Raw genomic sequence first — 72,089 nt, forward strand, 5'->3', positions numbered from 1 at the left:
CTCGCAAGTCACACCTGACTGGAGGAAAAGCTCGGACCAGCAAAATCTATAGTTCGGCATTGAAGGCGATAGCTCGACAGTTTATTACTGAGAGCCGACTTGTCCCCCAGAACGTTCAGGCAAAAACAATTATCATGATCTTTTATTAAGCAACGGTTTTTAAATATTGTTTGAATAATTATATAAACGTTACTCATAAAAATCATTTTCTATGAATATTAAATTTGTAGAATGTCCAAAAACTATTGTTATAAAATTTTAACAAATAAATTTTAGAGCGAAAACAAAAAAATTGTTCCCTCTATATGTAATAATATAATATTTATTTTCAACCTTAGAAAAATAATTTATTGGTAAAAGATTTGCTGGTGGGCTTGCTAAGAGATAGGCAATTCGATAACTTGTATCATTACTGGGCAGGTTAGTTCTGGTTTTTTATTATGTGGTAACTAGTATCTTCGGTTGTTTTATTTGGTTCTGGTGTTGGTGCTATTGTTTGTTTATTATTTCTTGTTGGTTTGGTTGATTTAATTTTCTTAGATGTATGGTAGTTACTGCGTATTACTCATCCTTAGCTTGTATTGGCTAGGTGTTGTCAGTTTGTTTTATCAAAAGAAGGTATATAATTGTTGAGCATGAATCACTATTGGAGTATCAATGTTGAGCACGGTAACTAATTTTAGTTTTTAGGTTCAGTGCGTTCTTATAACATTTATCACTACAGCTAGAAAGAGAAATTACTATTATGATAGATTGATAGCATCAATTATATGTTAAGAATATAAGTTCTAGTAATAACCTTTAATTTGCAGCTTAAAGTAAATGCTAAATTTTACGGCTTTGTAATGTACTTATTGCATATGAGAGAGAAATTAAAGTTTCTACAAATGTTTTGACTTGTTAAGTAATAAAACAGAAAGAGTACAAAAAGAGCATGTAAAGATAATAAAATTGTGAAAGAATAAGAAAAAAAAAAGATAAAAAAATTTTATTGATTGTTGATTGATTGAAATTATAAACTATGAAGGTAAAGCTAAATATATATAGAGCATTGACCTATGAAAGATAAAAGCATAAGGATAAATAAAGATAAGATAATAATAAAGACTAAAATTATAACTGAATTTGTATATTCTGTTGTCTGAATTTGTGGGCCGTGAGACTGTTTTATTGTTGTCATGGACTAAGGTGGAAAAATGGTTTAATACGCTCCGCAAGCTAGAGGATGAAAGATGTCAAGAACACCAAGATTATTCAAATTAAGATGGAATGGTTGAGAAGACAAAGGCTTGGTGAAGCTAGCTGCCCAGAAGAGAGAATTGGGAGAAGTTTCATCACTCCAACTTGAACTTTTTGTCGAACCAAGTGACAATCAACCTCTAAATATTTGGTCCGTTCATGAAAAAACTGGGTTAGCAGCAATATAAAGAGCACTCTAATTATCACAATATAAAACTAGTGGGCGAATAGGAGAGATGCGTAAAAATTGTAACACATTTAGTATCCATTGAAGTTCACAAGTTGTGTTAGCAAGTGCACGATATTCTACTTCAGTGGATGAGCGGGCAACGGTGGTTTGTTTCTTGATCTTCCAAGAGAGTAAAGAACTGCCTAAGAAGAGAAACCTGCTAAAGATCGCTGAAAGTCAGAACATCCGGCCCAATCAGAGTCATTGAAGTCGAGAAGCTGAATTTCTGATTCTCTTGGAAAAAAAGTCCTTTGCCAAGGCTAATTTTCAGATATCGTAACACATGCTTGGCAGCTTAAAGATGAGATTTAGGAGATGCCATAAATTGACTTAATTGTTGAGTGGCATACATGATGTCCGGTCGAGTAGTGGTGAGATAGATAAGACCCCAACCAAATGGTGATATACAAAAGGGTCAGATAGCAGGGGATTTTTGTCTTGATATAGTCTTGTGGTACTATCCATTAGAACAGAGGCATGCTTAGCACCTAATAAACCAGAATCCTCCAAAAAATCAAGACAATATTTTCTCTGAGATAAGCAAATTCCCTTCACTGATTGAGCAACCTCAATACCCAAAAAATATTTTCATGGGCCCAGGTCTTTAATTCGGAAGTGTTGGTGCAAAATAGACTTAATAGTAGCAAGTTCAGAACTGGAATTACCAGTGAGAACAATATCGTCAACGTAAACTAGAAGGATAGAAATTTGAGCACCAGTGAATTTAACAAATAGACTATAATCAGATAAGGTCTACTGATATCCATGAGATAGCAAAAAATGAGAAAGTTTGTCATACCACATACGACTAGATTGTCATAAACCATACAGTGACTTTAGTAGCTTGCAGCATTAATTCGGTTGAGGAGACTTAAATCCAGATGGCAGAGTCATATAGACATCCTCAGAAAGATCCCCATGTAAGAAAGCATTATTGACATCCAACTGATGAATGGGCCAATGCTTCATAGAGGCCAATGACAAAACTAATCTGATGGTGGCAGGCTTGATAACAGGGGAGAAAGTTTTCAAGAAATCAACACTTTCTGTTTGAGTGAATCCTTTAGCCACAAGGCGTGCTTTATATCGATCAACTGAACCATCAGGCTTGCATATGATGCGATAGACCCATTTACAGCCAACCGGCTTAACGCCTACAAGGCAATCAAAAAGATGCCAAGTTTTGTTCAGCTCAAGAGCATCAAGGTCATCTTTCATAGCACTACACCAATTAGAGTGTTGATTGGCGTCTGTAACACCCTACCATACAGAGTCTTATGCTTAAGTCATAATTCAGAGATGGCAAGGTATTACGACCTCTAAAACAAAAATTTAGTACGTATAGTAGTATGAATAATTGATTATAGCTAGGAGCCTTTGTAGAAAAAGGGGTAAACAAAAACCGTAACTCGAACGCGCAACACTCCGATCGATAACGTAACGAGCAAAGGATAAGCTAACGCAAGATCATATATATAAGGAGTGTCAAAAACGGGAATATCAAGACTCAAAATCCGGCTGCGAAGATAACCGGTCCGAGCATAATAATATATACATATAATAAAATAAGGAAACCCCAAAGGAAACCCAAAGGGACACAAATACATACAACCTATTCTCCAAAATCCTCTCTAGAAGGAGTCATCACAGTTTGTATTATTTAATGGAGATAAAAGTATCTAAACAAGATATATAAACCAAACAAAGTCCCAAGAACAAAGGATCTTCGCTAATCCAGAAGTCTCCAGCATGCCTCAACGAGAAGCCTCGCGTCCTGCATCTGAAAACCACAAAATCCGCATGGGTGAGAACCAGAGGTCCCCAGTACGGTAACAGCTTCCACATATATAATACATAATAATAGAGGAAAGCCGAAGGCAATCCTAGAACTTCCTCCAGGTAATATCAAAGCTTATAAACAAGCTAAACCGTAAGTGGCAACTGACTAAAGATCCTTCATTCTAACTAATACTTACCTTTCCAATTCCTTCAGACCTCCCAACCACCAGCAGGAGTATAATATAGCAAACACAGTTATATCAGACAAGAGATTTACAAATAGGAACAGATAAGGCATTTAGGCAATTAGCAAGTAATATGCAGTCAATAGGCAATCTCAAACAATTCATGTAGTATGCTTATGATGCATGCCTGTCCCTAGTGGCTGATGATATCATCTGTCGGTTATAGAGCCAACCCGACAAGTCCTGGTAGCTAACCATTGGACGGTCCCTCTGTCGTGCATCCCCAACTCGAGTTATACTCATCATAAACTTGATCATAATCATGATCCATATCCATCACCCTCACTGGTGAATATTTATCCATCACCATCACTGGTGAATATTTATGGGGGCGAGCTCATCCGGGCCTTTCACAGTGCCCGGCCACACTTACGACATTGGGTTAACAGAGCTTCGAGTCTCAACCTGGAGCACATGGTGGCTAGCCATTGCTACTACCCAGGGAAACCCTCATCTCCAATGGTGGAAGTGCAAACATACACAATTCAATCAACAGCATATATGCATTTATACTTGGCCATAAACATGGCTCCGCCGTAACACGGCAATAATCTAGCCATCCGGCTCACGGTTAAATCCATTAACAATTCATTAACAATTATGGCCCTTCGGCCCATGGCATAACAAGCACTTCCACCGCCATTCTCCGCATCTCACATAATCAACTTTGATCCTCAATGATCATTCATTTTTCCCCTTGCTTCACTCGCAAGTTACCACAGTCACTAGCCCTTTTTTCTCATGCTAGGCATATCATAATGATTTAAGACATAAGTGGTGAGATCGGAGGCTTAGAAGTATAAAATTTGGCTTTTAAAACTCAAAAATCAACTTTGGGATGAAAACAGGGCCACGCGTACGCGCACTCCACGCGCACGCGCGGATGGCCTTATAACTCATCTACGCACAAGCGTCATACGCGCGAACGCGCGGGTTGAAAATTAGCCAAACAACGCGCACGCGTTAGCCACGCGTACGCGTGGGTACTCTTGTGCCCCAGGCACAAAACTGGCACAACTCTGGCACAACTCTCTGGAAAATGGCTGGGCATTGGGTGCAGCACATTCGGCGCGCCCGCGCACATCACGCGCACGCGTGGATGGCGCTTCCTGGAAGAACGGCGCGTACGCGCCAAGTGCGCCTACGCGCGGGGGGTCATTCTGCTAAAAATTTTCTAAGTTAAAAACTGCAGAATTCACATATTCAACCCCCAATCTTCCGACGGTCATAACTCTCTCATTTTAAATCATTTTCACCCGTTCTTCAAACGGCATGGACATCCCGGATCCAATTTCATTTTTAAATAGATTTGGCACAAATCAGAGATCCGTAGTCCAAGTTATGTCCCGTCAAAGTATGCCTAAAAACCATGTTTTCATTCAAAACCACAAAGTGCCATTTTCAAAACAAGCCACTTTCAACTCTTTTCAAAATCAATCAAAACATGCCAATTTCAACCCTTCTCTTTGAAATCATTCGAAATATACCAAAATCAACAACAAGCCATCCTCAACTCACACATTGACATTTTACCAAAATTTCCAAAACTACCTCCAACCATTTTAACACTTCTTAATCAATGGCTAAAGGACAAACACAATCTCATGTCATACATCCTTCTCATCCCAATTTCCAATAATATTAATTTCCAAATCAACCATCATTATACATGATCAACATCATACTCACCATCAACATGGTACCACCCATCAATTCAACCTCAATCACCCATCAAGCATATATCACAACAAGCATTTCTCATACATCACACAATCAAGGCATCAATATTCATAATCACATATATGAACACATCATATATCTCAACTATTCAACAACACCAACAATTCAATGCCTATCTTAGGGCCTCTAGCCTAAGTATTTCCTACCACATTACATATTAGATACGGGAAACCGAAACCATACCTTAGCCGATTTCCCAAGCTCAACCGGAGCACTTCCAAACCACTTGTCCTCAAGCTCTCAAGGTCTCAACACCTCCAAGAACAGATTTTGTCACACAAAACCCTCTTCCAAGCTTTCCAAAATCACCAATCAAGCTCCAATATTCACATATACACAACCTAAGCCACAATCATCATACCCATACACAACATCTCAATGCCCAAACCTCATAGAACAACAAATTACACTAGGGTTGAGAATCTTACCACACCCAAGGTCCAAGGAGACAAGATTAACCTTCTCCTTCAAGAGAGTTGGGTCCTATAACATCAAAGAACCCAAAATCTCAACATTTTTGCTCATGAAACTCGAAATCAAGGGCTGGAATTTCGAACAGTAAAACGTGGCTTACCTCAAGATTAATTGTATGGGTTTTGTAGAGCTCTCTGCGGTGAACGCGTGGCCACAAACGGAGCGGCAATCGGAGCTCTAGATCAAAAGTTATGGTGGTTTGAAGATCAAGTGAGAGAAAGAACTTGAGAGAGTGTTCTTCCCTCCATAGCCTCCATTTTTAGCGTGTTTAGTGTGTTGTGAGGAGAGAGAGTGCTGAAAACTAGGGTTTTGGTTTAGTTTAGTTGGGCCAAGGGCCCACTTTGGGTCCGGTTGGACCGGTTTGGCCCGTTTGGTCCAATCTTGGTCCGATTTCTATAAAATTGGTACCGAAATTCTCGTCTTAATCTCCTCTATCACATTTAGCCATAAAAATAACATTTTTAGCTTTCTAGAATAAATTCTCATTTATGGGTTAATTAGCCGTTAATTAACTGGGTCTTACATTCTACCCACCTAATTGGGAATTTTGCCCACAAAATTCAAATGCAATTACCTGAGAATAAGTGCGGATAATCCATTCGCATCTCCGACTCAAGTTCCCAAGTGTGTTCCTCAACACCGCCTCGACTCCAAGCCACTTTGACTAATGAAACCTCTTTTCCACGCAGTCGTTTGATACTAGTATCATCAATTCTGACTGGAGCCACTGGAAGCGTCAAATCTTCCCTTAACTGAACCGATTCGGGTTCTAACACATGGCTAGCATCAGGGGTGTACTTCCGAAGCTGCGACACGTGAAACACGTCGTGCAGGTTCGAAAGATGAGGTGGTAGAGCCACGCGATACGCCACCGGCCCAATCCTCTCCAGGATCTGAAATGGACCAATGTATCGAGGATTCAACTTCTTTGCTTTAATCGCTCTACCTATTCCTGTGGTCGGAGTAACCTTAAGGAAAACATGATCTCCTTCCTCAAATTCCAAGGGCTTCCGCCTCTGATCGGTGTAACTCTTTTGGCGACTCTGCGCCGTAAGCATCCTATCTCGGATTTTCTTAACTTGTTCAGTAGTCTCAGCTATCATTTTCGGCCCCAACAAGCTTTTCTCTCCAGTTTCATACCAACATAGCGGAGATTGACATTTCCTCCCATACAATGCCTCATACGGAGCCATTCCGATGCTCATATGGTAACTATTATTGTATGCAAACTCCACTAACGGCATATACCAATCCCAACTTGCCGGTTGATCCAAAACACAAGCTCTCAACATATCCTCTAGTGTTTGGATCGTCCTCTCAGATTGACCATCTGTTTGAGGATGGTAAGCTGTACTCAAGCTTAATCGGGTTCCAAAAGCTTTCTGAAATGCACCCCAGAATCTCGAAGTGAAACGAGGATCTCTATCAGAGATTATAGTAGCAGGTACACCATGGAGTCTCACAATCTCCTTTATGTATAACCGAGCTAGCTCCTCAAGGGTGTAAGTCATCCGAATGGGCAAAAAGTGAGCTGACTTTGTCAGTCGGTCCACAATCACCCAAATAGCATCAAAACCAGTCCTAGTCCTTGGCAATCCCGACACAAAGTCCATTGCAATACTTTCCCACTTCCATTGCGGAATCTCTAAAGGTTGCAACATCCCGGAAGGTCTTTGATGTTCAATCTTTACCTTTTGACAAGTTAAGCACTTCGAAACATATTCCGCCACATCATTCTTCATACCCGGCCACCAAAACATCGCCTTTAAATCATGGTACATCTTAGTACTTCCCGGGTGAATGGAGAATCCGCTTTTGTGTGCCTCCTTTAAGATATCTTGCCTCAAAGTACCAACATCCGGCACAATGATCCTACCCTTGAATCTCCATAACCCATCTTTTTCTTCCGACACTCTCCACTGTTTTCCTTGCTCGATAGCCGGTAACACCTTCCATAACGCTTCATCATTTTCATGAGCCTTTAGGAGTTCGGACTTAAAGTCACTTGAGATTTATAATCGGCTCAAACACAAGGTTCCAGATACTTCTCGAGCACCAATTTTTAGACTCTCGAATCCCTTGAGCAACTTCTCCTCTTGAAGCATCATCCAAGACGCATATAACGACTTCCGACTTAACGCATCCGCCACTACATTTGCCTTTCCCGGATGGTAATTCAACTCAAAGTCGTAGTCTTTCAATAATTCCATCCACCTCCTTTGCCTCATATTAAGCTCTTTCTGATCAAAGAGATATTTCAAGCTCTTGTGATCAGAGAAGACTTGGAACTTAACCCCATAGAGATAATGCCTCCACACCTTCAAGGCAAACACAACCACAGCGAGTTCCAAATCATGCGTAGGGTAACTAACTTCATGAGGTCTTAACTGTCGTGAGGCATACGCCACCACATTATGATGCTGCATCAGCACGCATCCTAGACCCTTTAGTGAGGCATCACAGTACACCTCAAAAGGTTCGTTCGGCTCAGGTAACACTAACACAGGTGCAGTGGTCAACTTTTTCTTCAATACCTGAAAGCTCTCCTCGCACTCAGGAGTCCAAACAAACGGAGTGTCTTTGCGGGTTAACTTTGTCAATGGCAAGGCTAATTGCGAAAAGCCTTTGATGAACCTTCGGTAATAGCCAGCTAAACCCAGAAAACTCCTTATCTCAGTTACTGTGGTTGGTTTCCTCCAATCCATCACAGCTTCCACCTTAGTTGGATCTACGGCTATTCCCTGCTTACTCACCACGTGACCCAAAAACTTTACCTCACTCTTCCAAAACTCACACTTAGACAGTTTCGCATAGAGTTTCTTCTCCTTTAAAATCTGCAACACGATCCGCAAGTGTTCCGCATGCTCTTCTTCAATCTTGGAGTAAATCAGTATGTCGTCAATGAAGACAACAACGAATTTATCCAGAAACGGACGGAATACTCTATTCATGTAATCCATAAACACTGCAGGAGCATTCGTCAACCCAAAAGACATCATAGTATACTCGTAATGACCATAACGAGTCCTGAAAGCGGTCTTAGGGATATCCTCACCCCTCACCCTTATTTGGTGATAACCGGATCGCAAATCGATCTTAGAGAAAACCCCAGCTCCTTGTAACTGATCCATGAGATCATCAATCTTTGGCAATGGGTACTTATTCTTTATGGTGACCTTGTTCAGTTGCCTGTAATCCACACAGAGCCGCATACTTCCATCTTTCTTCTTTACCAGTAACACTGGAGCACCCCACGGGGAAACACTTGGTCGGATAAAGTTCTTACCCAACAATTCCTCTAACTGAGACTTTAGCTCGGCCATCTCTAACGGTGACATCCTATAAGGAGCACTTGAGATTGGTCCCGCCCCAGGCACCAACTCAATAGCAAACTCGACCTCTCGGTTAGGTGGAAATTCCTCAATATCATCGGGAAACACTTCCGGAAACTCACACACTACCGGAATCTGATCCAACTTTTGATCATCACCCGAAACACCAGCGGTTAACAACAGGATACCCTGACATTCGATTCCAGAACAGTTCACCATCATCGAATTCAAGTAATAATTATTCACCACGACCGGCCCTTCTGTATCTTCCGGCATAAAGTACACCGACTTTGTAGAACAATCAAGCAGGACATGGTTCTCAGATAACCAGTCCAATCCCAAGATAAGCTCAAGACTGATCATCGGTAAGCAGATTAAATTATGGACAAAATCACGCTGCTTGAACCTAAACAAAACTTTCGGGCATCCTAGCCTAGTTACCATGGCCTCATGGGTAGCATTATACACTTTTAAGTCATAACCTAAGGTTACGATCTTCAATCCTAACTCATGGGCTTTCTCAAATGCAATAAATGAATGTGATGCTCCCGAATCAAATAAAGCATTTAAAGTTTGACCAGCCATTTCACAGTTACCTCGAATGAGTGTCTCAGATCCCTCTGCACCCACAGCTGAGGTGGTGAACACCCGACCAGTCTGTTGTGCTTTTCCAGCACCTTGCTTTTGCTTCTCCAGACAACTTGTGGCTTTATGCCCCGCTTTTCCACAATTATAGCACAAACCCCATCCGGCCTTGCATGGTACTCCCGGATGGTGACTCCCACACCTAGTACAAGCTTGATCATTCTGAGGCTGCTTCCCAAACCTTTTCCCTTGGGAGTAGTTGTTGTTGGGCCTCCAAAAAGAACCTCCCCTCTTGAAAGACGGACCTCTAGGTACAAAGCTCTTCCCTCGGTTCTGTGGAAATGATCCTTTGTGACTTCCTTTCTCAGCGGCTGCCCTCTTCACACACTCTTCAGCAACCCTACACTTGTTCACCAATTCGGAGAAAGTCCTAATCTCCATTGGCCCCACCGAACCGAAAATATCACTCCGGAGTCTTCCTTCGTACTTAACACACTTCCACTCCTCATATTCCACCGGAGTCCCTTGACACATACGAGAGAATCTGAACAGCTCCTCAAACTTGTCAGTATACTCAGATACGGACATAGTACCCTGCTTCAGCTGCAACAATTCAAGCTCCTTGGCCGTCCTAGCAGAAGTCGGAAAGTACTTCTTATAGAACTCCTCTTGGAAGACATCCCAGGTGATATAATCATCACCCTGCTGCAGAAGGCGTCGGATTCCTTGCCACCAATGCGACACTTCCCCAGTGAGCAAATAGGTAGCGAACTATACACGCTGCCTTTCAGGCACCACCTGCGCTTGTAGTGCTCGTTCCATGGCCTGAAACCATGTATCGGCTTCAGTCGGGCTAGTAGTTCCCTTGATCTTCGGTGGATTAACCTTCAAAAGTTTGCCAGTGTCATCGGGCCCTGAACTCCACTTCCATCATTACCATGGTTGTTCATCTGTTGGCCAAGAGCCTCAGCAGTGGCTTGCATAGCAGCAGCCATGTTCTCCAACACATTCATAAAGTTCACCAGGTCATTAGGGTTAGTCTCTAGCGCACGAGCATTCGTATGTCCTCTCCCACGGCCTCTACCGCGTCCACGAGGCGCCATCTAGTTCCTATACACACCAAACAATCGATATTAAGCTGATCAGTCTCAATATCGGAAGTTTAGTGCTTCAAAGTCCCAAATGCATGCTCATGAACGTTTATGCCAATTATATCAAGCAGATATACTAACAGCACATAACACACATACAGAGAATGCACAGAAGCATAGTCAGTCCATTCCTCAGGCTCTACAGGAACGAACTGCTCTGATACCATAATGTAACACCCTACCATACAGAGTCTTATGCTTAAGTCATAATTCAGAGATGGCAAGGTATTACGACCTCTAAAACAAAAATTTAGTACGTATAGTAGTATGAATAATTGATTATAGCTAGGAGCCTTTGTAGAAAAAGGGGTAAACAAAAACTGTAACTCGAACGCGCAACACTCCGATCGATAACGTAACGAGCAAAGGATAAGCTAACGCAAGATCATATATATAAGGAGTGTCAAAAACGGGAATATCAAGACTCAAAATCCGGCTGCGAAGATAACCGGTCCGAGCATAATAATATATACATATAATAAAATAAGGAAACCCCAAAGGAAACCCAAAGGGACACAAATACATACAACCTATTCTCCAAAATCCCCTCTAGAAGGAGTCATCACAGTTTGTATTATTTAATGGAGATAAAAGTATCTAAACAAGATATATAAACCAAACAGAGTCCCAAGAACAAAGGATCTTCGCTAATCCAGAAGTCTCCAGCATGCCTCAATGAGAAGCCTCGCGTCCTGCATCTGAAAACCACAAAATCCGCATGGGTGAGAACCAGAGGTCCCCAGTACGGTAACAGCTTCCACATATATAATACATAATAATAGAGGAAAGCCGAAGGCAATCCTAGAACTTCCTCCAGGTAATATCAAAGCTTATAAACAAGCTAAACCGTAAGTGGCAACTGACTAAAGATCCTTCATTCTAACTAATACTTACCTTTCCAATTCCTTCAGACCTCCCAACCACCAGCAGGAGTATAATATAGCAAACATAGTTATATCAGACAAGAGATTTACAAATAGGAACAGATAAGGCATTTAGGCAATTAGCAAGTAATATGCAGTCAATAGGCAATCTCAAACAATTCATGTAGTATGCTTATGATGCATGCCTGTCCCTAGTGGCTGATGATATCATCTGTCGGTTATAGAGCCAACCCGACAAGTCCTGGTAGCTAACCATTGGACTGTCCCTCTGTCGTGCATCCCCAACTCGAGTTATACTCATCATAAACTTGATCATAATCATGATCCATATCCATCACCCTCACTGGTGAATATTTATCCATCACCATCACTGGTGAATATTTGTGGGGGCGAGCTCATCCGGGCCTTTCACAGTGCCCAGCCACACTTACGACATTGGATTAACAGAGCTTCGAGTCTCAACCTGGAGCACATGGTGGCTAGCCATTGCTACTACCCAGGGAAACCCTCATCTCCAATGGTGGAAGTGCAAACATACACAATTCAATCAACAGCATATATGCATTTATACTTGGCCATAAACATGGCTCCGCCGTAACACGGCAATAATCTAGCCATCCGGCTCACGGTTAAATCCATAACCAGCCAATTCATTAACAATTATGGCCCTTCGGCCCATGGCATAACAAGCACTTCCACCGCCATTCTCCGCATCTCACATAATCATCTTTGATCCTCAATGATCATTCATTTTTCCCCTTGCTTCACTCGCAAGTTACCACAGTCACTAGCCCTTTTTTCTCATGCTAGGCATATCATAATGATTTAAGACATAAGTGGTGAGATCGGAGGCTTAGAAGTATAAAATTTGGCTTTTAAAACTCAAAAATCAACTTTGGGATGAAAACAGGGACACGCGTACGCGCACGCGCGGATGGCCTTATAACTCATCTACGCACAAGCGTCATACGCGCGAACGCGCGGGTTGAAAATTAGCCAAACAACGCGCACGCGTCAGCCACGCGTACGCGTGGGTACTCTTGTGCCCCAGGCACAAAACTGGCACAACTCTGGCACAACTCTCTGGAAAATGGCTGGGCATTGGGTGCAGCACATTCGGCGCGCCCGCGCACATCACGCGCACGCGTGGATGGCGCTTCCTGAAAGAACGGCGCGTACGCGCCAAGTGCGCCTACGCGCGGGGGGTCATTCTGCTAAAAATTTTCTAAGTTAAAAACTGCAGAATTCACATATTCAACCCCCAATCTTCCGACGGTCATAACTCTCTCATTTTAAATCATTTTTCACCTGTTCTTCAAACGGCATGGACATCCCGGATCCAATTTCATTTCTAAACAGATTTGGCACAAATCAGAGATCCGTAGTCCAAGTTATGTCCCGTCAAAGTATGCCCAAAAACCATATTTTCATTCAAAACCACAAAGTGCCATTTTCAAAACAAGCCACTTTCAACTCTTTTCAAAATCAATCAAAACATGCCAATTTCAACCCTTCTCTTTGAAATCATTCGAAATGTACCAAAATCAACAACAAGCCATCCTCAACTCACACATTGACATTTTACCAAAATTTCCAAAACTACCTCCAACCATTTTAACACTTCTTAATCAATGGCTAAAGGACAAACACAATCTCATGTCAGACATCCTTCTCATCCCAATTTCCAATAATATTAATTTCCAAATCAACCATCATTATACATGATCAACATCATACTCACCATCAACATGGTACCACCCATCAATTCAACCTCAATCACCCATCAAGCATATATCACAACATGCATTTCTCATACATCACACAATCAAGGCATCAATATTCATAATCACATATATGAACACATCATATATCTCAACTATTCAACAACACCAACAATTCAATGCCTATCTTAGGGCCTCTAGCCTAAGTATTTCCTACCATATTACATATTAGATACGAAAAATCGAAACCATACCTTAGCCGATTTCCCAAGCTCAACCGGAGCACTTCCAAACCACTTGTCCTCAAGCTCTCAAGGTCTCAACACCTCCAAGAACAGATTTTGTCACACAAAACCCTCTTCCAAGCTTTCCAAAATCACCAATCAAGCTCCAATATTCACATATACACAACCTAAGCCACAATCATCATACCCATACACAACATCTCAATGTCCAAACCTCATAGAACAACAAATTACACTAGGGTTGAGAATCTTACCACACCCAAGGTCCAAGGAGACAAGATTAACCTTCTCCTTCAAGAGAGTTGGGTCCTATAACATCAAAGAACCCAAAATCTCAACATTTTTGCTCATGAAACTCGAAATCAAGGGCTGGAATTTCGAACAGTAAAACGTGGCTTACCTCAAGATTAATTGTATGGGTTTTGTAGAGCTCTCCGCGGTGAACGCGTGGCCACAAACGGAGCGGCAATCGGAGCTCTAGATCAAAAGTTATGGTGGTTTGAAGATCAAGTGAGAGAAAGAACTTGAGAGAGTGTTCTTCCCTCCATAGCCTCCATTTTCAGCGTGTTTAGTGTGTTGTGAGGAGAGAGAGTGCTGAAAACTAGGGTTTTGGTTTAGTTTAGTTGGGCCAAGGGCCCACTTTGGGTCCGGTTGGACCGGTTTGGCCCGTTTGGTCCAATCTTGGTCCGATTTCTATAAAATTGGTACCGAAATTCTCGTCTCAATCTCCTCTATCACATTTAGCCATAAAAATAACATTTTTAGCTTTCTAGAATAAATTCTCATTTATGGGTTAATTAGCCGTTAATTAACTGGGTCTTACAGCGTCCTTAAAAGACTTTGTCTCAACGTCAGAATGTAGAGATAAAAGAAACTTTTTTATGTGAAGATAAAAGAGAGGAAAAAGACATGACTGAAGATAAATGATACTTGCACTTTGAGGGAGATTGATTTGTAGAGATGAGAGATGAATTGCACAAATAATCAGAGAGATATGCTGGAGGTCGGTGAGGTCGGTCGGAATGACGAGGATGGGGTTGCTTAGATGGTGAAGAAGGTGACAGGGGATGAGGAGGTGATGGTGGACTGGTGTCTAGTGCAGAAGGAGAGATGAGTCTGTGTGTTGAAAGAGATTTTGTGGTCATGGGTTCAACTTGGTTAGGAAACGACAGTGAGGAAGAAAGAGAGGTTGTTGGAGAAAATAAAGAATTAGATGGAGTTAGGTCAATAGGTATAGGTGAGGGTTCAACTGGAAGACTAACTGAATCTTGTTTTTGAGAATGCGTGTTTGACAATGTTGGGCTGAGTGTATGGAATTAGACATTTTTGGTGACTAAGGGGAAGATCATTTCATAAAAAATCACATTTCTAGAAATCTCAATTCTTATATCTTCTAAAACATAAACAATATATCATTTAAAACCATGTTGAAAGCCAATAAACACAGCCCTTTTGGCTCTTGGATCAAATTTTGATCTGTTTGCCATTAGGGTAGAAACAAAACATAAGCATCCAAAAACTTTAAGGTCATGATAATTTGGTGGATGATTGAATAAAATCTCAAATGGTGTTTTAAAATTAATTGCGGATGATGGAACTCTGTTAAGTAAATAAACAGCATGTTTAACAACATAAGACCAAAAAGATGATGGTAAATTAGATTGAAACATAAGAGCACGAGCTATATTCAAAATATGTTGATGCTTGTGTTCTACCCTTTCATTTTGTTGAGGAGTTTCAACACAACTACATTGATGAATAATGCCCTTTGAAGCATAAAAATCATGTAAAATAAATTCTGGTCCATTATCGAAACGAATAGTTTTGACTTTAGAGTTGAATTGTATTAAACCACTCTTTCACCTTAACCCATGACAACAATAAAAAAAGTCTCACGGTCCATAAATATCAAAATGTAATAAATCAAAAATTGCATTGGCTTTGTTAAAACTTTGAGAAAATGAAAGTTTCTTTTGTTTAGAAAGATGATAAATGTCACAAGCCTCGTCATGATGTATAGAGATAAAACGAAAATGTTTATGTAAATGATTAAGTTTTTGTCCAGAGAGGGTCCTAAACAAAAATGCCATATATTTGAAGGTGTAATTGGTGGAGATCGGATGGAATTTATGGAGTGTGTAGTGGATGGATTTTTACCAAAATTGGGTTCAAAGACATATAATCCCTCTCTCATTCTGCCCAAATCAATCATCCCCAAATTGTTGCTCTGTAGAATGCAAGAAGAAGATGAAAAAGTGAGTTCACATATGAGTGCTGAAATAATTTTTGAGACGGAGATAATATTAAAGTTGAAATGAGGTAAATAAAGAACATCATGAATGACTAAGGATGGTGAAAATTGAACAATGCCTTTATAAGAAACAGTAATTTGAGAACCATTTAGTAAATGAACAATAATAGGAGAAATTTGTGTGTAAGAAATAAACCAAGACAAATTTGATGTAATGTAATCTGTGGCACCAGAATTAATGATCCAAGTATTTAAGAATGAATCTCGATTTGAAAAATTATTAACAATAGAAAAAGTATTGAAAGAACAAAGATAATGAGTAGCTGGATTTGACAAAAGCTCAAATTGGTTTGAACGACGAGTTTTTTTATTGGAAGGAAGTGCCATGAAGAAAAGTGTTGGGTTGACGAAAGGTCCAAAAGAGGCTCCTGATGAAGTTGCTCGTGTGCCCTTTCTCTTTGACCTTGGACAGAATAGGGAGGTTGATTATTCATAGTGGGAGGAGAGGTTAAAGGGGGTTTAGGATCTGAATTGGTTGGTTTATCCATGGATGTTAGCAGAGCTCAAGAGGAGCTCTGATGCCATAATAAAACGGAAAGAGTACATAAAAAGTATGCAAAGATAATAAATTTGTGAAAGAATAAGGAAAGAAAAAAAATGAAGAAATTTTATTGATTGTTGATTGATTGAAATTATAAACTATGAAGGTAAAGCTAAATATATATAGAGCATTGGCCTATGAAAGATAAAAGCAAATAAAGATAAGATAAGGATAGATAAAGATAAGATAATAATAAAGATTAAAATTATAACTGAATTTGTGTATTCTATTGGGCTGAATTTGTGGGTCGTGAGACTTCTTTATTGTTATTATGGACTAAGATAAAAGAGTAGTTTAATATTAAACATACTCAAATTTAAACGTTAGAGTCAAAATGTGTGTTTTATATAGATGCTTTTGAGGTAAGAATTTTCTTGTCTTTACTAGTTTTGCAAGCAGAAATGAAACAACGTATTTAATTCTGAGGTATGCTATGTTGCTTCTAAATTGCTTGGCTACTTTTGATATATTTTATTCACTTAGACTTGGTTTATGAGGTTGTTCACTTAGAAGACACCTAGTTTACTTGTATTATTTAAGAAAAATTTCTTGCTACATTTTTCACTTTGAGAAAATGTTAGATAATATATTAATGAAATTATTAAATTATATATTAGGTTTATTAATCATGAAATTTAGGATTAACCACCAAAAACGTTTTCGAATTATTAAAATACTGATAAAAATACATCTGAATTTTACTATCAACAAAAATATTTTTAAATAATTTTAAAATGTAACAAAAATATTCAACAATAAATATATATTTTAAAAAAATATCTTAAAGATTGAATTTTGATGTGATTTTTTTTAAGCATAATTAAAAAAATGAGATATTATTATTCTTAAAATTTGGTGATTTTTTTCTAAGTATATATTTTTTGTGATTTTTTAAAAGTATTATTAGTTGTTAACAAAAAAATTACAATAAAAATATATACTTAACAAAAAATTACCAAATTCTAAGAGTAATAATATCTCATTTTTTTAATCATGTTTACAAAAAATTGTATCAAAATTCAATCTCTAACATATTTTTTGAGAAATACATATTTAATATTAGATAATCTTGCAAAAAAACTAACATTAAATATGTATTTCTCAAAAAAACACATTAGAGATTGAATTTTGATACAATTTTTTGTAAGTATGATTAAAAAAATGAGATATTGTTATCCTTAAAATTTGATGATTTTTCGTTAAGTATATATTGTTTTGTGATTTTTTAAAAGTATTATTGGTTGTTAATAAAAAAAATTATAAAAAAAATATATGCTTAACGAAAAATCACCAAATTTTAAGTATAATAATATCTTATTTTTATAATCATGATTGAAAAAAATTGCATCAAAATTCAATCTCTAAGGTATTTTTTGAAAATATATATTTGCTATTGAGTATTTTTGTTGTATTTTTAAATTATTTGAAGGCATTTTTGTCAATAGTAAAATTCGAGTATATTTTTGTCAGCGTTTAAATAATTCAAAGACATTTTTGATAGTTAACCCTAAAATTTAATTTGAGATATCCTCAGGATAATAATTCTATTATAGTGAAATTTTCAAATTTTTTAAGGATTGGATGTAGGTGTTTTGAGTTGAAATAGTATGTATCATTGTGTACATATTAATTCTAAATTCTTGTCTCTTATATTATGTATTATGTTTATTTTTTTAAGAGATTATTTTCTTTTAATTTAGTTCTATAGATATCCTAAAAACACTTTTGAACAGATCTGAAGTCTGTTAAAACTTTAAAAGATCTACGGATAGAACTAAAAATCTTAGAATCAACTTCAAAATAATTCTTAGAGTATCTCTAAGGCTAATTTTCAATTCAATTTCAGTTTGGATCTCTTAAAATAATACATCAGTATTTATGGGACCATTGCATATATTATAAACAATAATTTAAAGAGTAAAAAACAGATATAAGCCAGGGTGGCTTATATTATACAAATCAGCCAAACGAGGTTCTCATTCATCAATCAACCAATAGCACGCTTTAATGTAATTCGAATCAAGAAAATTCGAATTATACTTCTATATAATTCGAATCGACCTAGCTCGAATTATTCCCAACCATTGCGCCAAAGTAGTTCGAATCAAGTTGGAACGAATTATTCAAGCATAATTCGAATTATGTCAATTCGAATTACTCCCTTTTCGTTTCAAATGGTAATTTGAAATGTGTTGATTCGAATTACAAGGGAGTCGCCTATATAAGGAGTTCGAACCAAGGTCATTCGAATCAGTTTTCCATTCTCATACCGCACCAAATCTCAGAGAAAACGACCTAGAATCGAGCCGACAAAGACTCAAGCGGCATATTCGGGGGATGGGGGACGATCCGGAGAGGCTGTATCATTTGGATGGAGTTGCTCATATCGCCGGGGTGATCAACGACGAGGTTAGTGGTTTTTCATAGTGGTTTTTGATAGTGGTTTATGATAATGGTTTTTGATAGTGGTTTATGATAGTGATTTATGATAGCGGTTTATGTTAGTGGTTTATGAAAGCGGTATTGCAAGTGGTTTATTTTAGCAGTTTTGCATGCACTTTTATTGGCGGTTTATGTTAGTGGTTTAGGTTAGTAGTATTGCATGCGGTTTATTCCATAGGTTTTGTTTGCGGTTTTATTGATGGTTTATTTTAGCGGTTTATGTCAGCGGTTTAGGGTGGAGGTATCGGAGGTGGTTAAATGAGTGGTTTTGCATGTGGTTTTCTCTAGTGGATTTGCATGTGGTTTATGTTAGTGATTTTTTGGATGCGGTTTTATGATGCGGTTTTGCTAGTAGTTTAATACATTTTGCTTTTGCATGTGGTTTTTAGAAGCGGTCTATGTTTACGGTTTAGGGTTGAGATTTTGGTAGTGGTTTACTATATCTTCTTTTGCATGTGGTATTTGTTAGTTCTTTACGTCGTGAATTATATATGTTAGTGGTTTTGTAATTCGTTCTCATTATGCGGTCCATGTAATGTGCAGCTCCGGCGTTGCATATCGAGCATGCGGCAGCAGCAGGGGATGCGACTTGATGAGAGGTACATTCCGTACTTGCAGATGGCCGGATTATACCATCTTGCGAGACTGAACGACAGATGGTTCCGATTAGACGAGCCCCTTGTGAGTGCATTCGTGGAGCGGTGGCGTCTGGAGACGCACACGTTCCACATGCCGTTTGGAGAGTGCACGATCACGCTTCAGGACGTCGCGTACCATTTGGGGTTGCCTGTGGACGGACGTTACGTCAGTGGTTGCCTGACAGACTTCCACGTATACATACAGGGTCGCCAGCCAGCTTGGCAGTGGTTCCAGGAGTTGCTCGGTGTGCTACCTCCGGCGAACCAAATCCAAAATTTCGCAGTGAACTGCACCTGGTTCCAGGAGACATTTGGAGAGTGTCCCGAGGGGGCCGATGAGGAGACAGTGAGGCGCTTTGCCCGTGCCTATATCATGATGTTGTTGGACACCCAGCTGTTTGCCGACAAGTCCGGCAATCGTATTCACATCAGATGGTTACCGTTCGTGGCTAGGCTTGAGGAGATGGGTGGCTACAGCTGGGGCTCAGCGGCACTAGCATGGTTGTACCGGTGCATGTGCCGAGTGGCCAACAGACATGTCGTGAAGTTAGCTGGGCCGTTACAGTTACTTCAGTCCTGGATCTTTTGGCAATTTCCTAGATTTAGGCCTGCTGGGTATGATGCGTTTAGCTGGCCCCTGGCCTCGAGGTACCACTATCACAGTCTACTATGCATCTTTATTTTATTTATTTCCAGTTTCGCCTGTAATGTTATACTGATTCAAATCATTCATGAATGCGCTACCATGTTGCCGTCGTATGCAGGTGGTCAGGTTATAATCCTGGCGTTAGCGAGAAGGGACCTCAGGTGCAGATGACTCGACTGAGGATCGACATGTTACAGGCTAGGGATGTGAGTACGCTAACCTCCTATGTATAGTTAGTGCTTTTTTCAGTTTATATGGTCTAAGGATTTGGTATAACGAATTTGATGTGCTTTTTCAGTTTATATGGATGCCCTATAGCACACCGGACGTCCTTCAGGTTGTCCATCCGGAGGTGCTGGAGCCTCGTCATACGATGTTATGGCGGTGTGTGACGTCACTGATATATTTTACGGTGGTTGAGTGGCATCAGGTTGATAAGGTGTTACCGCAGTTCGGAGGCATACAAGCCTTCCCGCAGCCCACCCTGAACATCGACTTCTTGATGTCGAAGGACGAGAGAGGTGGTGATCGTTGGTTCCCGCCCCACTTGCAACACTGGCATCTTCACTGGGAGACACGTGCGGATCACGTTCTACGGTTCGACGTTGTTGCTGACCCGAGACCCTCACATGACTTCTTAGACTGGTGGCATCAGCACGGAAAGAGGTTCTTGTCACCTGAGATGTACTTGGGGATCCGAGAGCCATTCCTATTCTGGTTGAGGCGACACAGAGGGGTGCCGGCCGTGTACCTGATATGGAACGAGTTGACGACGTTCCTGATAGGTGTCGAGTCGAGAGGAGAGCTCGAGTCGGGACACGACGAAGTCAGCGTGAGTGGAGGTGGCTGGACCAGGCTATGGAGGAGGGTGACGAGGCAGGTAGGGGCGGTGGTCGACGACGAGGGCGTGGAGGCAGGAGGAGAGGGGCTGCTGCTAGGCAGGATCACGGTGATCGTGGTGAGGATGCCGCTGGAGGAGGGGCTCCAGTGGGGGGGTGTTAGGCCCGATCATGGCGGGCATGGTGGAGAGTGGTATGGATCCGGTATGGGAGATCTTTCGAGCTATGGTGATGCTGGACTTGGAGAAGGGCCGCTCGGAGATTACTTCGTTGGTGTTCCCGGTGACGACTAGACACTTCAGGAGAGTACGCCATGGGTGAGTCCGGGATCCATGTATGCAGACTTTCTTGCCGGTGATGGGATTGATGTGGATTTCGGTGGATCACATTTCCTAGATGAGATCAGCATCATCATGCAGGAGGATGAGGCTGCCCGTCGATGGGGTCAGACGACGGGGACACAGGCACCGTTAGATGTCGATCTGAATGAGCCTCCCTTAGTGGCTCCTGTTCAGACTTTCGCCTTGGGTGGGACCCCACCATCTGCACATACGGCTAGGTCACATTCAGTTGTCGGGCCGTCTACATCCCGACCCATACATGTCCAGCCTAGGATGCCTGCACAGCCACCCCCGAAAGACGAGGAGGATGAGATCGAGGATGAGGAGCCGCTTATCCGGAGAGGTCATAGGACACGGGTACCACGTCGTTGCTTCACGGGGTCGCACCTATTTAGATGATATGTGTATCGTGTTGTATGTTATTTCATTATCAGTGTTGTATTTTATATATTTTCGTTTATGTATTTTGTTATCAGTGTTGTTTCGTAGCCACCCTTAGTTTATCAGTTCATGTATGAGTACATTTCAGATTGCGTTATTTTGTATCGGTCACTATGAAAACATGAGTACTTTGCTTATTTAACTTATTTCCATAATTAGTAAGACACGTAAAACAAGTGCCTTTTATGGTAATAATTTTTCATCACTGAACACCGACTACTTAAGGAAACCTATAACATCGGTGTCTAAAAAAAAGTACATATGATCAAACTTATACAAATAAGAACACAACACCACACATTCCTATTCATTTCTCCCTGTATGGCTGGGTCCTCCACTCTGTGGGCAACTCCGACGAGTGTGTCCGAGTTACCGACAGAGGCCACATCTCTTAGGCCGGTTCGGATCTGCCTCATCCATATTGGTCCGTATCCGAGTGGACCCGGGACGACCCTCCCTCGCACGCCTCTTGTTCGGGTCCGGTATCACGGTCGGCCCGTCATATGGTGGCCAGAAACCCTCCAGAATGGGAGGTGTGAATCCCATCTGATAGACACTGAAGACCGAACTAAGACGATACACCTGGTGGACGTATGGCTGCCATGTAACCCGTGAGTAGGCACAGCATGCCAATGCGTGCGGACACGGGAAATGAAGTGCCTGGAAGTATCCACAGTCACATGTCTGAGAACCAAGTGAGACCCTGTAGCTACTCAGTGAGAACGAACCAGTCAGAGTCGTCTCTGCCACGGTGTACTCCGAGTTATCCTTGTCGTATACAGTCATGGTGAAGCACCTCGCCGTCTTCAAATTGGCCTCGATACACTTCACCAGGTGTTGATTGAATTGTTGTTCGGTACCCAGCAGGTGTTGACTGAATTGTTGTTCGGTACCCAGCTGGGCCTCAGCCTTTCTCCCCTTGCGAACAAATAGTTCGGCCAACCTTCCGTATGTGGCCTTCACCAGCGAGCACACAAGGAGGTTCCTGACACCCTTGAGGATTGAGTTCACACATTCAGAGATATTGGTCGTCATGTACCCGAATCTGCGGCCCTCATCACAATATTGTGTCCACAATGAATACTCAATCCGGTTCGCCCAATCACACATCGCTGGATTTTCAGAGCGCAGAATGTCAAACCAGTAATCGAACTCGACCTCGGTCTTAGCATATGCGGCATTCACAAGAAGCCTCCGAGCGTCTTTTCCCTTGAAGGTGAGGGCGAAATTTGCTGCTACGTGTCGAATGCAGAATGCCCGGTATGCAGCTGGAGGTAGCCATCCCCTGTCGGGAGCCTCAAGCGCGGCCTTGATGCCGTTATGCCTGTCCAAAATAACCAGCAGACCCGGATGCGGTGTCACGTGCTGACGCAGGTGGGAGAGAAAGAAGGACCATGACTCAGCATTCTCACCCTCGACTAGTGCGAATGCAACAGGGAGTATGTTGGAGTTCCCGTCCTGTGCAATCGCAACAAGCAACGTTCCCCCATACTTGCCATATATATAGGTGCCATCAATACTCACCAACGACTTGCAATGACTGAATGCCTCGACACAAGGTGGGAACGTCCAGAACAGCCTGTGAAAATAAGCCTGAGACTCGTCCAGCTGTCCCCCAACTCGAACAAGGCTAGTCCTAAGGACTGCAATAGTACTAGGCATGGTCAACTGGACTCCTAACACCCACCTAGGGAGCTCGTTGTATGACTTATCCCAGTCACCATAGATAACGGCAACAGCTTTCTGCTTCGCCAGCCAGACCCTCCTGTACGTCAGCCTGAACCCAAAGTGTGCGGCCGTGACATTTAGGAGCACATTGATGTTGATGGATGCATCCGCCCTAACCATTGGCATAATGAATGCCGCTATCACATGATAATCCAAACTCCTGTGGTCGCTGGAGATGGAGGTTGCGAGACACGTATGCGGTCCATTGTACCGTTTGACTTCCCAAATGCCCTTGTGTTGCCAGAGACTCAGCCGAATCAACCATGTGCACCCATTCCCAAACTCAGAACACTTTCCCACATACCGGTGATAGTCAGACTCAACTACCTTGTACTGTACCACTCGGCGGATGCTGTAAGTCTTCACACTCAACAGGGCCTCATCTTTATCCTGAAATTGCTGACCAACCTGGAACTCTGTCAGACCAGTAGACCCTTCCGCATCTCTAGCGCCAAATCCAGCAGGCTGCCCAGGAACCCCCTCCTGTCTCATGGCATCCAGGTCCAATGATGAAAAATGTGGAGGGTACTACTGTGTGCCAGAGCTAGAACCCCCTGCAGCCCCTCCCGGGTCACTCGCTCCAATATCGTCGCCACTGTCATCAGCAATCATATCTGGCTCAACATCATCGTCCTCTGGATCATCAAACAATCCGTCTCCAACACCAGCCGGTGCAGCATGTACTGAGGTCGGAAGATATTCCCTAGTTTCAACCTCGTTGCCAACACTGCCGTTGAGATCAATAGCGAACGAAGGGGAGGCGACAGGCTGGATGGGTGGCTCGTATGCAGGGACGGAGGAAGAAGCAACGGCAGGTCTCGAGCTAGAACCGGACACCGTGGCTAAAGTGTTGGTGTTCCGGTTCGAATCCCCCGAGCTGGATACCACATCAACCAACTTTGCCAACAGCTCTAGTGTCCTCACCTCGGGAAACTGCCGGCGACAATGAAACATGACCTGCAAGTCCTCATCACTCCCAATCGTGAAACAATCATACTTCACGGTATCTTGGAGCACCGTGGTTGGAATGCGATAGAAAAACTTCTTAACCCTTTTCACACCTTCCAGACCAAGTTTCAGCAGTATAGAGCTAACAATGTCATCATAGCTCATCGTAGGCCTCACGATAATACAGAGAGGATCCTTATCGGTGAACTTCACACCGGACCGAGTTTTTCTCTTAATCGATCCTCTGTGGTGAACCAACACTAGAAAACTATCCTCACTAGCCATCTGACCCCTCTAATGAGAGCAACTCACGTTCACTTCATATATATACAGGTCTGGTTCACAGTAATTCGAATCAACACATTTCGAATTACCATTTGAAACGAAAAGGGAGTAATTCGAATCAACATGATTCGAACTTCCTCCTATTCACATGATGGTAGTAATTCGAATTGACATAATTCGAATTATGCTTGAATAATTCGTTCCAACTTGATTCGAACTAATTTGGCGCAATGGTTGGGAATAATTCGAGCTAGGTCGATTCGAATTATGTAGAAGTATAATTCGATTTTTCTTGATTCGAATTACATTAAAGCGTGCTATTGGTTGATTGATGAAAGAGAATCTCGTTTGGCTGATTTACGTAATATAAGCCACCCCTTAGCTTATATCTATTTTTTACCCTAATTTAAAACTAAAAGTGAAATTTGTCACTCTAATTGTTGGTTTATTTTCAATTAAAATTTTATATTATTCTTAATTATTCCATCAAGATAATTATATAAATGACAAAATTTATTAATTTTCTATCAATGTGATATTGTCTCTCTAAGATGAGACTGGTTTCATTTTATCTATAAATTCTAATGCAAATTCTAATTCTGTGTCAGTTCACTCCCTTAAAAATATCAAAAATAATACTGCAAAAGCACTCTATTGGAGTTGCTATTAGCAATTTATTAAAACAACTCTTTTACTTTATAAATTATATTCTCATCATGAGTGACTTGAGAAGTTGTTTTATCTCATGAGAAAAGAATTACTAGAATTGAAATAATAATAAATTTTGTTTCGTACAAGTCATAAGATTTGATAGCTATTTTAGTTCATGTATTTCAGGAGAAATATGTATGCACAACTCAACCTCCCCTTCTCGTGCACCATTTTACCGATTTCAACCACCTCTTGAGATATTTCTTCTAACAAGAACTATTTATAATTTGTCTGTTGATAGTTTGATTCATTCAGGGAGCTTCAGCAAATTCTAATGGAATACCTTATAACATTCGATTCTTAATACTCTGATATATCATAAATATGTTGTAATGTCTCTAGTTTCCATTGCTTATCATGTTTTAGAATAAATGAAACTTTTAGCAATATATTTGGTTTGTCATGTTATTTCTGTATTCATGTTAGATTATATGAATTTTCATGATTAACTTACACAATCAATTTTTGTAATTTTTCATAGTTATTTATAGGCAATATTCCATATTCAAAATCGTTTGATATCCAATAAATAATATAAGTTCTTGCATAATAATATCAAGTAGCATTTATCTAATGCTTGATTTTCGAAATTCGTTGAAATAAAGAGGCAATCTACATTATCCAAAATAATATAATAATTCTAAAAAACACTTTGGAACACTAAGAGTGGTTTTTCTTATTATTATTATATGGTACATTTATCTTTCAGTACAAAGAGAATAGATACAAATTAAGCAAGGAATATTCTCATCCTAGTAATTAAAATATTTTCAAATAAAATAATCGCAACAAGTATTTAACAGGGGCTAATTCCAATGAAAAAACAACGCTTATTCCAATCAAACTTAATTTAATACATACTCTAATTGCTGGAGAAATATTTCAACATTTTGACCATATGGAGAAGCAATTCACCATGCTAATTTTGGATGTAAACCGCTCTTATTTAATTAGTTTCCATTTGATAAACTTGATAAGGTAGTATAAGGCTTGATATATAGTCGTTTCACTTTATTTTCAGTAACTTCGACAGGTTATCAAATTAAACTTGTATTAAGATTTCAATTTAATGAGCAGATACAATTTTTCTAAAAAAGAGTAGATTTGACTCGAGAATTACTTAGTGTTTATGTCGACAAGTGTATAAAAATGCTCGATAATATTAAACTATGGTAAATAATGTAAAAAATTACAATAAAAAATATATAAAATAAATAAAAATTTTAAATAAATAAAAATAAAAGTAAAATTAAAACTGAAAAAGAAACAAAATGCTTGAAGAAAAAAAAATAAAAATAAAATACGTAAAGCAAAGAAATGACAAGGAAATATAAAAATAAATCAAAAGTAAAAGGAATAAAGAAAATAAATTAAAAGTTGACTCCAGACACTCACATACACTTGTACTTTATTGTCTTTTGTTGCGTCAGTGTGACGGAAAATTTTGCAGAATTTGGTGTGATGGTGAATTGTTCAAATTGAAGTACCTTATTTCTTCCAAATTTCTCCTGCTTATAGATCACAAGGATGGTCTATAGAATGCTTCTTTCGTGTCACGATCTAATTTCCCTTTTTTTTCTCAGGCTCTCATAATCCACGGCCTTGCCTTGACTTTGAAGGATCTTGTTCTCTAAGGTAGACACACTATGTCTTTGCTTTTACCTTGGTTTTCAAGACCCACGTCCTGTATAGTTCTTTTAGATAAAACCACGTGCGATTAATAAATTTTGACCTGGGTTCTTTTCGACTCAACTCTTTTCATAGTTGATGTTATGCTCTTGTCATGGTTGAGTTTTCACAGTCAGTCAAATTTTTGTACTAACAAATTGCCGCTTAAACTTATTTTTCAGAAAATGAAATGATAAGTTTTACTTGATCATGTGCTATTCTGTGCTAAATTTAAATTTCAGAATTTAAAAAGACAGTTATGATATTTTTGAAACGATGCGTGCGTTTTTCTGAGAATACACAACGTTTCTTACGGGCTTTAATGGGCCTTTAATTCTGAAATTCTTCATATTTCTCCAAAGCATTACTACTTTGTTCGTTACTTTCATCCATCTTCCATTTTTTTCATCTTCATCGTTAAAAACAAGAACATTTCTTTCGTTCACTACCTCTCTCTGCCATTCAGATGGATTCTCAACCAAATGCGTCACCCTCCATTGCTGCTGCGTCATCTACTTCTGCAACTATTGCTACCACTACCACTTCCACCAGTACTCCTGCAACTATGGCTTTTGTTTCTTCTTCTCTTCCGGTCATTACTGCTACCGCCGTAGCTTCTGCATCTAGCATGGCAACCACTACGCTCAACTTCCTCCCCCACATTGCGAAAAAGATGATGATGTTCAGATCATCCCTCCTCCTTCTTTGGTGGTTGATGTAGCACAATTTTATAATAAAGATGGAAGCTTGAAGGTCCCCAATATGGATATTGAAACCACAGAACTCTGGAGGAGCCATGTATTCCTTCCTTTCAAGGTTACCGGCTTCTTATATTCATTTTTAGGGTCTCTTTCTACACAAGAACAAATTGAATTCGACTTTTCTTTCTTTTCATCTCCCCTTGAACATCTCCTTCTAATTTTCTGTAAAAAAATGTTAGGGCTTCTTATTTTGCTAGTCGAATCTTTAGAACTGCCCCTCCCAAGGAATCTAGTTCTCTTCTTTCGACTTGGATGTCGAGGTTGGCCCGACTTACAAACCTATATAGAAATCAGTAGGGATTGTTTTTGCTCTCAAACTAGCTACCTTCGACTTCTCTTATATTGCACACCTCTTAAGAGCTAGCTTATATTTTTGGAGCCTTACTGCTAATAATTTTCATTTTTCTTATGGGATTATTGGGCCTACTTTGATGGAAGTTTCTGTTTTAACTGGCATAGCTCCCGACGAGGAGTGTGTGTCATGGGCTTCCGAGTATTCGGATGATATTTTTGACATCAATTTCGACTCGACTTATGTGTCGGGTTTCATTAAGAACAATATGGAATATGATGGTGATCCTATTATTGATAGTGAGCATGTAGTCTTTCTTCTTTTATGGCTTAATACCTTTGGTTTTTGTCCTAAATCCATTTAAATAAAAAAGAATACTATTTACCATTAGCCATCATGTTTCACTATAAAAAGTACATCGACATCCCTTCTTTAATTTTAGGTCAATTGTATGAACCACTTTCTTTAGTGGTTGGTGAGATCCGATGGGGCAAATCATTGATCAATCCCTTTGGTCCATTTTGGGTTGTCTGCTATCGATGCTTTCTACCACCTCATTACTCTTCTTGAGATAAAAACTAATGACAACACTTCTTATTATCCAAATTCATTCATTTACCCGTTGAAGTGTGGTTGAGTACCTTCATTCTTTCATTAGTTCCAAACCTAATAACCAACACATTGTCGACGATTTGTGGTCTAGAACACTAACTCCTCAAATTCTCCCTGTAGATCTTCCATGTGAATCGGAAATGGCCTTGAAAAATAAATTAGTCACTTACTTTCCTCAATACGTGTCACGACAATTTGGCCTAGCACAAGCATTACCTTTCCCACTCTCCCTGAGGCTCAAATAATACATTATGAGGTGTCGAAACTAGAGAAGTTTGACCAAATCCTTGACTTGAATAATCATAGAGTGAGCACTTAGTACCAAAGACTTGATCTCACTCGTTGTTTTCTTTCAATGCCTGCTTTTCACAAGTGGTGGTCAACCTACTATACTTCTCATTGCTCTTCGATTGAACAAGCCATTTTTAATTTGGTTCTTCCTACTGCGCAGACTTCTAGAGTGTCAAAGAAAACTAAAGGTAAGCATATCAAAGAGATTGTTAAGTTCCAGAAATACTACAAGGTTAAATGGCATTTTAGGGGAATGTAAGGTATATTTTCAACGAGGCCTTAGAGATATGAAAAAGAAAGAAACACACATATATAAATGCTCGAGCGTTAATTACAAGCTTTTACTCGAAATCCTTTGGTACAAAAGAAATCTTTTATGCAATCCTTTAAATTTTCTCCTTTTCTTAATGCCCCTTTTGGCCTTGCTGATCGAATACCAGACCTTCTTAAAGGATCCCTAGGGGTGATTTATCAACTTCGAGAAAATGACCTGAGAACCTTGGGTATAAACACTACTAGTGCCGTTTACTATCGAGGAACTAGTGATAAAATTCACGGTCAAACAAGGATCGCTGGATGTTGATGAGTAAAAATTAAAGCTCACGGGTACCGACAAGTGCACCGGATCGCACAAGTAATACCACAGTGAGTGGATATCGTTCCCATGAAGATTAAAGGATTGAACAAGCAAATTTCTGATTAAAAAGTCTAATTAGATAAATAAAACCTGATTGATGATCGAAGAGGGCAAGAGAGTATCTTGCTAGGAGCCTTGAGAATCTTGAGTGTTGAATGCTTGGATACCACAGATAGTGAACTTGAATGATGAATTGAGAGAAGACAGTGATGATGAGAGTCAAGGGCTTTGGAGATGCTTATGTTCTTAGGAAAACCAATCTTGTTTATTTATCTTGAAGTTTGCAACGATCTTTCACGACAAAACCTTTAGTAACTGATTTCTAATTTCTTGGCTCCTCAGTTTTTCAAGCATTAATTAGGCGTCAATTAATTAATCAAGACATTAAGCACAAAAACTGATTTTGGATTCAAATAAGATTTAAAAGTAGTCCTTAGGTCGAATTATATGTCACGTATTCAAGCTAGTCCTATCCAATTAAATCTTAAAAAAAAACTTAATTTCAAAAGTTGTTCTAATCTGAATTATATGTCACTTATTTAAAATTAGAGTGATTGAAAATCATGTATGTGTCGCACACTAATTGAACTACTATTCCTAGCCGAATTCAAATAGTCATGTGAAAGAGTTTTCAAGCGTTGATTCAAATATCAAATATTTCAATTATAATAAAAGAATCCAAGAAGAATTAGCTTACTTTTCAATCCACTAATCCGAATGAAGAACGAATAACTCAATCATGAAATAGATCAATACAAGACTTCGAAATAAAATAAACATAAATTAATTATCCATAAAAAACATAAACAAAGCTCCTAACTCTTTGACAGAGAATTAGTTACACATGAAGAAGTAAGAAAAACAAGAAGAAGAGAAGTAGTCTGAGGACTTGATGGTCCTCTCTGTGAGCTATGCTCACTTATTTATAGCCTAAATTCTAGAATTCAAATTAAAAACTAAACTAATATTATCCGTTGGAGAGGAAGATAAGATAACTATCCTAATCTTATGTTTCGGAGAGAAAGACAAGGTACTGACTTCAATTTCAAATTCAAAAATAAAAATTCAATTTAAATCCTAACAACTAAATCTCTTATGCTTTTGGAGAGAATCAATAACTAATCTTTTAGAGTCTTCAATTTTCTGAATGTAATTAAGGCTTCTAATAATGTAGATAATTAAGTTTGGGCCTTAATTTGTGGAATCTTGGATGTTGAGAGTTGTAATTATATGTAATTCGGGCTCATATTAGTGAAAGATTGAGCAAAAAGCCCAAAATTTCACTTACAGGAAGGAGATCCGTTGGGCGTGGATCACTAGCCGCCAGGTGTGCATCAAGGGAGTGCTGGGGTCCACCGGGCGTGTATCAAATCCGCCGGGTATGCATGCCTTCCGCCAAGCGTGCATGTGTTGTGCGTTGGCTTGTATGTCTTCGTTTTTCTTGGGCCACGCTTCTTGGGCCACGCTTCTTGGGCGACGCTTTTATTTTCTTTGTGCTTTTCTTGTGAAAAAGCCTTGATTTTTGCTGCTTTTTGAGCTCAAAATTCCTGAAAATATAAAAATACTATCCCAACTCCAAATATTTGATTATTTATTAAATTCTATTAGAATTCATAAGAAATTTAATCAAAATCTAAGAAAATAAAGAAGAAAAATAATTTAAAAACCGTTTAAGATGGCGAGTCATCAGATATCCTTCATGTATCTTGTGTTTCCTTAGGTCTTGGAAAATTACATCTTTACTCATCTTATATTTTCTATGTATTTTCAACTGCTCGATCGACACAAATCATTGGCATTGCCGTTGATCCCCAACCAGTCGAAGAGAACTGGGACTCAAATGATGATGCCGCTCCCAAAAGAGCGAAATCAAAGTGCGGTGCTGGTCAAAGACGGGGTAGGTCGAGTGATGCCATTCTTTCTTCTAAGAAAAGTCATCCTCTCGACATCCTTATGGGCTCTGGTCCTAAGAAAGCTCAAAAGAAAAATCTTGCTGCTTCCTCAAAGGTATATATATATAATCTAAAAAGTCAAAACGGGACTCAAAAACAGGAGTCGCAACAGAAAGCTATTCTAAACGGGAAGTCGACCAACCCATTAATGTTGAAGTCGAAGTGACTATGTATGTTCCTCCTATCATTACAAAACAAATGGTCAATCCACCTCTTCTTTTTCCAATCCCAATTTAAACTGTGCCATCGACAGCCGCTTCTCAGGCTTTTACTGAATCTCCACTGGTAAAATACTTAGCTTCTTGATAAACCCCAATTTTGTGGTTTATCTTGTGTTGAATTTAGGGAATTTTATCATCTTTTCTCACATTTATTCAATGAAATAGCATGATTTTGTGAATTTCTTCTAATTTGTGCTTGAGAGTAAAAACATGCTTTTTAGGCCTTTAATTCGCTAATTTTAATTCACTTTAATTTCATTCGATGTCTTGATATATTTGTTAAGTAATTTCAGGATTAGAAGGCAAAGATTGGGTTGAAGAAATGAAGAAAAAGCATGCAAAAATGGAGAATTCATGAAGAAAAGAAGATTTGCTGAACTGAAGGCCACGCGCACATGTCACCCACGCGTACGCGTGAGAAGGAGATTCACCAGCGACACGCACACATCACCCACGCGCACGCGTGACCAGAGAATCATCAATCAACGTGCATGCGTCATCCACGCGCACATGTGATGTTGATCACGTGACTCTCTTAAAGGCAAAACGCCGGGGGCGATTTCTGAGCTCAAGGAGACCCAAATCCAACTCATTTCTGATGCTTTTGAACCCAATGATTGCAAGAGAATGGGAGGGAGCAATCATAGTGTAGTTTTTCATCATGTTGTAGGTTAGAATTCTAGAAAGATAAGCTCTCCCTTCTCTTTAGAATTTAGGGTAGTTTAGGCTAAATTCCCTTAGATCCAACTTTTAATTCTTGTTTTGATTTAGTTTTCCCTTTTAATTCTTTGTTATTACACCTTTGCTCTTCTAGATTTTGTTGTTAATTTCTTTTTCATGTCATTTTTATGTTGATGCACTCTTGTTGATTTCAATTTCCTTTTAATGCAATTTTATATTTCTATGTCTTTTTATGTTTATCTCCATTGCTATTGTTGATTTCTTGTTTGTGTTAGTTATGTATTTTATTAATTCTTACATTTTGTGATGTTTACTTTTATTGCACTCTAGGAGTTTGTTAAAATATTTTCTCTAGTTATTGAGTAGCTTTCTTTACTCTTGGCCTAGGTTAAGAGAATTGAGTGACCTTGAGTCATTGGGTCTCATTGAATTGATGATATGAGAACCCTTAGTGGTCAATTTGATAACTATTGACACTAGCTTATTACTAAGTCAATTAATAGCTAGGTTAGGACTTATGGATTGATGTTGATCAAGCCTATTTGACGTACTTCAAGTGTTGAAGTAGACATTGTACGCACTTTAACCATAGAGGTAGACTAAATGGGTTGGTCCCTCATAATTGTCAATATATGGTTTGTAGACAAGGATGGTGATCTCAATTCCTATGACTAGTCAAAAGTTCTTTCTCTTTTTTTATTAGTTAATTGTCATTTACTTTCTTATTATTTACTTTTGTTGTTAATTACCAAATCAAACCCCCTTGTCCCCTTCATAGCCAATAATTGATCACTTCATTGCAATTCTTTGTGAGACGACCCGAGGTTTAAATACTTCGTATAATTTTTATTGGGGTTTGTACTTGTGACAACCAATTTATTAAAATTTGATTTGAGGATCGAATGTCGGTTTGGGCTATGCTCACAACGAAATTATTTTGTTAAATTCCGAACCGGTATAAATTCTTGTATTACTTCTTTTACCATTTCTTTTGCAATTATTCAGATATTAATACGTATTACTTTCTCTCTTGTAGGCAAGCTATATGCCTCTCCCCGGTGATGCCGAGACACATCAAGAGTCTGGCCCTGCTTCGACAACTGTTGCAGCTGTTTCCACAATCATACCTGACACAGATGAGGCTGTTGTCGAACAAGATCTTGAGCCTCCTTTCAACATTCCTACTCTTGTGGCTGGATATTTAAGTTTTGAGGACCTCGGCCTTGATCTTGAAATATCTTGTCCGAAGTTCGACAAGTGTACTCTTCAGAAGTAACTAGGATGCTATCTTTTTTAGATCCGGAACCCATCATTGTACCCCAAGTTCAAGAATCAACGCTAGACGCTTCGACTCATGAAGAAGATGTCACTTTTCCTTAACCTCAAACGCCACCAGATCCTAATCCCCTGATTGTTGAAAAGGTTAACATAGTTCTCGATTGCCTCAATAAGCCTTTAGAGGACATTAACAACAATGCTGACATGAAAACTTGACTCATTGATGCTCTGACTTTCAAAAATTCCAAGTGAAGTTCATACAGCTCTAAGTGCTTTTGTTGAAGACATTTACAATTATATCTCCAAGTCCCAGACTGCTGAGAAAGATCATAACAAGTCGATCGAAGTCTTAGTTAATCATGATGCTTAATTAAAGAAATGAGAGGCTACTATGACTCAGATTGAAGACGTCTTGTCATAAGGTTAGGCTAAAGAAAAGGCCATGGCTTCGAGGATCGAAATTCTTACGAAGGAGTTGGCTGAGTTAGGGTCTGGTCAGAAAAAAGTTACAACCACTAATGCTACTCTTATGCTTCGACAGGAAAATGCTTGAAGAAAATAAATAAAAAACAAAATACATAAAACAAAGAAATGACAAGAAAATACGTAAAAAAAAAATAAACATAAATCAAAAGTAAAAGGAAAAAAAATAAATTAAAAGTTGACTCCAAACACTCACATGCATTTGCACTTTATTATCTTCTGTTGTGTCAGTGTGATTGGAAATTTTGCAGACTTTGGTGTGATGGTGAAGTGTTTAGATTGAAATCCCTTATTTCTTCCAAATTTCTCCTATTTATAGCTCACAAAGATGGTCTGTATAATGCTTCTTTCGTGCCACGATCTAATTTTCCTATTTTTCTCAGACTCTCATAACCCACGACCTTGTCTTGACTATGAAGGACCTTATTCTTCAAGGTAGACACCCCACATCTTTGCTTTTACCTTGATCTTCAAACCCCACGTCCTGTATAGTACTTCCAAATAAAATCACGTGTGATTACTAAACGTCGACTTGAGTTATTCTCAACTCAACTCTTCTCATAATCAATATTCTGCTCTTGTCATGGTCGAATTTTTACCGTCAGTCAAAATTTTGTACTCAAACACGGATCCAGATAGAAGTAAGAAAGGGCATTTGCCCCCACAAAGATTTTGATAAAAAATATAATTACATATAAATGTTAATATTTATCTTTTTGTTATATTATGTTTATCCCTAAAATAAATAAATAAATAAACTAAAAAAATAGTGATAATTAACTTTATGATACTATCTAATTAGGAATTATTTGAAATATGTCTTAAAATATTAGTAGTTCATTTGAGCAAGTGTCAAAATTTTAAATTTTATTTTGTATATATAATAATTTATTGAACAATAATAGACTCTTAAATAGAGTTCAGATCCATAACAAATTAATCTTTGATCTGTTATGTTAGAATATACTATAAAAAAATAAAATAAAATAAAAATAAAATATCTATACATAAATTTTACTTTATATATTTTTGCCCCTATTATTAATTTTGTCTGAGTCGTCCCTGTTTGTACTAACAATGGTATAATATAAAAAATACACGGCATTAATTTTTATACTATAAGGTGTTTGGCATGTCACATACTTATACGTTATTTTCAAACTAATGAAATAATTATATTCTAAACAACAGTTTGGAACACTAAGAGTTTTGTTTTATTTTTTTTATTTATAGTACCTTTAACTTTCAGTATTAAGAATACACATACAAGCTAAGCAAGGAACATTCTCATTCTAGAATAAGCAAGGAACATTCTCATTCTAGAATCATGTTATTTAACAACATTAAGCATAGTTTCAATATTATATAAAATCTAGTCTATGGTAAATTCGTCATTGCAAGATTAAAAAGAGAAGAGAAATCTATGGCTAGAAATAGTATCACATATGCACTAATAATGCTCATAATTGGAATAGATATTTGTTACGCGATTGTTGAACTTCATAATACTATTCCTGAATTACCTTCGACTTCGTCTTATTATGTTGCAATTAATCTTAAATTAATTGATTGTATAAAAAAGTGCAGGAGTAGATTTCCAACTAAATCAAAAGTGTTCCAGGAATGCAAAAAAAAATGTATCGACGAGTTTACACCGAAACCTCCCAACTGATGGTAAGTTATTGTAAATCATTTTGAATTTAAGTATCTTGTATATAAATATTTGATGTGATATATTCTCCTTTCTTTTAACAGTATTCATAGACTCATTAATTATAGAGAAAGTATGTAAGCTGGTCACTCATTTACTTGATATAAAATACACTATGAAAGAGAATTCAAAGACATTTTGGTACTTGAAAAAAAAAAATCTTCAATGATATAATATAAATTAAAATAAATAATAAAAACATATTTGATTTTTCAATTTTAGTTGAAAAAAAAAAAGTTTTACCGCTTTTTATTATTAGAGTTTGAAGCATTGTGTTTCTAGGGTAATGGAGTCCAGTTTTAGTTGTGTTTCAAGACCTCACATTCTCTAAAAAATGCAAAATATATTTAAGCACTTTTATCAGACTAGAAGGTGATTTACATCGTTGATATACTTTTTCTTTCTTTTTTTTTTTTTTTTTTTTTTTGGGTATCCTTAGTTTTCGTTGATATTGGATTTTTTCTTTCTATCAGACAATACTAGCAAATAAGTTATGATGTAGTAAAATGTTATAAAATAAAATAATCTCAACAAATGTTGTACAGGGGTCATTTCCAATAAAAAAAAAGGGGGGGATTATTCCAATCAAAATTTAATTTAATAATACTCTAATTAATGGAGAAAATTTTCAGATATATATTGAGTTGCAATTCACTATGCTAATTCAATTTAATAATACTCTAGTTAATTTTATAGAAAAATATTCATAATAAGTCCTAACATTTATTACAGGTTTGGTAGAGTGTAAATTTTAATAGATTCTCGAATGAAAGGAAGACGAGTTGAGCATCATCAGATTATTTGGAACTATTGGTGCTGCTGATATTGGATATTTCAATACTTTTGTTTTCCATGTTTATTTTCTTATTGTGTACTGTGTAATTCAAATATATATGAGAGGGTTCAGCTATTCCGTTGCTTTTGTCCTAAAGCAATAGTAACTGCTTTTATTATAATAAAATGTTTTAAAATGTTATGAAATGAAATGAATTAAACAATATTCTGAAAAATCAAATTAAATTGGTCAGTTGACCGAATTAATAAAAATCGATCATCTAATCAGTTCGATTGACATGAAGAATTATTCTGCAAAAATTGGTTTAAGAATTGGTCAAATTGATGATTAACCAATAAACTGTCGGAATCAATTGGGTTTTTTCTGATTTGGTAGTGTGTATATTAGTGTATATATAAAATTAGAATTACCTACCTCCTTTCTCTCTCTCTCTCTCTGCGGAACCCAGCCACCATTCCATTGCGGAACTCTTCTCCTCTGGTAGAGGGTGTTATCGCTACCGGTGAGGACAGATCGTGGGTGCCACCATCGCCCATGGAAAGTTTGCTCGCTTTTCCTAGATCCTCTTCTTCTCGACATCGCACGAATTTCTACTCGGAGCTATTGGCATTGTCTAGTAAACCACAATTTTATAATTTATTTTGTATTGAATTTGGTGGATTTTGTCAACTTTTCTCCCATTTATTCACTAAAATAGCATGGTTTCATGAATTTCTCCTAATTGTGCTTAATGGTTAAAAATATGCTTTTTAGGCCTTTAATTAGTCAAATTTAATTCACCTTTAATTCCATTCGATGCCTTGATGTGTTTGTTAAGTGATTTCAGATTTAGAAGGCAAAGATTGGATTGAAGGAATGAAGAAAAAGCATGCAAAAATAGAGAATTCATAAAAAAATAAAGTTTTGGAAATCTGTCATGCGAGACGTACGAGTGACTCACGCGTACGCATGACCTGGAAAATCGCAATATGACGCGTACGCGTGACCTACACGTACGCGTGACAAGCAGCACATGACCAATGAAGCACGCTGAGGGCGATTTCTGGACTTGCTAGAGCCCAATCCAACTCATTTCTGAAGCTATTTGATGCAGAATTCAAGAGGGAACAAAGGGAGAGCACTTAGGAATAGTTTAGAAACATGCCTTAGGTTATATTCTAGAGAGATAAGCTCTCTCTTCTCTCTAGAATTAGGGTAGAACTAGGTTAATTGCATCTTAAATTTAGGTTTAATTGCTTGTTTTGATTTAATTTCTTTTACTTTTCCTTGTTTTATTGTCTTAATCATCTTAGTTCTTCTTGTTAATTTCTCATTTTTGTTGCCTTTATGTTCATGCACTCTTGTTGATTTTAATTTCATTTAATGCAATTTATGTTTTCATGTTTCTTATTATTTAATTGAGTTGTTATTGTGATTTTCTTGCATTAGGTAGTTGTAGAATTTATATTTCTTACAGTTTTACCATATTTTCTTTTTATGCCTTCCAAGTATTTGATAAAATGTTTGGTCGAATTTTAGTGTAGATTTTTATACTCTTGGCTTGGATTGGTGATTTGAAGACTCTTGAATTATCAAAATCTCTTGTTGATTGGTAATCGAACATTACCGGTTAGCTTGAACTTCACTAAATCTAGTCTTTCACTATGAGTTGACTAGGACTTGTGAACTCAAGTTAATTGTATGCACTTGACTTTCCTTCATTTGTTAGAGGTTAACTAAGTGAAGGCAATTTACATTTACCATCACAATTAAGGATGATAATGAGGATAGGAATTCCAATTCTTACCTCTTGCCAAGACTTTTCTTATTTGTTAGCTTTATTTTCTTGCTATTTTTACTTTCTTGCCTATCATTCAAAACTCCAAAAATACTTCCCTTCATAGCCAATAATTGAGCACTTCATTGCAATTCCTAGGGAGAACGACCTGGGATTAATACTCCCGGTTATTTTAATTTGTATTGTGACAAACCTTTTTAAACTTTGATTGGAGGATAAATTATTGGTTTGGACTATGCTTGCAACGGAATTATTTTGTGAAAATTCCTAACCGACATTTATCCTACATCAAATTTTTGGCGCTGTTGCTGGGGAATTGCAATGTGTGCTTGTTATTGGTTATTGTATATATGTGAATATTGTGAATATGTTTGTCTTTTGCTTCTTTGTTAGTTTTTGCTATTTGTAGGAGTTTGTTTTCTTTATTTGTTATTAGTCTTTGATTTTATTTTCTCTTTTCACCATGAATTCTCACCCTTTTGGCTATGAGTGTAGTTACAACTATGTTGTAGGAAATGAGAACTACAATGAGGAAGTGCATCAAGGATGGAACCATCAAAGATGGGAGGAGCCATATGCTTATGATCAACTCTCTTGGCAACAACCTCCTCCAATGTACTATGAGTAAGAACCATTCCATGATGCATACCAATTTAATGGATATGGTAGACCTTCTTGTGATTATCAATTACAACCACCATATGCCTATGAACCCCCTCCTCAATATAGTTCTCAACCACCATACTCACAAGCCCCATACCACCAAACACCTCCATATGACCTTAACTCTTATGCATCAAACCAACAACCATATGAGTCATATGAACCATACATAGAACCACAATAATTCCAATAACGCAATTACTCCCAAGAACCACCACCTCAATATACAACATTTTCATACCTTATCAAGATGAACCACCTTCTTATTATAAACTCTTTCTCCCACATGATGAACTCTCCTATCCCCCCAAGCTCCAATGGATGATTCTCTCATTTCATTACTTCAAGAGCAACGTGAAGCTCAAAGGAGGACACTAGAACTTATGGCTACCTTGACCGAGGTAGTAAATAATTTAGTCTCCCAACGCTTGGACACTCAAAGTACTCCCATGGCCACATGTGGAGAATCTAATGAGGAGCGTAGCATGAAGGAGAGATTAGAAACTCCGGTGGAGAACAAGGAGTGGGACTTTGTATTTGAGCAATTAGAGAAAGCCGAAATCATTGTTGAAGAGGAAGAAGTGGTTGAAGACTTAGGAGATGCCGAAAGTCTATGGGAAGCTAAAGTTTTAGAGTCCTCTAAAGTTGAAGAGGTTGATCAAGAGATGGATTCAATTATTGATGAATTTTTATCTACAATTAAATCATCTCCCATTGGATATGAATTAGAGGTTGAGGAAGAAGGTGCACAACCTCCAAGTCCCTTGGCAAGCAATGAAGAAGAGATTGGATTGGAAGAAAGCTACCAAGAAGTGGAGGTAAATCAAGAAGAGCACAAGGGAGTGGAGCTTGTAAGATCATTGGAGACAACCCTCCCTAAATCACCATCCAACACAACATTTAAGTGGGTAAAATTCTTATTCTTAAGCTTTACTTTCCCACTTGAATACGGTTTGCTTGAGATGGATGGTCAACTTAGAGCTCTTTGTGGAGTGAAGAGTAAGAGAGAGTTGTATAGTGGTTGAAAATACAATTCTAGGTTCATTTTGGTTGAATCATCCAAGTTAAATTGCAAAGGTTGGAGTCATGCTAATTTGAATGGGTCTAGGAAGTTGTTTGGGTACTTGAGTGAGGATTCCAAGGCTAAATCACCTAGATGGAATCATGATGATCAATTAGAAGACGGGTGTAGAAACAAGATTTGGGATCCGGGAATATATGAAGACCAATGTTGGGAGCCCTTAGCTTGTGTGGAACTTCATCAAAGCTTGGTGCTATTAATTTTGAACCTTGGAGCATACTTGAAGTCCAAGCATTTGTGGAAGTTCAAGGATGAGTACAAGCACAAGCCACCATGACAAGAAGCTTCCCAATTGTCCAACATAAGAACAATAAATAAAAGTGTTAGGTGGGAGACACCCCACCATGGTAACATCTTTTTATTTTCCTCTTTTGTATATATTGGTAAATTAGTTTAATTTCATGTTTAGTTTGGTTATTTGAGTTTATTTGGTAGTTTAGTATGTTTAATAAGGTTTGGTGATATTTTGGTGACTGTTTGGATGTTTGGAATGCTTGGTTTGGTGCAAGAAATTGAAAAAATTTTGAAAAACAGAGCACTCTGTCACGCGCGCACGTGACCCACGCGTACGCATGACCCCCATATTTTGAACGTGCCAAGACCGTGCGTGGACTGTGCCATCGCACGGTCCAGACAGAAAGTTGTGCTAGGACTGTGCAGGCTTGATGCGAGGCGCACAACGCCTCCCACACGTACGTGTGACCCACGCGTACGCGACGCCCTATAAATCTTAGATCATGAATTTTTCATGCGGGCACTGTGCCATAGCACAGCCCAGACAGTAAGTTGTGTGCGTAGGGTGCGAGAACTGCACGTCCAGCGCAATTTCTTTCCACGCGTACGCGTGACCCACGCGTACGCGTTACGCTTTATTTTCCAATTCCACACCTACGCATTTTAGACGCACACGCGTCGCATTCCATGCTCCCAACCCACGCTTACGTGTAACACCCTAACTACCAGAGCTCACACTTCCGGCTGCGCGACTCTGATAGCTCGGACATTACGACGACACTTATACTATTTAATACTAAAAATATGAGCCTGTTTAAAACTTTAAACCGCAATGCCGCTCCCAAAAATACTTTCGTTCGATAACGTACATCCAAGATACCATACATCTTACAAAAGCTCATAAAGAGTACATCCATATATATACATAAAGATATATAAATAATATTAATAACATAATACAATACAATTCCTATCCCTCTTACAGATTATATCAAGATAAAGGCGAGGGTACAATAAACCATAACTAAAACAATACAGAGCATCACAACAACAATTAAATAAGCTCTTCGTAACTTCTGCGCCCATATCCTGAAAGGGGAAAAATGTAGGGGGGTGAGAACATCATCCTCGAAAGGGTTCTCAGTAGAGGGTTTTTGGGAATTACTGTAATAGGATACATGAAGATAACTGCACCAGTGATTCATAACCGTCTTATGCCTCTTTTCAAAAACAACGGTTTACAATGAAAGTAAAGTCAGAAAACTTTTCTAAAAGAGGAACCGTTCAATTCTCAAAACTCAAAAGCCTTCCAAAACGGTTTATTTATGTTGAACCAAAATAGCCTTTCATATTTTATTCCAAACCAGAAACACAAAACCGAAATCAACCATCAGTTCATCTCTTTCCAACCACGGCCCTAGGCCCAAACAATCCAACCAACAACCAATCACCACCATCCAACAGAGTCCCAAATGCAAACACAGATAGGAAGTTCAAGCACAAACAAACAGTTATTACAAGTAGAACAGTTAGCAATTAATCACATAGGCAAACCAAGTATAATATGCACACCCAACCAATGTCACACAAATGCATATGATGCATGCCTGTCCCTAGTGGCTGATGATATCATCTGTCGGTTATAGAGCCAACCCGACAAGTCCTGGTAGCTAACCATTGGACTGTCCCTCTGTCGTGCATCCCCAACTCGAGTTATACTCATCATAAACTTGATCATAATCATGATCCATATCCATCACCTTCACTGGTGAATATTTACGGGGGCGAGCTCATCCGGGACTTTCACAGTGCCCGGCCACACTTACGACATAGGGTCAACAGAGTATCAAGTCTCAACCTGGAGCACGTGGTGGCTAGCCACTGCTACTACCCAGGGAAACTCGTATCTCAGATAGTGGAAGTGCAACATTTACATTTATCAATGATTCAGCATAAACATGCATTCAATCTCATCCATGGATCAACATCCATCTCAGCCATCCGGCTCACGGTTCAGTCCAGAACCAGCCAATACTCATATCATACACAGCCATTCCGGCTCACGGTTCAATCCAGAACCAACCAATATGTATAATCATACACAGCCATTCCGGCTCACAACAAAACAGCACTTCCACCATTCAACATCATTAAATTCATAAAGTCGGCATTTAAGCCATAAATCATTTTCTCAATTCATTTCACTTTGAAATCGAGTTTCAACTCTTTTCAGCCCTGGCTTTAGAAATCTCATTTCTCAAATCATCTCAGGCTCATAAGCCGAATTTACTCAAAGTGAGTTCCCTTTTTAAAACAAAGCCACTCTCGGCATTCTCTTTCCAAAACTTCCAAAACCATGGCAAGTTAAGGATTTGTTTCACAGTATTCAAAATCATCCATCCAACGATGGGATTTTATAACAAAAGTTTTTCGGCAGAGTCCCAAGTCTTTAGGGAAGGTCATCTTACATCAATTCTTTAAAATTCATTGAAACTCTTAAAATCATAGATTCTCGGTTCAAGTAAATAAAACTGAATTTATTATGAAACTGAACCATACGAAATCACAAGTTCCAACCCGGTCCAAAAATCAACTCATTTGAAACGGAATCGGTTTATTTGAATCAAACCGCTTTCAGATTTCTTTTTGGAACCCATTTTTCCAACTCTTTTAAAATGCCTCAAACTTGATTACTCAATCAAAAATCTAGGTTCCTTTAAAATCACTAAAAAAACTCCTTTTTATATTGAAATCGATATTATAGCATCATTCTTTCCTTCAGTGATTCAAACGGTAAACATAGTTCAGTTCTAAATAAACCGAACTCAACGTATAAGGTTCATCAAATAAATTAAGCTGGAAAGCATAATTATCCTCTTAATAAATCAAATAATACAATTTCTCAAATCCAAATCTTTTAAATAACCTTTCAAACAAGACTTAGATTTTATAGAAATTTCGGCAGCACCTCCCCTAAAACTTGGACTTTTGCCACCCGGTTCGGGTCCCAACTAAACCGTTTTCTCATTCCTTTTTAACAGCTCAAACCAGAAATCAATTCAACAGCAAGCTAAATCCAACAGTTGCCTCAGTGGCATATCTCAAGAAAACCATTTCAAAATCAACTCAATATCAACCAATTTAACTCATTTCCAAATCTTTAAAGAATCGGTTCACTAACAAATCATTTATCAAAACCAAATTAATTAAAGTAACCCAGGCTGGATTTCAAGAGTATTCTATCTTTCACATCATCAAATAATTGACTCAATTCAAACCAATCCTCAACGGATTAAACTCATTTCAAATATTTAAAGAATCAACTCCAAACATTACATTTCACAAGCCACACAACAATTCAGCCAAGCCAACATCCATAATCGTTCGAGTCAATCAAATAATACATAAGGCAGATACAATCACTAATTACACCATATCTCACATCAGTACCCATATGTAATAATTCCAACAATAAACTGTAGTTTTTGGAAAGCGCCCCTACCTCGAAACGCAAAACCATAGCCCAAACGCGTCACAAAATCCTTTCCGCCTTGACCCGAGATCAACAATCAAAATCCCGTCAGCCAAAACCTCGGCTCCACGCCACTTTCGCAACAGTCTCAACAACTCTAATCGCAACATATAACAACTGAAACTCAATCGTATAGCAATTAACGTCACAAACCTCAGCGTGAGATTACAGAACAGTAACAAAAGGGCTTTCAAATCGAAACGCTTACCGAACCGAAGAAGGAACGACTGAATCGAAACAGCAGCGGTCTCCGAACCGGTTCGGCAGCATCCCGGCAGCCACCTCAAGTTGCAGCGGTGACCGGACTCCGGCAATGGTGCCTGGAACCCATATACAGAGACGTTAAAGCTTCCAGAATCTTAAACAAATGAAGACCGAATTCAAAACCCTTACCGGCAGAGTTTTCCGGCGACGGCAGCGGGGTTTTCCGGCGACCAGGCGCGGCGGCGATAACTCTTTCTCAGCGGACCGAGACAGCAGACATGGAGGGGGTTTCACCTCGCTTCTTCGCTGCTGGCAAGGACAACAACCATCCAGCTCCGGCGACGGCGAGCTCGCAGTAGCAGCGGCGGTATCCAGGTGCGACGGCGGCACGCAAGACAGCGCCCCTCTCTCTTCACCGCGAGCTCCCTCCCTTTCCCCCGCGATGGTGGTCCTCCGACGTGACACCAGTCACAACAGAGACGACGGCGGTGACGCTCCAACAACGCCGGCGCGGCTCACTCACTCTTCCCCGTCGCGTTCATCTCTTCTCCTCGGGTTTCTCCGATGACAGCGGCGCGAACATCAGCGACCACCGTGACTGGGAGCAGCTCCTTCGACGGCGAGGAACAAGGACCCAACGGCGACTACAATCGGCGGCTCTTCCTCCCTCTGCGGCCCTCTTCTCCATCTCTCTCTCTCTCTCTGCTTCGTGCGGTGTTGGCAGAAGCTCGGCGGGACCGCGGCGGCGCTCCTCCTTCCCCTCTTCGCCGCAGCTTAGTCCCCCTCTCCCTCTCTTCTACCCTTTCCCGACTCAGATTCCTCTTTCTTTCTGTTTCTTTCTTTGTGCCGTATGTTTTGTTAGGAAGGGGAAACAAGGGTGGCTGCTGTTAGAAGGGAGGGGCTGCAGCAGTTGTGAGGAAACTGGGTCAGGGGAACCGGGTAGGGTTTTTAGGGTTAGGGTAAAATTGGGTTCAATGGTAATTTTGTAATTTCAAATAAAAGTAGAGGTAACATAGTAATTAGGAACAAATTTTAATCCAACAAAATTAATGTATAGAAATACTATTTGCTCCTCAATTTCACACTTTATTTTCAATAAAATGCCCAAATTTAAAAATTAGAAATAATATACTTAATTTCTTCATTTTTCAAAATAGCAGTAATAATATTTAAAATATTACTTATCTAATCCAAATCATATAAAATCCTTATTATTTTCATAACTATCAACCTTATACTTTAAATATAGAAAATAATCTAATAGTTATAAAATTGGATAATAATCATAACTTATCTCAAGTTCAATAAATCAAACTTGCCTTAATTGTCCTTAATAAAATAATCTCTGAAATTAAGGCTATAAATAACTATATGATTTGAGACTTGATCATAAAAAGACTTTTCAAAGATTCTGGGTCTTACATTCTACCCACCTTATAAAAATTTTCGCCCTCGAAAATTGATACAAAATGAAAGAAATTCCATAACGGTTCACCCTTGAACACATTTAAGGAAGAAGCAAAAATATCTCAAAATATAGTCATATATACGATTTTCAAATACTTTGATTATCATAAGCATAAGGATGCAAAGGTAGGAGTGTAACTGCCAGGCAAACGTCACAAGATAGGCTCAATGCAAAAGATAACATGGGTCAATCATGTGATAGAAGGGCAAGGCATCAAAGGCTATCAAACAGGATGGAGTTAAAACGATGTGCTCAACCTCCGCACACTAATCTCATATCAACCTCAAAGTTTCAACTTTCCAACTCCATCAAGCACTTTACAAACCCCAAATTTGATCACAAGCCTGACAACCACAAACCCGTTCGCAAGGAACAAAACGCCCATAGCTCATGCGTTGCACACCTACCGCTTCAACTTCCGTATACCCATCACGTCTTAAAGAACTAACGTATCGCGTTACTACGTCTACAAGTCGCACGTGATATCAAAACAATTCTCGAGTCTACTCAGAAGAATATGAGATCTTAGAAAGGAGAGACGGATGTCAAAGACAATAGTCATAGATTTGAAAGAATATATCCAATCCCAGATAAACATGGATGTTCAAGCAATAAAGTTTGCTAGACATAATTCAATTGACAACTTCAAAGATAACCCTTAGATCAAAGAAGTTCAATAGGATCAACAAGAAGATAACCAGCGCATCAGCTTGAAACAAACTCAAACTGAGTCGATGAAGTATGAGGTTTACAAAAGAGAATATCTCAAACCCAAGGCAAAGCTCACAAAACTCAAGGGCATGATTAAAAATACTTCTGAATACATTGTTCTTAAAAGAATCGAAAACTTGCAGGAAAATCACCTCGCAGTCTAAAAGAAAAGTTAAGCAACAAATGTCCTTCAAGAGAGTAACAAAAGCATAAATGTGGCTTTACTTCAATACAATTCCATGTTGAAGTAGATTTTGTAGAGTTCCAAAAACAAATGCACACAACTTTGGCTAAGAGCTAAAATATTTCCTCAAATATTTTAGAAAGATAATTAAATGCACAACTTAACCAAAAGCAGTTCATAAAAACTCGGAAATAATCAGATGCTTGTTCAAAATTCTCAAAATTTCATATTCAAACAAGCATGTATAACATTTATAGCAAGTACGAAAGAGGAAGTTAAACTCTTTTTAGAAAAGAAACTCCGAGATAAAAATTTGCTTACAATCTGGTAAGGAAATAAGTGGTGCGTTACAAACAAACCGATTTCCACTAAACAAGGAAGCTCTCCAAAACCTTATTTAAAATAGCGCATGCCAACTTTAAGAACAATTTTGTCAAAATCGAATAATGGTTTCACTCTCAATCAAGCAACAGAAAGTAAATTCCGTTTAAAACTTCTTACAAGAGAATTCGAAACTTCTTTAAAAGATTCAAAACAAGACTCCAAAAGTGTTCTTGAAATCACCACCTCAGAAGAACATTCAAGAAGTTTAAGATGTACTAAAAAGAAGTCAAGCCATGCAAGAAAGGATCTTAAACCAAAGTAGTCCAAACAAGATTCACTAGGCATGAGTCATCAAACAAGCTTTCAATTGATCCAAAGGAATACAAAAGTCATAGGAAAAGACAACTCAATCATTAGTAATTTCTCAAGGATAAATCTTTGACTAAAAACTCTTGCAGAGATAATGAGAGAATAAACGATGTACTAATTTGAAACGAATCAAACTTACTCATATACGAATGAGATTCACAAAAAGGAAAACCAAGATCAATGGCAATATTCACAAGATGCAGAAGATCAGTTAAAAACAAGGTCAAACATGACATTCATGGAGATGGAAGATTTTATAGAGAATTTAGTCCGTTCATAGGAAGAAAGCTATGAGTTCAAAATTTTCAAAAGAACAACAATGGCATAACTCATGTGGTATGCTAAATCAAACTCAAATAAAAATGAATTAAGTAAAGTTTATCAAACAAAACTCAACCGGGACAAAAGCGAGAAATCCCCTTTCTTTCCAGAATTTTGAAAAATATCCAAATACATAATCAAGTGAAGATGTGCGTTGGAACTATAGTAAAATTACTAGAAAGTCAAATTGTATTTTAAGTAGGTGCAGTGCTATAAACCAATAAAAGTACGGTCGAGGTATTAGGAGTAAATAATTGTTAAACTGTATAAGAAATCTTCAAAGTTCATACATAGATAAGTATGTAGCTAATCAACAACAATTCTTATAAAAACCTCAAAATTAGCTGTAATCACTGTCAAATAAGAGGAAAACTGAGTCAACAAGTTCTCTAAGAATGAACACGGAACCCGGAGTTAAAAGTCATAGCACATTAAGACAAGTTCAAGGCTATATCAAAGAATACTTGAATCAAGAAGAACTCAAACAGAGGAAGATAGATGCAACAAGGATCTTAAACCAGCATATGCACTTAAGGTCAAACAAGAATGCATATGGATAGAGGAATAGAGTCGAAAAAATCAAACTACTTTTCAAAAGGACTAGCAAACAAGAACTTCAAGTTAGGATATAAAAGAACGGGTTGACTCGAACAAAATTCAAGACACACAACTGAATAGCCTCGAGAAATAGTTTCCAACTTTTCCAAAACTCGCGATTCGCTTTACTCAAAACACATATATCATCTATGATAACCCATCAGTGCTTTCATATACATAATTCACTAGTATTAAGCCGGCCGAACTTAATATCAGGAATTATGCAATGCAAGACTAACAGCGTTAATCAATAGACTGTCATGTGCATAAAGCTCTAATTCTCGTCATTCGACAAGACCTAATACATGACAAACGCTCAGAGTATGCAACTGAAGCATAGTCAGTCCATTCCTCAGGCTCTACAGGAAGAACTGCTCTGATACCATAATGTAACACCCTAACTACCAGAGCTCACACTTCCGGCTGCGCGACTCTGATAGCTCGGACATTACGACGACACTTATACTATTTAATACTAAAAATATGAGCCTGTTTAAAACTTTAAACCGCAATGCCGCTCCCAAAAATACTTTCGTTCGATAACGTACATCCAAGATACCATACATCTTACAAAAGCTCATAAAGAGTACATCCATATATATACATAAAGATATATAAATAATATTAATAACATAATACAATACAATTCCTATCCCTCTTACAGATTATATCAAGATAAAGGCGAGGGTACAATAAACCATAACTAAAACAATACAGAGCATCACAACAACAATTAAATAAGCTCTTCGTAACTTCTGCGCCCATATCCTGAAAGGGGAAAAATGTAGGGGGGTGAGAACATCATCCTCGAAAGGGTTCTCAGTAGAGGGTTTTTGGGAATTACTGTAATAGGATACATGAAGATAACTGCACCAGTGATTCATAACCGTCTTATGCCTCTTTTCAAAAACAACGGTTTACAATGAAAGTAAAGTCAGAAAACTTTTCTAAAAGAGGAACCGTTCAATTCTCAAAACTCAAAAGCCTTCCAAAACGGTTTATTTATGTTGAACCAAAATAGCCTTTCATATTTTATTCCAAACCAGAAACACAAAACCGAAATCAACCATCAGTTCATCTCTTTCCAACCACGGCCCTAGGCCCAAACAATCCAACCAACAACCAATCACCACCATCCAACAGAGTCCCAAATGCAAACACAGATAGGAAGTTCAAGCACAAACAAACAGTTATTACAAGTAGAACAGTTAGCAATTAATCACATAGGCAAACCAAGTATAATATGCACACCCAACCAATGTCACACAAATGCATATGATGCATGCCTGTCCCTAGTGGCTGATGATATCATCTGTCGGTTATAGAGCCAACCCGACAAGTCCTGGTAGCTAACCATTGGACTGTCCCTCTGTCGTGCATCCCCAACTCGAGTTATACTCATCATAAACTTGATCATAATCATGATCCATATCCATCACCTTCACTGGTGAATATTTACGGGGGCGAGCTCATCCGGGACTTTCACAGTGCCCGGCCACACTTACGACATAGGGTCAACAGAGTATCAAGTCTCAACCTGGAGCACGTGGTGGCTAGCCACTGCTACTACCCAGGGAAACTCGTATCTCAGATAGTGGAAGTGCAACATTTACATTTATCAATGATTCAGCATAAACATGCATTCAATCTCATCCATGGATCAACATCCATCTCAGCCATCCGGCTCACGGTTCAGTCCAGAACCAGCCAATACTCATATCATACACAGCCATTCCGGCTCACGGTTCAATCCAGAACCAACCAATATGTATAATCATACACAGCCATTCCGGCTCACAACAAAACAGCACTTCCACCATTCAACATCATTAAATTCATAAAGTCGGCATTTAAGCCATAAATCATTTTCTCAATTCATTTCACTTTGAAATCGAGTTTCAACTCTTTTCAGCCCTGGCTTTAGAAATCTCATTTCTCAAATCATCTCAGGCTCATAAGCCGAATTTACTCAAAGTGAGTTCCCTTTTTAAAACAAAGCCACTCTCGGCATTCTCTTTCCAAAACTTCCAAAACCATGGCAAGTTAAGGATTTGTTTCACAGTATTCAAAATCATCCATCCAACGATGGGATTTTATAACAAAAGTTTTTCGGCAGAGTCCCAAGTCTTTAGGGAAGGTCATCTTACATCAATTCTTTAAAATTCATTGAAACTCTTAAAATCATAGATTCTCGGTTCAAGTAAATAAAACTGAATTTATTATGAAACTGAACCATACGAAATCACAAGTTCCAACCCGGTCCAAAAATCAACTCATTTGAAACGGAATCGGTTTATTTGAATCAAACCGCTTTCAGATTTCTTTTTGGAACCCATTTTTCCAACTCTTTTAAAATGCCTCAAACTTGATTACTCAATCAAAAATCTAGGTTCCTTTAAAATCACTAAAAAAACTCCTTTTTATATTGAAATCGATATTATAGCATCATTCTTTCCTTCAGTGATTCAAACGGTAAACATAGTTCAGTTCTAAATAAACCGAACTCAACGTATAAGGTTCATCAAATAAATTAAGCTGGAAAGCATAATTATCCTCTTAATAAATCAAATAATACAATTTCTCAAATCCAAATCTTTTAAATAACCTTTCAAACAAGACTTAGATTTTATAGAAATTTCGGCAGCACCTCCCCTAAAACTTGGACTTTTGCCACCCGGTTCGGGTCCCAACTAAACCGTTTTCTCATTCCTTTTTAACAGCTCAAACCAGAAATCAATTCAACAGCAAGCTAAATCCAACAGTTGCCTCAGTGGCATATCTCAAGAAAACCATTTCAAAATCAACTCAATATCAACCAATTTAACTCATTTCCAAATCTTTAAAGAATCGGTTCACTAACAAATCATTTATCAAAACCAAATTAATTAAAGTAACCCAGGCTGGATTTCAAGAGTATTCTATCTTTCACATCATCAAATAATTGACTCAATTCAAACCAATCCTCAACGGATTAAACTCATTTCAAATATTTAAAGAATCAACTCCAAACATTACATTTCACAAGCCACACAACAATTCAGCCAAGCCAACATCCATAATCGTTCGAGTCAATCAAATAATACATAAGGCAGATACAATCACTAATTACACCATATCTCACATCAGTACCCATATGTAATAATTCCAACAATAAACTGTAGTTTTTGGAAAGCGCCCCTACCTCGAAACGCAAAACCATAGCCCAAACGCGTCACAAAATCCTTTCCGCCTTGACCCGAGATCAACAATCAAAATCCCGTCAGCCAAAACCTCGGCTCCACGCCACTTTCGCAACAGTCTCAACAACTCTAATCGCAACATATAACAACTGAAACTCAATCGTATAGCAATTAACGTCACAAACCTCAGCGTGAGATTACAGAACAGTAACAAAAGGGCTTTCAAATCGAAACGCTTACCGAACCGAAGAAGGAACGACTGAATCGAAACAGCAGCGGTCTCCGAACCGGTTCGGCAGCATCCCGGCAGCCACCTCAAGTTGCAGCGGCGACCGGACTCCGGCAATGGTGCCTGGAACCCATATACAGAGACGTTAAAGCTTCCAGAATCTTAAACAAATGAAGACCGAATTCAAAACCCTTACCGGCAGAGTTTTCCGGCGACGGCAGCGGGGTTTTCCGGCGACCAGGCGCGGCGGCGATAACTCTTTCTCAGCGGACCGAGACAGCAGACATGGAGGGGGTTTCACCTCGCTTCTTCGCTGCTGGCAAGGACAACAACCATCCAGCTCCGGCGACGGCGAGCTCGCAGTAGCAGCGGCGGTATCCAGGTGCGACGGCGGCACGCAAGACAGCGCCCCTCTCTCTTCACCGCGAGCTCCCTCCCTTTCCCCCGCGATGGTGGTCCTCCGACGCGACACCAGTCACAACAGAGACGACGGCGGTGACGCTCCAACAACGCCGGCGCGGCTCACTCACTCTTCCCCGTCGCGTTCATCTCTTCTCCTCGGGTTTCTCCGATGACAGCGGCGCGAACATCAGCGACCACCGTGACTGGGAGCAGCTCCTTCGACAGCGAGGAACAAGGACCCAACGGCGACTACAATCGGCGGCTCTTCCTCCCTCTGCGGCCCTCTTCTCCATCTCTCTCTCTCTCTGCTTCGTGCGGTGTTGGCAGAAGCTCGGCGGGACCGCGGCGGCGCTCCTCCTTCCCCTCTTCGCCGCAGCTTAGTCCCCCTCTCCCTCTCTTCTACCCTTTCCCGACTCAGATTCCTCTTTCTTTCTGTTTCTTTCTTTGTGCCGTATGTTTTGTTAGGAAGGGGAAACAAGGGTGCCTGCTGTTAGAAGGGAGGGGCTGCAGCAGTTGTGAGGAAACCGGGTCAGGGGAACCGGGTCAGGGGAACCGGGTAGGGTTTTTAGGGTTAGGGTAAAATTGGGTTCAATGGTAATTTTGTAATTTCAAATAAAAGTAGAGGTAACATAGTAATTAGGAACAAATTTTATTCCAACAAAATTAATGTATAGAAATACTATTTGCTCCTCAATTTCACACTTTATTTTCAATAAAATGCCCAAATTTAAAAATTAGAAATAATATACTTAATTTCTTCATTTTTCAAAATAGCAGTAATAATATTTAAAATATTACTTATCTAATCCAAATCATATAAAATCCTTATTATTTTCATAACTATCAACCTTATACTTTAAATATAGAAAATAATCTAATAGTTATAAAATTGGATAATAATCATAACTTATCTCAAGTTCAATAAATCAAACTTGCCTTAATTGTCCTTAATAAAATAATCTCTGAAATTAAGGTTATAAATAACTATATGATTTGAGACTTGATCATAAAAAGACTTTTCAAAGATTCTGGGTCTTACATTACGCGTGACCCACGCGTATGCGTGTGCATCCTTGTTCACACACACTTCTTTTCTCCTCTTCTTTCCATATCCTTTCTTCTTCTCTCTTCTCTTCTTTTCTTTCCATCTTTCAACCATCATCCATCACCATTTACCACCATCTCCATTAGTTAGTTGGTTTGATTTTTTTTTTAATAGATTAGGTTGTTAGTTAGGTTATATTTTCATGCTAAGTGTTGGATCATTGATTTGTTTTGCTGATTGTGCTGAGATATTGCTGCTGATTACTGATAGGATGCTATTTTAGCATCATTATTATTAATATTCATTTTTGAATTTTTTTTATTGAGTTTGTAATTTGTTGCTTGGTATTGAATTCTTCATGATTAATTTTGTGCATACCAAGTACTCACAACATTGCCTTCAAACTTGCTAAATCTTTTGAATTGCATGATTTAGCCACCATGTGATTTGAATTCTTTACTTTGACTAGGCAATTTCTTGATGTTGGATGATGTGCATTTATCATAATGCATTGTGTTGTTTGATCATATGCATCCACATGTTATGCTTATGCCTTAATGATATGTTAGCCCTTAATTGTCTAACTATGTGCTCTACACATACTTGAAACTAGTCATTTTGGCATAATGTTTCATTTGTGAAATTGGTTTGTAAGCTCACCTAGGGACATTTTTTTAAAATTCTCAAGCTATATGGACCATGATTGCTATGTGATTGAATTTCAAATTATATCTCTCTTTTAATAAGTTGCATAGCATCCATGTGTCCCACTTTATGTCAATTAGGTGATACAAGCGAAATTCAAAGTGTGTCATTGATTGATGTGTAAGTTCATATTTCGTTTTGTTTATTAAGTTTCCTTGCACGTCAATCAATCCTTATTCATCATCCATTTCACATTTACTTGATTATTGCTTGAATGCTTCTATGATTCTTTATTACTTGTTTGTTTGTCTTAACCAACAAGTTTTCTCTCAAGTATTTCAAACACACTAGAATGAGTGAAGTACTTACTTCTTTTGTGTAATTGTGACATAGTTTTCTATGCTAGTGTGTGTTCTAAACCGCATGCAACTTAGAAATTACACACCATTTTTCATCAATATCACACTAATTTACTCACTCTATTCTAGTGATTCTTACCTCATTCCAACAATCTACGCTTCCTTGCTTTTACATTTTCTCATCTTACGGTGTTATTTTCTAATTTTCATGGATGATTCACCATAAGTAACAAGGAAAGCGGGAAAAAGAACATACAGCAGCTGATTGATCCACCAGCTGAAGGTGACAATCCGTGAAGTCGTCGTATCCCCCTTGCTCATCTTTGAATACACCGAGGACGGTGCAAACTTTTAAGTGTGGAGAGGTCGTCCGACCAATCGGTCGATTTTTGGGTGAAAATTTTCTAATTCCAACACTTTCACAATTCTTTTTTTCTTCTTCTTCTTTTATTACTAGGTCTTTTAGGATTTTTAGTTCCATTTTCTTGGTTTGCATATATATAATAAGCTTAGTCAAAATAATAAAATTTTCTAAGAAATTTATCTATAGGGCACCTCAATTGATTTAAGTAAAAATTTTTCATTGAAACTTGCTTGAACTATATTGTGGAACATGTTTTTGAGTTAAGAACACATAAGCTTGTGAGTTTTTTAGCCTAATTATATGGTTGCATCATATAACCACTATTTTTCTTCTTGTGTGTATTATTCTCTTTCTATGATTGTAATCTTTGATTTGTTTGATTCTTTATGTCCATTATTTTATGTATGAATGTATTTATATGATTGAGGCCTTTATTTTATTTGGACTCACTTACTCAAATGGCCTTACCTTTTATCTACCATTGTTAGCTAACTTTGAGCCTATGTTAACCCCCTTTTGTTCTTAATTTTAACACATCACTACCCCTAAGTGAAAAGTAATAAATGTTCTTAATTTGGATTTTTGATTAGTTTAGGCTAGTGAGAGTGTGTATCATTTAAGTGTGGAGAAGTTTGGGAACATTGGTAGAGATAAAAGTGTATGTTTGTATTTTTGTTGAAGATTTTGGGAATTGGGTACATACTCATGCATTAAATGTTTAAACCATATGCATTGATACTCTTGTATATATTTTATTTTGAAAAAAAAGAGAAAAAGAAAAAGAAAATATATATATATATATATAAATAAAAAAAGAAAAGAAAAAAAAACAATAAAAAAGGAGACAAAATGCCCCAAAGTAGAATAATAATAACAATGCATATGGAATGTGAATTGAAGAGAATGCATGAGTTTGTGAAAAAGCGAATAATGGATAGTTAAGTTTGCTTTAAATTTTATAGGTTGCTATAGGTGTTAGGTGAGAGTTTAAGTTAATCAAAGATTCAAATTTCAAGCTCACTTGGCCATATATATCCATACCTTGACCCTATCCCCATTACAACCTATGGATAAGTCTTCATAATAAATGTATGCATGCATTAAATAATTATTGATGTTAGATGAAAAATAAATTTTAGAAAGCATGATTAGAGAAGAATTGAGTGAATCAACCCTATACACTTGAGCGACTAGAGCAGATACACATCCGGTAAGGGTTCGATTGCTTAATTACATATTTTCACCTATGATCATCTCTTATCTTAAAAGTTTATAAATTCTTTTCAATAACACAATTCAATTATGGATTTAACTTGGTTGTGATTGCTTTAACCCTTATGTTCATATATGTATTCTTGGAATTTGATTTATTTTGACTAAGTAGTTAGATTGCATTTAGATAGTTTATATTGAATAAGTAATACCCTTTGTTGTCACTCTTGAGTTTAGCATAAGGATATGCTAATGTTTAAGTGTGGAGAGGTTGATAAACCACAATTTTATAGTTTATTTTCTATTGAATTTGGTGGATTTTGTCAATTTTTCTCCCATTTATTCACTAAAATAGCATAGTTTCATGAATTTCTCCTAATTATGCTTAATGGTTAAAAACATGCTTTTTAGGCCTTTAATTAGTCAAATTTAATTCACCTTTAATTCCATTCGATGCCTTGATGTGTTTGTTAAGTGATTTCAAGTTTAGAAGGCAAAGATTGGGTTGAAGGAATGAAGAAAAAGCATACAAAAATAGAGAATTCAAGAAGATATGAAGTTTTGGAAATCTGTCATGTGAGGCATACGCGTGACCCACGCGTACGCGTGACCTGGAAAATTGCAATATGATGCATACGCGTGACCCACGCATAGACGTGACAAGCAGCACGTGACCAACTTAATGAAGCACGCTGGGGGCGATTTTTGGACTTGTTGGAGCCCAATCCAACTCGTTTCTGAAGCTATTTGATGCAGAATTCAAGAGGGATCAAAGGGAGAGCACTTAGGAATAGTTTAGAAACATGCCTTAGGTTATATTCTAGAGAGAGAAGCTCTCTCTTCTTTCTAGAATTAGCATAGAACTAGGTTAATTGCATCTTAAATTTAACTTTAATTGCTTGTTTTGATTTAGTTTTCTTTACTTTTCCTTGTTCTATTGTCTTAATCTTCTTAGTTCTTCTTGTTAATTTCTCAGTTTGTTACCTTTATGTTCATACACTCTTGTTGATTTTAATTTCATTTAATACAATTTATGTTTTCATATTTCTTATTGTTTAATTGAGTTGTTATTGTGATTTTCTTGCATTGGGTAGTTTTAGAATTTATATTACTTGCAATTTTACCATACTTTCCGTTTATGCCTTCCAAGTGTTTGATAAAATGTTTGGTTAGATTTTAGTATAGATTTTTATGCTCTTGGCTTTGATTGGTAATTTGGAGACTCTTGAATTGTCTAAATCTCTTGTTGATTGATAATTGAAGATTGCTAGTTGGCTTGAATCTCACTAAATCTAGTCTTTTACTATGAGTTGACTAGGACTTGTGAACTCAAGTTAATTGTATTCATTTGACTTTCCTTCATTTGTTAGAGGTTAACTAAGTGAAAGCAAACTATACTTACCATCACAATTGAGGATGATAATGAGGATGAAAATTCCAATTATCAACCCTTGCCAAGACCTTTCTTAGTTAGCTTTACTTTCTTGTTCATCATTCAAAAACTCCAAAAATACTTTCTCATAACCAATAATATGCACATTTCCCTACAATTCCTTTGAGAGACAACACGAGATAAGCACTGTTGCCGCAATTTTTTTTTGTTATTTTGCTAATTTTATTTATTCTAATTTTTGAGATACTGGATGGTACTGATTTTTCTTATTCTAAATTGTTGATGGTACTATGTATGGTGTAGTGCTTCACTACATTGTGCTAGAATTTTTCTAATTCTGAGTTTTTATGCTATGATTCTGATTCTAATTAAGTTGTTTATGCTGATTTTTATATTTCTGAGTTGTTTATTATGGTTGTTGATTATCTTATTCTGGTTGTATGTTATGGTGTAGTGCTTCACTGCATTGTTTATTCTGAAATTTTTCTAATTCTGAGTTGTTTATGCTTTTTTTTTTCTTAGTTGATTCTTTTTGTTGAATTTTTTTTGATTCTGTTGTTATTTTTTGTTTTTATAATTTTTATGAAATTAGAATAACTGTTGGTAGTAGAACATTATGTCTTTGTTATTTATGTACATTTTGATTTTTGTTAGTTATAAATGTTGATGTTTTAAGTTGTTTGTGAACTTTAATCATAAATTATGGACAATAATTTATTATGTGAATTGTAAAATTTTGAATTTTATAAAAATAATTGAATTTAAAAATTTAAAATATATTAAATTTTAAATAATTTTATTTTATATTAGTTATATTAGTTGAATTCTAGTTAAACCTCAAAAAGTCAAAATTATTGAACCAGTCACTCCACAAGTTTATTGACTGATTCAGTTCTTGCAATCTTAAAATTAAATGCTTATTACTAGTATATCCTAGTTATGGAAATTAAAAATGTCTTGTGATCAAGTATTTTTATTAACAAATTTAACCAAGTTTTGATTTTTTTTTTTTTTTGTTATTTTTTTCTCTTCCTTTTTTTGTTCTTTTGGATTTTTTTATTATTCTTGTACGTTATTTTTTTCCTTCTTTTTATATCTTCTTAGTTTGTTTTTATTTTTAAATTATAAAGAAAGAAAAAAAAAGACAAAACGAAAAGAAAAAAAAATGAAAATGAACAACAACAAAAAAAATCATAAGAAAAGATAGAAATTTATTGACAATAAATACAAAATTTTGTAACGATAAACATATAATTTTTTTAAAATAAACATAATATCTTGAAGAGAAATATAAAAGAGTAAAGTATCGTTTTTGTCCTCAACGTTTGGGGTAAGTCTTATTTGTGTCCCTAACGTTTAAATCGTCCTATTTGTATCCTTAACGTTTATAAAAGTGATTCAATGTTATCCTACTATCAATTATACTAACAAATCAGACTATATTTTTTAATTATTCTCAATTGGATGTATTCATTCTCAATTAGGTCTCACTTGGATGCGTTCGATTTTAATATTATACCCACTATTTGTGTTTAGATTCAATTATGTCCCTAGAAAAGTGAATTATGTAAATATTGTAGGAATTAGTTTCAATATTTGATGAGCTATTTTTCAGAGTAGATCATCGATTCTATCCCAGATATTTGTATTCTAACTTCAAGAAGAGATTTTTAAAACTCAAACTAAAGCGCTCATGATGTGTAATTGACGACAGGATAACATTGAATCATTTTTACAAACGTTAAGGATACAAATAGGATAATTTAAACGTTAGGGACACAAATAAAATTTACCCAAAATGTTAGGGACAAAAACGATACTTTACTCAATATAAAAAGAAAGCACACAACTTAATGAGACCAAAACACTTGAAAAATATTTTAGGTAATCTTAAAATAAATCCAATAAATATTTTAAGAAATTATTTTATCTAAACTTTAATTATACAACAAATTAATTAAAATATATAATTACTTTATACATTAAAAATATACAAAATAAACTTATTATATAATAATATATGAATTTAGTTTTGATGTGTTATTAATGTAAAAATAATTTTTATATGCATCTAATTACATAATATCGTGTTAACAAAAATAAATATTGTTATGATTCAACTTTTTTTTTTGAATTAAACAACCCTTAATTCTAAACAACATTATCCGGGCATCACACACCCACACAACACATTCTCACACATAGATTTATTTTTGGGTTTATTTTTTCTCCAGTAAAACTCGAACTCAGGTGTGGTTGTTAAGAATGGAACAAGAAGAGAGGATTCGAAAAATGGAGGATATTCTCGCTGTCGTTTTTCTCTAGAAACACCAAAAGGCATAAACTCGGAGGTGGCTTGAAAGATGGAGGATAAAAGAAACAAGGACGTCATGATGAGTTCCAAGCACTATATATGTAGCTGCTGAAAGCCTATAGTATTCCCATGAGATAGTGCAAAGAGAGCTTCCCTTCGTTAGTGAAAAATCTAACATGACGTGGCACCAAAGACTTCATCTTGGGAGAAGAAGGGAAGCTCACTCATTCTCTGAGAAGATACTGAACGAAGCTATCCCAAAAATATTCTGGCACCAATAGACACAGAGGCCTACGACGACACCATTAACCCACAACACAATTTGGACACTTCTGAGAACCACATGCTCCTGGAAGGTGCATCCGATACCCTACAATGCAAAGCCTTTTCCATAATCCTAAAGAAATCAACACTCCCCTTATTCAACTCACTGCTACCCAAATGCAAATTTAACTATCAAAAGTGCCCTCTTGACAATGTCTTCTCGATATTTTTGTGATTCTAGAGTCAAGAGACGAAATGAAAACCTTGTCATGTTTAATGATCTAATTACTAGGAGAAATACATTGTGTCATTTTTAGAGATCAAGGAGACCAAAAATTTATCTCAAGAGCAATTACATAAACTTAGAGAGTAAAGAATATGTATTTTTTGAAGCTACTTAGAATAAGTTGGTTGAATTTAATACCAAAATTACTTACGATAGAAACATTCAAGTGGAAAGAGCTACATTGTTGGATTATATCAGTATTAATTCGAATTTTTCTTGTTAAAGAATTTGATTTGGTTTTGATTTGTTTAGTAGTATCTATTGGTGTTTAAAATTTAAATTAAATCTAATCTGAGCTCATAAGATTAAAGAAAAACTTTTGAGCCAGCAACTTTTAGTATTTTTGGTTATCATTTGCCAGCATAAACACTAAATTGTCATTTTATTAATTCATGTATGCAAATGCTAAAAAACGTGGGTGCAGATTGTATTAATTCATGGATACAAACCGTATTGATTCATGCGTACAAAATTATAGTAAATATAGATGCAAATTATATACTTCTTGTGTGCAAAACTTCTGTAAATATAGGTGCAAATTATTGCTGGCTAAGTGCTGGTAAAAAATAATAATATTTGTTGGTCATGTAGCATTGCTCAAGATCAAATATGATTTAAATTAGTCAAAGTTAATTTTGGAGTCATATCTTTTATTTAATTTTAGATTTTATAGTTTTATTCGGGAAAGATTTGACTCATGTTTAGACTAATTAGTAGTTAGAGTCTATTTAAGCAAGTTTGTAAGATATTTTATGCAAATTTTGATAAATAAATTTTTTTGTGCTTATGATGCACGAATTTTATGTATTCAAGGTGGGTGATTTACTGTACTTGTTGCATGAAGAAATTAAAAGATCCAATCTAAGGTAATTTTTAGAGTTATTAGCTTTTTTAATTTCATCCCTTTGATTTAGGTTGTCAAGGACAGATTCTTTGAAGGTCTAATAAAAAAAACGATTGAGTTGAGAATTAATTTAATTTAATGATGATGACAAACATTGGTTTATTGATGACAAAATTGGTTTATTTAGTGATGTAGGCCCAAAAGCAAAGCTGGCAGTACCCCGACAAATTGAAACAAAAAAATCAAGTGGGTTGAATGAAAAGTGATTCACCAACCAAGCTCATTATATTCCAAAGAGAAAGACAACCCCAAAGCTGTGTCTCAACATTGATCTTCTTCGGGTAAACACGAAAAAGAAAGAAAGAAAAAGGTTAATAAAGAAAGTAAAGTCCAATCACATTAATTAAAGATATGTTTATCTAAGTCAGAAGTTAAAGGTGATTTATTTCCTTTTGCATGCAAGTTAATTTCTTCACTTCTTCTCCTACTCTCTGTAATACCAATTTGGGATAAATGAAGAAAGTAGCTTCTGATTATCCCTGCTATGAATCAAAGGCTCAAGTTGTTACTTGGGGTCAAAGCACATTTTCAAGGGTGGGATTATCACTGAGAAATATTATCTCCGCTGCTCTGTTGCCTTCGATCAAGCAAACAAATCAGATTTGAAATCCCTAATTTAGGAGTTGATTGAAGAAAAAGAAGGGGCGATTGATCAAAGCTTAAAATTCAAGAAGTTGACTCTAGAGGAACTTCAATTAACCGGGGCTCAAATTAAACCAAGGTACAAAAAGAAAAATTGAATCTGTTGGGAAAAGAAGGAGAGAGAATCTGAGAGAAAAAGAGAAAAGAGTGAATCCTCACTACTGAGTTTGAAGTCTTGGAAGCATTGCACCTACACTAAAGGGAGTACTCTGCCAAGATGAAGAATAATATTATGAGTTCAGATGCTGGGTTTAGTGTATAGAGTTAAAGCTGTAATTCATCAATCTCTTTCATGTTTTACTGTTTTATTTTTCAGTTTTAATGTATATTGTTCTTAGTTTTCTTTGAGAGGTAAAAGGAAAGAAAGAGAGACATTGAGAAAAAGCTATTGAGTAGAAAAGGTTGAAAGATACACTTGAGAGAAAAGCCAAGAGTGATTTCAGATTTCTATTAGTTGTATTTTCTGTCTTATGTTATGTACTTATGTTATGTACCTGAAAAGTATCCCTTACTAAGTTGGATAAGCATTTAGTGTGGTGAGTCTAGGTATTAGCATAGCCAAGTCAAGTTTATATTGAAGCTTGTGCGCCCAGATAGGATTAAGCTGAGTCCTAGGAAATTGGTGTATGTAATACTTGAATTATAGTGAAAATTCCACCAATATTGTGGTGGAGACTGAATGTAGGTTGCAATGCACAAGACAACTGAATCAGGATATATGGCCGTGTCATCTTCTTCTTCTTTTCTATTTTAGTTTTATTTTTTGGTTTTTATGAGACAAAACGAAATTGTCTCCTAATTTATCCGCTACGTAGATTAACAGAAATCTGGTTTAAAGTTATATCTTTAAAGCTTAACAATTAAAAGTTAAAAAAGACCATAAATTCAACACCTCTTTTTCCCTAAACCTTTTGAAATTTTCAAAAACTCTTTTAGTGATCTAAGTTACTAAGAACAGATTTTTTAGAGGTTTAATAGAAAAACCCTTATCTTTCTTTTTGTTTCCATTGTATCCTTGTTACTCGTTTTATTTTCTTATCAACAAGCTAAGCGAAATATACGAAAGAGCACATAATTACCTACAGTAGAAAGAGGGCTAATAAGCCATGAAGATAGATAGTAATCCTTGAGCCTATTCTCCGAGAAACCCCTCCGTGGTAGGGATAGTAAAAAATACCCACGAATATTACCTACAACAAGGATTTAATAGTGACCTACAAAATTTCATGGGGACAAGGACCTGCCTCTGCAAATAAACATAGACGAGGAATATTAGAGGCCAGCAACTTTTATGATTTGTAGTCATTAAATAGTCATTAATGATGTTTTTAATGGTGTGAGATTTCATCCAATGGTATGAGATTACTCATTTTTCTTTTGCTGGTTATATGCTGATCATAATTTAATAAAGTTGTTGGCTTCTTAAACTTTTCTATTATTATATCATTTTGTTGGAAACTATTTTTTACTTTATTTTCATTTAATGTGTATATTAGAGATTTTGTGTACATGTAATTGTTAAATTTGTGTTTAGATTGAGTTTTAATATGATATATTTAATTGAGTTGTATGAGATTATATTATAGTTGTGTGTATTTTAAAAAAAATAATGATTAATATCCATAGATACTGATATACAGCAGATTGACCTTCGAAGTTTAATTCTCAAATTCAGTTTGTACTCGTTTAAAAAGGGTAAAGATTCTTTAAACCTTCCAAAATAAATAACGGAGAGCATCTATAATATTCTAACCCAGTTTAGTTTTCATGTACAAATACATGGTTCTAAGGCATGTAGAGCTTGCATGCAAATCAAATAGGCAATCTATATCACATCAACATCCATAGTTTATCACTTCTCAGCTTCCATGAGTTATGAGATATGTCATGCTTGAAACAACTTCACTATTTTTTAGACCAAATTTTTATAAAGATTTTTCTTAATATTTTCCAAGGTAAAAGAATTATTAATGATTATATCCCACAATTCAGAACCAACTTTGCACCAGAAAATCAATTTTTCAAACTTTGAGAGTTGGGTTTGATTTAATTCAAACCTATCAACTTTAATATTTGAAAAAACATGTTTTAAAATGTTATTTTAGATCCCAAAATGATTTTTATCAAACCAATTTGAAAAAAATTGATTTTTTAAACATTTTTAACTTGAGAGATAATAATGTTTTCCATTCTCTTTTGACAAAATTTATAGTCTGACAAATAATATGTTGAATATTGGACTTTAATATTGTCACCTCCCTTCCTTGCATTTTGAGTTTCATGAGAGTAAAAGCTTTGAACTTGTAACGCAATTCTGATCTTTTGTGAAAAAACACTTTCCGTTTAAAGAAATTCAATATTCTAATTTACTACTTCGTCGTCAAAACATGAATTTTATTTTTGACACTCATCAATTAAATTGTTATTAATCAAAATGTAATATATTATGTATAAGAAATGTTTTTTTTTTTGGTGACATGTATAAGAAATGTTTAAATACTAATTAAATATGTTTATCATTCATCAAAACAAATGAACATAATAATTTCCAAAAACTTAATTCATGCATTCAACTAGAATTACAATTAAAAGATAAATCACAAATACACCTTACGCAACTAACTTGTTATAAACAATGATTTATAATCTTTAACTTAAATTGTAAAGATTAGTTTATGTACAAGCTTTTCTAAAATATATCTTATGTTATTATAACAAAAATGTTTGATAACAAAAAATAATTAGCTAAAATAAGCCAAATTTAATATTTATTAATTATTATAATAATTAATATTAAATAAGATAAATTCATATTTTTTTTATGTCCTTAGTATTACTGTACTATAAACAATAATAATTGACAACTAAATACTAAATGAAATAATGATTAACTCAAGTATGACTAGAGAGAGAAATCAGAAAAAAAAATTTAGGAAGAAGATTTATAACTTATGGAGAGAGAAGTTAGAATGAGGAAATGAGGAGAAAAACAGAAGTCTCCTTGGCCTAACCAAGTCCACAAAAGATGTGTCTTTTCGACTAACAAATTTCATGAAGGTGGCACTGTTTCATTCATCGTTTTCCTTGCTGACGAAGGACCTTACAAGTCAGCATTTTTTATGGAAAATGTTCTAATTGCATTTTAGTGAAGAAAGCACTAGGGATGGCAAAATTGTAACAACCCAGAGGATTTTTTATTTTTTTTAAGTTTTATAAGATTCACAAAATTCGAGTAACGAGTTAGATTTAGTTTGACAAGCTGATTTTGAACATACAGAAAAATAAATAATATCTTATAGTAATAATAATATTTTATTAATTTATTTTGATGATTCACTTTTATAACTCCCATATTTCTTCATTTTGATCTACCTCTTGTTTCTTTTTTCTTTTTCATACATAATCTTAAAAATTATTTTTTTCTTTCTTTTCTTCGTACGTGATGTTAAAAAAAAGAACAAAAAATAAAAGTTGAAACTTAATAATCAGAGTTTTTTTAAGCTCGGCCATTTAATTCTAAAATTTTAAACCGATTAAAGTGTTCATTTCTTTTTCTCCTTCACAACTATACTATAGGTTCGTTAAGAAAGAAAAGTGAGCTAGACATAGTTGGCGAAAAAAAATAGGATTTTATGAGCTAACCTCGAGAGATAAGATTTAGTAAATTAACATGAATGAACTGTATTTTGTTGTTTAGTTGCTAATTGAATTTTTTTAAAGACATGAAAGATGAAACCGTATTTACTTAATGTTTTAATATTTTTTGAAAATACAAAAAAAAAAACATGGACACCACCGGGCTACGACGTACATTAATAATATATAATTATATTATCATATAAAAGTATATATAATATATAATATATAACATATAGTATATATTATAGGAAGCATTTGAGATACATCCTTGTTTTTTTCTGAAAGTATTTGAAATGTCATCATTTAGAATCATTCAGATTTAATATAAAAAAAAATTATCCGTTCGGATGTAAAGAAATATGCATTATGCGGATATACACAAAAGGAGTTGCATGGATGAGTTGCAATGGCAGGGTGATGTAATAGATTTTGTAGAGATAAGCATGCTACTGTGGTTCTTTGTCTGATAGATTGGCATAATGTGCATGTGTGATTTTAAAGGGGTGAGCCAGCCAATAACATTATTGATTGAGAATACATTTTGTTGACCCATATAAAAAAAAAGAACTGAAAATATTCTTTTAAATTAATTATTTATTTTAATACCAACAAAAAAATATTACTGATAATAATAAGATCGTCTATGATGGTCATCAGGTATATATTATTAATTATTATCATAGTAAAAATTTACAAATATGATATAAGAATAAAATTATTTTATGAACTAAGTTGAGATCAATAAAATATATTATTACTTTGAGAATATTTTTTCAAAAGAGTCGTTTAATTGATCAACTAAAGTTTAGTTTATATTCTTTTTATCAAAGTAGACCAAAATTTTAAAAAAATACAGTTAAATTATTTTTTTGAGAGGTAAAAATATTAATATTTAAGTATAACATTGTTTGTGATGTTGTTGTAATATACAGTAATTAAGAACAAAAAAATATTTATTTTTTGTGTATTTCTATAAGAAATTAAAAAAATAAATATAATAAAATAAATATTAATAATTATAAAATTTAGTGATTCTACTGGCATGAATTTAAAATAGAAATAGTATTTATTGAGAAAAATAAATATTAATTCTAATATCTAAAAGATTATAAGTAGAACAAGTTCAGAACAGTAATAATATTTTTTTTAAAAAAAATATATTGATTGTAAGAAAAAATAATGTCAAATAATTTTAATTTCAGAAATTATGAAAAAAATATAAAATTATTAGAAATAAAGAATGACACAAAAAAAAAGTGGAGTTACTAAGTTAGACGTATTAAAATAATATATTTTATTTATGGGTTTAGTTAATACGTGTTATAAAGACACACAATAAGTTTATTATTAGTAAAAAATTTTAAATATTTTTATTTAATAAATATAAAATAAATGCATTAAAAACTTAAATTTTTTATATTTTTAATATAAAAATTTTAATTTTATAATCTTAATTAATATGTGTTTTAAGAGCACAAAATAAATAAATTTTTTCTTTAATTATATTTTTTAGATTACAATATTTTATTATGAGTAATGTTACACATTTAAATTTTTTTAGGAACAAAGTTTAACTAAGTTAAACAACAAGATTTAAAATAATATTAGTTATAATTAATTTTTGTTATGTTAAATTAACTTAATTAAATTTAGTAGAAGTGTTCAACTAAAGTCGATTTGCATATATCCCTTGTAAAAATAGCTAAATTCTGTTACCTTTATATTCTCTCATCTTTCAGCTGTCTTTTACAGTCTTAACAAATCTTTTCAAACTACCGAGTTAAGTTATCTAAGATATTTATGTTCTAAATATAACTCTAACTTAACACTTTATTTTTTGTCTCCTCCAATCTTTCGAATCACTGATGAAACAACTTCTCTCACACCTCAGCCAAGAAAAATTTCTCAGAAAAACATACATACATATAGCTCCGTCAAGAGAAATTTCTCAGAAAACATACATACATATATATATTATTTATAAAAATAAAAAATAATAATAATAATAAAATAATATATTAAAGCTATAGAATTAAAACGTAACTAATTTAAATGCAGAAGAGTTAGTGTAATTAGTAAAAAAAATTAGATAGTTAAAGTATAATTAAGTAAAGCTTATGAACCAAATTATAATTAATTAAAATTTTGAGATTAAACTTAAAATGTAAGTGTAATATTTTTGAAATTAAAAGATGTAAAAAGAATTTAAATAAATGTTGAGGTAAGTGTTTTAAAATTTAATAATATAATAATGGTAATTATAATATAAACAAGTGTATTAACCCGTGCCATACACGTGATAAGATTAAAATTATAATTTAAATTATTTTGTTAAGATTAATTTAAATTATAATAATTTGATTAATGAAAATATAATATGTTATGATTTATTTATTTTTTCTTAATCTAGTGTTAAATATATTAACTCTAAAATAGTTATTAATTGGTTTTAGTAATCTACTTTTTTCAATAAATCAAACATATATACTCAATGTGACCATAAATAACTTAATAATACTTAGACCCACCAACAAATTTTTATATGTTATTTTACTGTCAAGTAAAAATATATCAAAATTAACTCAAAATAAATAATAAATTATTAGAGAATTCTAATGCACAAAATTTTCTAATAAACAATAAATAATTTAAATCTACTAAAAAATAACTCAACACTTTTCTTTGATGCCTACAAAATATATACTTAAAATAATATTATATCAATGTTAGCATACAGTTTTACAATCATCGACCGTATTTATTATACATGACTCCTTCTTAAAAGTTATTCTACACACGTGTGCAGTCGGAAGATAAATTATTGGACTTTATTTTTCTAAATTATTATAATTATGTATTATTCATTAAATGCTAATTGTAATATTGTAATAAAATTATAATAAAGATATTTTTCTAAAATAAATTTAGAAGAGAGAATAGTGCTTTCATTTTGGAGGGAAAATGAATTCATGAGGAATTGCACCTCACTTTTATTAGTTGATAATGTATTAAATATTGATCTATATAATTATAATAAAAATATTTCTCTAAATTAGTATAATCATGCATTATTCGTTAAATGTTAATTGTAATATAATTATAATAAATATATTTTTCTAAAATAAATTTAGAAAAGAAAATAATGATTTCATTTTAGAGAAAAAATGAATTCATGAGAAATTAACACCTCACTTTTATAAGTTGGAGAAAAAATTCAGTTTTAGTATATTTTGTCATTATTATACATTTTTCTCTAATCATATATCCACTGTTTTCTTTTCTTTATTTCAGCATTTTGAACCTGGGTTTAACTTCTCGTAGTTCTCACTTCTTAGTCATTCTATTAGATGTAGTTGATAACTATTGAAATTCTTCGATTAATATAGGAGAAAAATATATTATTATATGATAGAATTAATATGAGTATATTTTATTATTAAATAAACAAAGTTAATATAAAATAAAATTATACATAAAAAAAGCAAAAAAATAAAATTAAAATAGCAAAAGTGATAAAAAAATTATTTTTATAATTTTGTTTTGTTATTTTTATGTATAGAAGATTAGAAAATAGTAAATTTTTAACTAAATTAATTTATATTTGTTGTATTCAATTTAAATAAGTAATAAATTATCTTATTTTAATTTATTCTTTAAATTTATATATCATAAAAATTAAATCAAATAATTAATATACATAATTTTAAATTGTGTGATACTTAAATATCTATTCAAATCAATTAGTTGATATAATTAATTCATCATAATGAATTGTCTTTAATGAGTTAAACAAAATAAAGTAGAAGCATGCTATGTTGATTCTATCATTAAAGGTAAAAATTCGATTTTTATATAATAAAATAGATAGATAGAATAGATAATATAATAGACGGCGAGAAAGAGAAAGATAAAACATTTTAGATCCTAAGTTGTTTCATTTGGATGTTGCAATGTGGGTATCACATTATTTTACTTATTCTACTCTATGACCCTTTTGTAACTTTATTTCAGTATCAATGGAATTTCACTACCTTTGTGTACTAAATTAAAATTCAAAATGAAACTGAAAAAAAAAATAAAGAGTATAAAATTATTGATTGAAAAACACTCTAAATAATAAAAAGCCAAATTAATTTTAATATTAAATTCATTAATACGGTTTTAATTTTATATAATAGTTAGATAATAAATTAGTAAAAACAAATAGAAGAATGACTTTAATTAGTATTTGATAAAATATTCATTTAGAATAATTAAAAAATATAAAATTATGATATTATTAAAAATAATACATTTTTATGTTAAAAAAATTATATTTAAATAAAATATTTATAAAATATAAAATTTAGAGTAACATAGTTTCATAAACATTAATCATTAATCAATTATGAACTAACATAAAATTATAATATAATTTATTTATGAAAAAATAATCAATAATTAATATTAATAAATATAAAAATCATCCAAATACTTTGATCAAAAGTATGAGTGGTTAATTATTATTCATTATTAATAATATTTTGTTCATAACAAAAACTGATAATATAATTATTCAGATTTAGATTTTAGAAAAATAAACATATAAGTAACAAATAATATAGTTTATCATGTATATTATAAATTAATGAATTAAACTAACTGATATAATGAATTATAATTAATTAATTGGTATAAATTATAATAAATTATATGACATTAAAAAAAAATAAAATGAATAAAAAAAATAAAAAAAATAGAAGAATAGAAGACTACAATAAAATAAATTGAATGTGAGTTTTTTTTTTCCTTTTACAAATTTTATATCACATCCGCTTCAATAATAATAAATAAAAATACATCAACTTAATATCTAAGAGAAAATGATGAGATAAAATCATAACACAATTCTAAAATAAAAGCTTAAATTAAACCATAATATCATTGCACAATACAAATTGAAAGTAATTTCACACTACAATATACCACACAAATAGGTAAATAACTTAAGCTTAATTACGGATTTTTTACGAATTTTTTTTATTTATGCATACATGATAACACCATGGTCTATAAATGTTTAATGGATAACATATCATATCATATATTGCTCTGAATGATGAGCACAGGAGTTGAAGAGTATGTGCTGATTTGTATCATGATAGTTGCCTTGTGACGACGCCTTATAGGAATAAAAAGAATTGTTGTAAAAGCTACCCAACGAAAGAGTAATTGGTAAATGAATGATATTTTCTTCTAGTATTTTATAGTGGTAAAATAAAAATGGAAGGAATAAAATTTTATATTTTTATATTAGAAATAGAATTTGATATTTATCCTAATAAAATTAAATAACTAATTAGCTATATTTAAATAAATAAAATAAATTAAATAAAAATATTTTTAAGAACTAACCAAATCAATTAGTAAATACAATTGATTTATTGAATTCAAAAAAATAAATTAGAAAATAATTGATTGAATTAATTAGTTGATATAATTAATTTATGATAATTAATTAGATTTAATGAATTAAAAAATAATAAATAGGAAAACATAGGAGACAATGATTTTTTTAACTAAATTAATATGTATTTATTGTATTTAATCAGTATAAGTAACAAATCATCTATGTTATTATGTACCTTATAAATTAATGAATTAAAACAATTGATATAATAAATTACAATTATTTGATTGATATAAATTATAATAAATTGTATGATATTTAAATAAATACCTAATCAAATCAATTAGTTGATATAATTAATTTACTGTAATAAATTGTATTCAATGAGTTATAAAAAATAAATTAAGAAACACGCTAAAAAGTATCCCACGCCCATCATAAAGTGCAGAAATTCAATTTTTATATAATAAAAATATACATTCTTATATATGTTATAGAAATATGATTTGATTCTATTAACTTGCTTATTTTTTTTAACTTGCCACCTATATTCAGCATGGAATTTTTATTTTTCTAAAATAAATTTAGAAGAAAGAATAGTACTTTTATTTTGGAGAGAAAATAAATTCATTAAGAATTGACACCTCACTTTCATTAGTTGATAATGCATTAAATATTAATTTTATATAATTATAATAAATATATTTTTCTAAATTAGTATAATCATACATTATTCATTAAATGTTAATTGTAATATAAATATAATAAAAATATTTTTCTAAAATAAATTTTGAAGAGAGAATAGTGCTTTCATTTTAGAAGAAAAATGAATTTATGAAAAATTGATACATCACTTCAATTAATTAGGAAAAAATACAATTTTAGCATATTAAGTAGAAGTATATTATTATTATTATTAAAAATATTTTCGATTGATAATTGATAAGTAGTTTAATAATATATTAAATATAGATTTTATATAATTATAATAAAGATATTTTCCTGAATTAGTATAATTATGCATTATTCATTAAATGCATTCATTTTGGAGGAAAAATGAATTCATGAGAAATTCTCACATCACTCTCATTAGTTGAAAAAAACTCAATTTTAATATATTAAGTAGATTATATAAATAGAAATACTTACTAAGTATATATAAAAGAGGAGATATATAATTATATATAATATAATTGCTATATATATAACAGATATAAATTGTTATAATTATAGAGACTTACTATAATTATATTAAATTTAATTATGAATGTAAATAAATAAAAGTGATAATAATTAATATTATTTTTTTTCTTTTCTATATTTAATATTTACCGTAAATATAAAAAATATTGAGAAAACAAGTAGATACTGACTTTATTTTATTTCATTTTACGTCATGGATTTCTTTACTAAAATTAATGGAAGAAAAAAAATCTTTATATTTATATATCAATCTCAATCACAATAAATAAAATGAATC

General features: G+C 35.2%; 3 protein-coding genes and 1 long non-coding RNA gene across 4 annotated transcripts; 1 reads left to right on the forward strand and 3 right to left on the reverse strand.

The window, feature by feature from the left end:
* Positions 1 to 2,320: 2,320 nt before the first annotated feature.
* LOC140177530 (uncharacterized mitochondrial protein AtMg00820-like) lies at positions 2,321 to 2,686 on the reverse strand. Its single transcript, XM_072210651.1, has one exon. The coding sequence runs from the start codon at positions 2,684 to 2,686 to the stop codon at positions 2,321 to 2,323; it is 366 nt and encodes a 121-aa protein (XP_072066752.1).
* A 19,506-nt stretch (positions 2,687 to 22,192) lies between these two features.
* On the reverse strand, positions 22,193 to 23,671 carry LOC112733313 (uncharacterized). The gene is made up of 2 exons (XM_025782234.1): positions 23,348 to 23,671; positions 22,193 to 23,188 (listed from the first exon to the last, which is right to left on the reverse strand). The coding sequence occupies exons 1-2, from the start codon at positions 23,669 to 23,671 to the stop codon at positions 22,193 to 22,195; spliced, it is 1,320 nt and encodes a 439-aa protein (XP_025638019.1).
* An 11,923-nt stretch (positions 23,672 to 35,594) lies between these two features.
* On the forward strand, positions 35,595 to 37,013 carry LOC112735856 (uncharacterized). Its single transcript, XR_003168577.2, has 2 exons — positions 35,595 to 36,045; positions 36,815 to 37,013. It is a non-coding gene; the product is annotated as an uncharacterized lncRNA (long non-coding RNA).
* A 14,324-nt stretch (positions 37,014 to 51,337) lies between these two features.
* LOC140177531 (uncharacterized) lies at positions 51,338 to 52,446 on the reverse strand. Its single transcript, XM_072210652.1, has 3 exons — positions 52,340 to 52,446; positions 51,948 to 52,209; positions 51,338 to 51,874 (listed from the first exon to the last, which is right to left on the reverse strand). Exons 1-3 carry the CDS (start codon positions 52,444 to 52,446, stop codon positions 51,521 to 51,523), a joined length of 723 nt encoding a protein of 240 aa, XP_072066753.1. The 3' UTR covers positions 51,338 to 51,520.
* Between the last annotated feature and the right edge of the window lie 19,643 nt (positions 52,447 to 72,089).

Source organism: Arachis hypogaea, chromosome 13, assembly GCF_003086295.3.
Source record: "Arachis hypogaea cultivar Tifrunner chromosome 13, arahy.Tifrunner.gnm2.J5K5, whole genome shotgun sequence".
Taxonomy (NCBI): Eukaryota; Viridiplantae; Streptophyta; class Magnoliopsida; order Fabales; family Fabaceae; genus Arachis; species Arachis hypogaea.

What these genes read in the sequence shown, in the direction of transcription:
- LOC140177531 (XM_072210652.1), bottom strand. Translation starts at nt 52,446, where the DNA reads ATGGAGAAGAGGGCCGCAGAGGGAGGAAGAGCCGCCGATTGTAGTCGC. An exon ending in CAGTCACGGTGGTCGCTGAT is followed by an intron (nt 52,210 to 52,339) that starts GTTCGCGCCGCT and finishes GTCGCGTCGGAG; the next exon opens with GACCACCATCGCGGGGGAAA. An exon ending in GTCGCCGGAAAACTCTGCCG is followed by an intron (nt 51,875 to 51,947) that starts GTAAGGGTTTTG and finishes TATGGGTTCCAG; the next exon opens with GCACCATTGCCGGAGTCCGG.
- LOC140177530 (XM_072210651.1), bottom strand. Translation starts at nt 2,686, where the DNA reads ATGAAAGATGACCTTGATGCTCTTGAGCTGAACAAAACTTGGCATCTT.
- LOC112733313 (XM_025782234.1), bottom strand. Translation starts at nt 23,671, where the DNA reads ATGGTTAGGGCGGATGCATCCATCAACATCAATGTGCTCCTAAATGTC. An exon ending in TCAGTCATTGCAAGTCGTTG is followed by an intron (nt 23,189 to 23,347) that starts GTGAGTATTGAT and finishes CACCTGCGTCAG; the next exon opens with CACGTGACACCGCATCCGGG.